General features: G+C 40.0%; 4 protein-coding genes across 7 annotated transcripts; 2 read left to right on the plus strand and 2 right to left on the minus strand.

Annotated features, from left to right (window-relative positions):
* Positions 1–13,186: 13,186 nt before the first annotated feature.
* LOC306839685 (palmitoyltransferase ZDHHC18-B-like) lies at positions 13,187–26,530 on the minus strand. Its single transcript, XM_079368493.1, is given in 9 exon segments — positions 13,187–16,522; positions 19,377–19,479; positions 20,120–20,229; positions 20,410–20,617; positions 20,619–20,679; positions 21,306–21,443; positions 21,669–21,818; positions 24,111–24,271; positions 25,600–26,530. Coding segments are annotated over 9 exon segments (1,536 nt in total). The 5' UTR covers positions 25,854–26,530; the 3' UTR covers positions 13,187–16,171.
* Positions 26,531–28,492: 1,962 nt separating this feature from the next.
* Positions 28,493–37,810, plus strand: kdf1b (keratinocyte differentiation factor 1b). Its single transcript, XM_079368550.1, has 4 exons — positions 28,493–29,326; positions 29,986–30,933; positions 31,043–31,129; positions 34,914–37,810. Exons 2-4 carry the CDS (start codon positions 30,006–30,008, stop codon positions 35,006–35,008), a joined length of 1,110 nt encoding a protein of 369 aa, XP_079224676.1. The 5' UTR covers positions 28,493–29,326; positions 29,986–30,005; the 3' UTR covers positions 35,009–37,810.
* A 2,379-nt stretch (positions 37,811–40,189) lies between these two features.
* On the plus strand, positions 40,190–48,596 carry nudc (nudC nuclear distribution protein). 4 transcript variants are annotated; one of them, XM_079367938.1, is made up of 9 exons: positions 40,190–40,410; positions 40,829–40,906; positions 41,005–41,214; positions 41,294–41,374; positions 41,468–41,581; positions 42,915–43,109; positions 43,265–43,348; positions 43,435–43,553; positions 48,290–48,596. In XM_079367938.1, exons 1-9 carry the CDS (start codon positions 40,336–40,338, stop codon positions 48,339–48,341), a joined length of 1,008 nt encoding a protein of 335 aa, XP_079224064.1. In that variant the 5' UTR covers positions 40,190–40,335; the 3' UTR covers positions 48,342–48,596. The 4 variants fall into 4 exon arrangements, with proteins under 4 accessions (XP_079224064.1, XP_079224066.1, XP_079224065.1 ...); XM_079367940.1 differs by having other exon boundaries at positions 41,294–41,344; XM_079367939.1 differs by having other exon boundaries at positions 41,297–41,374.
* An 11,346-nt stretch (positions 48,597–59,942) lies between these two features.
* On the minus strand, positions 59,943–62,578 carry tbxta (T-box transcription factor Ta; the record flags this gene model as incomplete). The annotated part of the gene is made up of 8 exons (XM_079368963.1): positions 59,943–60,308; positions 60,512–60,635; positions 60,750–60,923; positions 61,039–61,100; positions 61,190–61,251; positions 61,349–61,483; positions 61,711–61,975; positions 62,394–62,578. The coding sequence occupies 8 exons, from the start codon at positions 62,576–62,578 to the stop codon at positions 60,050–60,052; spliced, it is 1,266 nt and encodes a 421-aa protein (XP_079225089.1). The 3' UTR covers positions 59,943–60,049.
* Between the last annotated feature and the right edge of the window lie 9,511 nt (positions 62,579–72,089).

Below are 72,089 nucleotides of genomic sequence, written 5' to 3' on the forward strand. Positions count from 1 at the left end.
TATTTGGTGCACTAGTGAAGCCACTGCATTTAATTTCTCACCACTGGAGAAAGTAGGCTCTAGTTTTCACCTGCATCCCCCCTTCCACCCATTCATTCAGCAGGGTTTCATGCTGGCCGACCCCACACGGTGTTAGAAGCTGAACAGTTGGTGGTGGTGGTTTGGAGAGTGAGGCGATGCCAGCCCACACCGTAAAAACTGCCCACAGTTTACTCTTAATTGTACAACGAAAAAACCTGACACAGTAATTCTGTCACAGAGCAAGGGAGGAGGCATTAATCTAAAAGCTAAGGAAACTCGAAAGTGCAGTTAAGAACTCCTTGACCCGGAATCTATATTTAGAACAAAGCTTGCTATAGGCCTATGTGTAATGTACTGTATCAGGTGAGTAGTGGTAATTAAAATAGAGAAAAATTTGTAACGCACAGATCGATGAGTTGTCAGGGTGAGAGCAGCACTGACAATAATTAAAAGACTGAAAACAATGATGTTTGTCCAAACAGATTTGTTTTTTTGAGCCAGGCACTTTAAATTTTGACAACTTAAAACCCTCTTAAAAACTACATAAAAATACTAAAATTGTTCTTGGTTAGAAGTGTAATTAAAATTGGGGTAAAACAAGAGAGCAAAAGTCCAGTAGTAATTTCTGTGTGATCGTCCACGGCCGCCCAAATATGTATACTAAAACATGCATAAAACAGAATGGTAATAAAAACACAACAATATCATAAAACATGCTAAAAAGAAAATGCACTTGATTAATCGTAAAATTAAAACCCTCTGCCTTGTGACATATGTGCGCTTATCTATTCTTTACCGGTGCAACACATTCCTCACTTAACAGCTGAAATCATTCATCTGTCAACATGTGTTCTTTGAATAGTACATCATAATCAAGTCTGTCAGCTGTCAATCTGCGTACTTCTTAACCTTTAGCATCCTTTGTTGTAAAAAATTACAGCACTATGCCAAACACTTATCTTGTGTTGGGGGATTTACAGACCGACTAGAGCTAACGTCAGTATGGAATTAAGTTTACAAAGCAAGGTTGTAGATTTGCACATTTCTTTTGAAATTAAAAGTGTCTGGATGATTCATCGGAGACATGACGTGTCAACTGTGTTCCAGATTCTTCCTGAAAAACAGACTCCTATAAACCCATGACAAGAACGGACTCCAAAACGTAACTCGCAATACCGTCCGCTACAGGTGTCGAATGTTTTATATTTTAATGAAATGCATATTGTATGACGAGACAGATCAATGTAACATATGGAATCACTGCATGGTCTCCGGTTAGTTTCCCATTGCTTCAGAAAACATTTCCAGGTGCCTCCCTAGTCTTTCGTGATACCGAAAATACAGAATCTAGCTTCAAGAAATGCTTGCAGAGACTTCATCTCCTTAGAAAACTCAGTCATCTCGGTGTCAGTCATTCTAGAGCTGGTGTATGAATCTACTGTTGAGTGTGTCTTAACTCTCCACCTTTCTGCCTGGTAAGGTCACTTGAGTTGTAAATTGAAAACAGGTCTGAGATTGTGTCAACAGCAGGCAAAGTATTGGCCAAATCCCAAAAACCTCTGTCTCAATTATTCACTAATAGGACGAGGAAGAAAGTGACTCTAACTATATAAAATAACTCCCATCCGCTCTTAAAAAACGTGAACACTTGGTGTTGGTAAAGGACATATGATAGGCTGTAAATTGAAAAGGTCTGTGGATATCTGGAACTTGAGACAATACTGTGCAGCTTTGAACTCACTGTGACCTCCTCACTACAAAGTCCCACTAAATGTATAAGCAATTCTAGCGCTAGAACACATAGCATGTGATATATACTGCACTACTCAAAAAAATAAAGGGAACACTAAAATAACACATCCTAGATCTGAACGAGTGAAGTATTCTTATTAAATACTTGGTTCTTTACATAGTTGAATGTGCTGACAACAAAATCACACAAAAGTATTCAATGGAAATTAAACTTATGAACCAATGGAGGTCGAGATTCGGAGTAACAGTCAAAATACTCCAAAAACACACTACAGGCAGATCCAACTTTGATGTCATGTCCTTAAAACGAGTCAAAATGAGGCTCAGTAGTGTGTGTGACCTCCACATGCCTGTATGACCTCCCTACAACGCCTGGTCATGCTCCTGATGAGGTGTCGGATGGTCTCCTGGGGGATCTCCACCCAGACCTGAACTAAAGCATGCGCCTCCTTCTGGACATGATGTCCCAGATGTGCTCAATTGGATTCAGGTCTGGAGAACGGGCTGGCCAGTCCATTGCATCAATGCCTTCATCTTGCAGGAACTGCTGACACACTCCAGTTACATGAGGTCTAGGATTGTCTTGCATTAGGAGGAACCCAGGGCCAACTGCACCAGCATATGGTCTCACAAGGGGTCTAAGGATTTCATCTCAGTACCTAATGGCAGTCAGGCTACCTCTAGCAAGCACATGGAGGGCTGTTCGGCCCCCCAAAGAAATACCACCCCACACCATTACTGACCCACAGCCAATTCTGGAGGATGTTGCAGGCAGCAGAACGCTCTCCACAGTGTCTCCAGACTCTGTCACGTCTGTCACATGTGTGAACCTGCTTTCATCTGTGAAGAGCAAAGGGCGCCAGTGGCAAATGTCAAATGTCTTGCACGGTGTTGGACTGTAAGCACAACCCCCACCTGTGGACATCAGGCCCTCATACCACCCTCATGGAGTCTGTTTCTGACCGTTTGAGCAGACACATTTGTGGCCTGCTGGAGGTCATTTTGCAGGGTGATAGAATAATAGGCCTCTTTCTGCTTATACGCAATGTGTTCACTGCAATAAAGTGTTGTTGAATAAATAAAATCAGGTTTCGTCACACGGTCCAAAGGAAGGGTTTGATATCCACAGTATGAATGATTTTTGCTTATGTTAATATCATACCAGTTATTTTATCATGTTTTATTCTAGGTGTGTGTGTCTTAATCTAATTGTAGTACATAAAGGTGTTTGGGTGAAGAGGGCTTGCAGAAGTGAGTGCACATTCCAACAATGTGTTTGATGTGGCCCTTCAAAGTGAATCACTCACCAATTCAAACATAGGTTTAGTTTAAAGCCCTGAACAGTTAATCACTCACCTACTTTTATATAGGTTGAGTGAGCCTTAATAGTTAATCACTTAAATGATCTTCTACTTAAAAGGAATTAGTTACTAGACGAGATGTCAGTTGATGATAAGAAACAGGTAGGAAGTGTCTTCCCCTACAGATGGGAGAAAGGATTCGGGAGTATGATGCACCAATGAGAGGAGCGGAACCAAACATCAGGAGACGCATTTGGAAAGCTGCCCAATCGGAGGAAGGAAACCGCACATTCTCGAATGCATTATTTGGTTAGATATTCTCTGTCTAGTGTATAAAAGGGTTCAGGGAAAGATAGTCGGGGCTCAGACTTCGCGAACTGACCAGGTATCTGTCTGTCGTCAGGGACACGTAGTGTTGAACCCAGAGTTCAACTTGTATTCTTGATTCATCGGGTTAATAAACTCTGTTAACCTGAAAGAGACGCCTCCAGTCATTCCTCTCATCCCATCAAAAGAATGTGCAGAGAGATTGAAGGTAAATTATTTCAAGGAGTCAGATTTCTATTTACAACATTTAAGAAAAGGATTAAAATATCCAACTTTTATCCTTCGAGGGCTCTGGCAGTGCTGCTCTTGTTCCTCCTTGCACAAAGGTGGAGGTAGCGGTCCTGTTGCTGTGTTGTTGCCCTCCTACGGCCTCCTCCACGTCTCCTCAAGTACTGGCCTGTCTCCTGATATCGCCTCCATGCTCTGGAAACTACGCTGACAGACACAGCAAACCTTCCTGCCACAGCTCGCATTGATGTGCCATCCTGGATGAGCCGCACTACCTGAGCCACTCATGCTACCACGAGAATGAAAGCACCGCTAGCATTCAAAATTGACCAAAACATCAGCCAGAAATGAATCAGAACTGAGAAGTGGTCTGGCTAATTGCCTATAATTTCCACCTGTTGTCTATTCCATTTGCACAACAGCATGTGAAATTGATTGTCAATCAGTGTTGCTTCCTAAGTGGATTTCACAGAAGTGTGATTGACTTGGAATTACATTGTGTTTAAGTGTTCCCTTTATTTTTTTTGAACACACACACACACACTGTATCTACAAGATTATTGCTTTCCTCTTGTTATCTAAACGTCTTTCTCTATTGGTTGTTTCTTTTTACGGTTTTGTGTTATCATGCATTGCCTGTAAAGCATGTTGGTCAGCTGAAGCTGTTTTTAAATGTGCTATACAAATAAACTTGACTTGACAAAGCAAAGTAGTGGCACGGCACATGAAGTAAATGTTGGGATTCCATGGTGAAATAAACCATTTTGTAATGTTATGTCTGTTCCAATCATGGACAGATCGTCTCACTGCGGGTAACAGCACGGCCTGGGAACAGCAGGAATATGGCAAATAAAAATTCAGCAGGAGAATTTTCCGATTTCTCACATTCAGAGGTCTTACATAATATGAAGAAACGCTGAAACCTACAAAAGACCCTTTTGGGTATAAAATACCTCCTACAAGCTTGGAATAGGTTTCCTTAGCATTCATTGCTTGACAGTTGTTTTGTTGCTTTTAACCACTGCCATGACCCAGTCCACAACAATCAGAGCATACACCACAGGTGAGAGGACTTTTAGCCTATGTGTGTGTCACCAGCCTTATGTTGGGAATGCAGAAATAGGCCTAATGAATGTTTAAATAGACACTGAACGAAGTCCACTCTGTTTAATTTGTCAAACATGATTAAAATACCATAAACTGAGTTTGTTCTTTGTTTCATTTTGTTTTAAAAACACTTTTTTTTGGTTTGCATCTTAATAAAAACATATGGTTTAATACCTTCCCACAAGTTTGGACCTGTGATATTATAACTCTGATTCAATATTGGCTATATAAAAATGAAAATACTTGATTATGCTCTGACTTGAGCAGCTGTTTTCTTCCACACCTCTCTCTCTCCTTTGCGCTGCAGCAGTGAACCCTTTTTTTCCTGATTAAAACCTGTTCATATTCGGCATATGTCCACATGAATATATGTTGTATTTCGAGGTGGTTAAAGTACGAGGACCTATTTTTGGTCTCCTGTTGCCATGGTGAATCATAATATCGGGGCTCCATTAATGTTGGCTTTTTATCCTTATGGTGCTTGCGCTGAACACAGTGAACCTCCTCAGAGTTAACAAACTCAAATCCGATGATCTGAAACCAAAAACTCCTGACAGTAAATCAGCTCAGACTAAAAGAGTTAGACTAAGAGTTTGTTCAACCTGCTTACAGAAACGGCCTCTGAACCTCGAGTCCATCCTGCTAACTGTGGATGTATTTGTTATTTCTCAGACGACAAAAATGGCCCTCTTCCTACTTCCACATCTACTGTGCAGCCCAGAAGATGAAGGAGGCCTGTGGTGTGTGGACACGACGGTTTTTAAAGCAACAGGAGCCATTAAGAATTACGTCATACAGACGTCCACTTCTTTGTTTGAGCACTGTTGCATTCACATTTCCCACTGACGGTATTTGAGTACACATGAATCATGCCCAAGACCTCAAGCACACTTAAGTTCAGCACGGTACGCTTTCTTGGCAAAGGCACACAACTTGGACAGCTTTTATCATGGAGAATTCCAGGAGTGTTGTGGCTGTATCTGACTGAAGTGACTCAAAAGGAGCCACAAAGTCAGTAAAGTAGCTGTCATCTTCTCTGCAGTATAAGCGATCGTGTTTAAGCACAGTAGCCTAGTCTGGTGTCAGCTGATGCCAATAATGATGATATGATTAAGTTCTGGAAGTGTTCACGTCTCTGCCGCTGTTTGAGAAAGTGAATGTATAGTAAAGAGTGATGAAAAGTTTAAACCTGAAGCTTTAGGCACAGACAAAGACCCCGCTCATTAAAGAGAGTGGGGGAATCTCCATGGCAACGGCGCCGTGTTTTCATGACACACGAGACAAGGAAGGAAGAGATCAGCGATGTTACGCAGCGGTTCTCCATAAACATTTATTTGTTCTTCCGAGGAACTCATTAAACATAGCAGACTCTTTCGGCCCGCGGTGCTCTAATTTGTCCTGACATTCCTCAACTCCTATGGTGAGAGGGGAGCCCCGGTTTCCCTCGTAAGCGGCACACATGTAGGACAGACAGGTACACTGCCTGTTACAGGTAGATAGCTGGCGTCTTGTTAAGATATTTTACTGCTGATGTGTGGTGTTTCATGTGTTCCTCATAATGTGGCATCTTGAAAGAACGCCTTCTTGTGTTTACGTTGCAAACATTATGGTCTATGAGGTCACTATTTGATGCATTATACGAAGGCCTATGTTGCTTTAATGACATATAAGCAAAGAACAAAATGATGGTAGTTATTTAATCGGTTCACGTTAGTGTAATGTTTAATTCATAGTAATGAAAAGTGCTTTTGACTTCTTGTTAGATTGAAAAGAAGATTCTTTCAGAGGTCATCAATTAGAACTTATAAGTTCATAGAACCGAGCCAATAGCGCGACTCCAGAGGGGCAGAGTAAAATCAAGCAGGTATTTATTCAATTTAGCTGAGTACTCAAAAAATCCAATCAAACAGTCAAAGGTGGAGTAGGCTGCAAACTAAATCCTGATGTAATGTGGAAATCATTCTCTGTTAATCTCACAAGGAAACTGCAACGACAAGGTTACATGAAGGAAACCAGGGCAAACCGGCAACATGAGGGAGGACACACGGTGTGCTTCCAAATTGCAAAGTGCGAACACAATCTGATGGATCGAATGCATCCTTTCTGGAACTGACAAAGCCCACAAAATTTAACGTGCGCCTTCAAATCAACGAGCATGGATTCATTGGATCTGTTTTAATCTAAAGTCCCTCCCGAAATCACTTTTTTTTTATTAACAACAAAACATATAATGTCTGCATTCTTTTTAAATCTTTCCCCCTCTATTTAAAGAATGATTTCTATGTGTACAGTATGTATGCGTCTTTATTGGTTTATTTGACTTTATATACTATGTATTACTGTCTTTTATACTTTGTCTGTTTTTAACCGTATTAAAATTGCGATATTGTTTTTAGCTTACTTGACTGTATACATGCATTATGATTCTTATATAAAGCGATACAAAAAATGATCATGGATGTGGCAGGTTCGGGTAACGCAAATAACACCGCTTCCATACTGAATGAATCAAACGAAGTAGGAACAAATATCTGCCTTCTGTGCATATCTACTGAATATTAGGTACTGAAGTATTTAGCACACATAGTGGTGACTGACTACTGACAGATTGTGTAGGCACTTTGCAATTCAGATGCAGTATACTGTTAGCACCAACTGTTAAGTAGGCGTAAACAGTAGGTGGCGAGGAGAGGAGGACAACATCAACGCATCATCTTCTTTTTTTGTATTTAGAGGCGAACGGAAGTAACATTTTTAACATTAAATTTCAAACAGCATTGTGGGTGTTAAAATATAATTAATGTCTTGTAAGGATGCATCCAAACAAGGCTGCACAAAAATGCTGAAATGTTCAGTATACCGAGGTGGACCCAAAAAAAGCCTAGTGAATGACCACGAGGGTTCACTCTGAGGCTCCGTCCACACGTAGCCGGGTATCACACAAAAAAAAATATTTTTCTACAGTTTGGCCTCAGATTTACGGCATCAAAAACGAAGCTTTGAAACCTCCGACCAAAGTGAAGATTTGCAAATTCGCCGTTTATGCGTTTGCATGTGGACGTCAATAACCGGGGTTTTGTGTTTTGAAACGTCACTGCCTGTGATAAAATATGTACTCATGTCACATGCGACCATGCGACCTGTGTTTACATTCAGAAACAGTATGGATGGCCTTCTATGGATAGGATTTGGGGAACTACTGCCACCTAAAGGTTTGACATGCTTATGAATGTGCTTAAAAACGCACTTCTGCGGCTACGTGTGGATGAAGTTTTTCTGAAAACAAGGTTGTGTGTACGTAGGGGGGAGGGGGGGTTGGATGTTCGTTTTTACAAAAACCCAGCTACATGTGGATAAGGCCTGAAACTCCCTACTGAAAAGTCAATCAGGACAATCAGGGGATAATGAGACGCAGGTGAGTTCAATCAGAAACGCACGCTCCCTGCCTACTGATTGGTATTTTCTAACTGAATGGGACATTTTAGTTGAGTTTTAAATCTGTGCATTTTGTCAATTGTGTCCTCTTTTTCACAAGTGTTTTAAATAACTTTGTAATTGCTGTGATCCTATGAGCAACACTGAGGCTTTGGGGCAACCAGCTGCTTGTGACAGAAGAATTGCTTCGAGCTGTGTTGTAATGTTGCTGATTGAGAGAATTCTTGTGCTGAAGATGATGGTGACAAAATGGGTTTACCACTGCACTGGAAATATTTGTTTTTCTCACGAGATGAATAGCAGACAGAAATATGAAAAGAGTGTATTTTAAGCTCCCTGAGACAGCTATTAGGTAATGGCCGTTGCCATTCCTCCTCTTTTGTGCTGGGTGCATACATGAGCAAGTTCTTCAGGGAACCGATCATACACCTATACAATATACTGAACCTGGAGCAATTACAGGGGGTGTGGCCTTTGTGCTTTCATATCATTCTCTCCCGATTAGTGAAACAAGATTACTTTGACATTTGTGTTCACAGAACACACTCCACAGATGTTCTAAACACTGATTCAGCAGGGGATAATATGTGTAGGCCTTCTGCTGGAGGGTTTCACAGATTCAAATTATGCTTAAGACGGCTGTTCCGTCATGAGCCCGGGTCTGCTGAAGATTTCTGCCTGTTAAAGGGAAGTTTTTTCTTCCCAAGCTATGACGGATTAAGCTGGGCTCTTGTAATATAGCCATAAGTAAGGTGCTTTACCTGCTTTTTGTAAACATAACAATGAGCATGGTCTTGTTACCTGCTCTTTGTTAATGTTAACAGACAAACAGTAAGGTCCTTTACCTGCTTTTGTAAAGTGTCTTGAGATAACACCTGTTATCAATTGACACTATACAAATAAAGATTAATTGATTGACCGACAGTATATTGAGCTGTACCTTAAAAAACACCAAAATGTATCTTGTTCTGGTAGAGAAGTCAACTACTACACAGTATATGTAGGAAAAGACACAAACAAAAAAGAATCAAACTTATAACAGTATATTTTTGTATTGTTCTTATGAGGGGTGAACAGACAAAAGTAAACATTTAAGTCCATCTGGGACTTTCTCTTGTGCAAAATGAGGCATGCATTGGGAATCCTTCTAAATGTTATTCACTCCACGGGTCAGGGCCGAAGTCATCATTGAGGACAGCAAGGTCATTTCCTCTGTATCTTTTTTCTTTAAGTTGTGTTTCATTAAAACCGAAAATAAACACGTTTGCAACGTGACTGGTCATGTCCTCCTTGGTATTTTTTTCCCTTAAGTTTTGTTTCATTAAAACCGAAAGTAAATACAGTCTCAATGTGTCTGCAGGTCTATTTTTAGAAATTAAATAAATTGGAGCAAAGATGCAACATAGTGTTAAGAGGCTGCACCAATCAAGTTATCATTTGTTGAAACAAGAAAGGCAGAGGAGGATCAGGCAAAGAGGAAGAAAGGTGAAAATTAGCTAAGAGACTGAGAAACATGGTGAACGAGCCTACAGATGCTACAGATAGTCAATAGAGATGCTAAACTGTAACCCACTGTCAATGTAGCTTAGTCTAAAAAATGAAAGGACGTGCTGACTCAGAATATTTGAAGGCCATCTTCAGTCACAGTATGAATTATTCATTAATATTATTTGGACGTTTGGATGGATGAGTAATAATGTGACTAAATGTGGCATTAGAAGATTAGGCCAAATTATAGTAATCATGATACTTAAACTTTTTATTTTAAAAGTTCAGCAGAGGATGAGACAGGAGAGAGAGATGAAGAGGTTGAAGGGACAGAGACAGGAGAGAGAGATGAAGAGGTTGAAGGGACAGAGACAGGAGAGAGAGATGAAGAGGTTGAAGGGACAGAGACAGGAGAGAGAGATGAAGAGGTTGAAGGGACAGAGACAGGAGGAGAGGAGAGAGAAAGAACAGGAGAAGGAAGCAGTGAGATGCATGTGGAGTCAGGTCCAGGAGGTGCAAGTCCATTATCAGACCAGGACCCAGCTACATACAAAGACCAGGACCCAGCTACATACAAAGACCAGGACCCAGCTACATACAAAGACCAGGACCCAGCTACATACAAAGACCAGGACCCAGCTACATACCAAGCCAGGACCCAGCTACATACAAAGACCAGGACCCAGCTACATACAAAGACCAGGACCCAGCTACATACAAAGACCAGAGTCTTTGTATGTTGCTGGCCAGGAAAAACATGAAAAAAGAGAGCTTGAATTGAACTTCCTTTAACTATATTTGAATAAAATGCTGTAGAAAAGTAGAATAGATCCTTATTGTCCAGTAAGGTGAAATAGACTCTCCATATACATAAACAGTATAACAATATACAACATACTGTAGCAGCTAGGTTTACACATTTAAAAGCAGTTCATATCACGGTTCGGATCTCATCAGTCACGTTATGAGACTAAGGGTGTTCTCTGCACTTGGGATAAATGACTTCTTAAATACATTTGTAGTTGCCAGAGGGACTCTGCTGTATAGTGCTTCCCAGAGCTCAGTGGCTCAAACTGGTAAAAGACAGGATGGGAGTTATTTTCCAAGATACTCCTCACTTTGTTCCTCATCCTATTAGTGAATAATTGAGACAGAGGTTTTTGTGATTAGGCCAATATTTTTGCCTGCTGTTGACACAATCTTAGATCTATTTTGAATTCAAAACTCAAGTGACCGTACTTCTCAAAAGAAGTTATGAAACATTATTAAGGTCAATTATTTACCCCTTTAAAGGTGCACCATATAGGTTTGGTAAAGAAATATAAAAGTTGGAGAAATGTACAGATTCTGCGTTATATGTTAATAACTCTACAAACTGTCCACAGAGAGAAACTGCTGATTTGGGACTGCCACGAGCTCTAGAATCTCATTCTGGTATCTCACTGCATTGAGATGGCCTTCAATGATGACAAGTGTTTTTCCTATGAGAGATCCAGCCCCACAAAATCCCACTGTCCACAGTGAAAGATGTAATGGCCATTCTCGAAGAATGTTGATGTTTTTGAGGACAAACCCACACATTCAGCTGTGTCGCTCGTCCCACAAATGCACAATTCTTAAAAGTTATATTTGTCGTTGTAAAGGTGACTAATCAGGCTTTCCACAATGTAAAATACAACAACAATTAGCATTATTAAAGGGGCGAAATAATTGACGGAAATAACATTTCCAAAGCTTTTTTGAGTTTATACACACACACACACACACACACACACACACAGTGTATCCATCCAAACAGACCGACATTGTAGCTCTCTTTATTGCATCACCAGTCTTCCCTCTGTCCACCATGTGATCATGATAAGAACATGTAACACACTGCATATCACAGACAGGTATTGCTTTGTTATCAAGGTAGGTCTGTTCAACCACATTGTTTTCAATAATAGACTTATACACTGAGGGACACCGATGTTATCTTATCTTCACCGCTGCCACAAGGTAAGGTTGAATTAAGGTTTGAATTCATGGTTTTATATTCAGAGAGCTTTCCTCAGTAAGCAGAATAGTAAGGTGTTTTTTTTTTTTGAAGATGTCAGTTTTATGATGGGCACAAGAGGCTGTACTGATGGGGCCAGCAGTGGAAAACTTGAATGTGCAAATGCAGCAAGCAGCACACCAGTCGTAAAAAAACAAAAGTTAGAAAGCTTTTTTGGCTTCGGATCTTGGCGAGATGTTTACATAGAAGTGAATCAATTGGTAAAATAAATCAATGAAAGAAACAGACTTAGAATCTAATGGTCTGAAGTGGTCATTATTCTTGTGTATTTGTCCACAATTAATCTGATGACTTTTTTATCTGGTTATAAAGCAGATTATATTGTTACATCTTTTTGAGCTGCAAAAGAGAACCAGACCGTCAGAACGGTGAATGCTTATAGCTACATGTTTACATGTGTGTGTCTGCGTCAGACACGCGACAGAAACAAACTTCAAAAAACATTTTCTTACTCAAAGATTCATCATGAGTGACATAATTGACTGTTGAACAAAGCAGAATGAGTAATCAACAAGAAACATGACCTACAGATGTGGCCTATGAGTCATAAGACTGACCAGGAGCTTCAATTTTTTATTTCATTATGATTATTTTTTGTTTTAAGCAGGCATTGGTCAGTTTTCTGTCTAAACCACAAAGATATCAAATCTTATTTTCATGTCTTTAATTTGAGATATGATGCTTTATAGTTAGAAATCTAACAGAGAGAGAGAGCGTGGGGAGTGACATGGGGAAAAAAGGAGACACGGGTCAGATTCAAACCCAGGCTGCCCCCTTGGGAAACATCAGCCACGGTCCACGTGCATGAAAATCAAATCTGATCAGAATAATGTTTGCACAGTTGTTTGGGTGTTAAATCCATCTTTTAAACAAATGTGACATGTATGTGGATTTTTGCTTATATGACTTTAAAAAGCACAAATGTTACCATATTAACCACAAAAAAATATAATCTGGGGATGTTGCACTGAAGAACGTAATTCCTTCACATCCAGTATCACAGTCAGCCGTGGAATTCAGACCAAAAACCAAAAGTCACATGTCGTTTCTTGAGCCTCAATTCTACCTCTGCTCTGCATTTAAAAACACCTGTCTGCTTCCTGAATACAGCTTTGCTTTAAACCACTGTTTCATTTGATTCCACAGTAAGAAGTCTGAATAAACCCTGAGACCAAATTAAAAGGAAAAACCTGTTTTTTCATTCTTAGTTGTGCAAACCTGGACAAGAGACAGCATTGAACTCCCCTTTTCATTGTCTGTAATCACAAAGAGGAAAGACAAAGGGTTTTGTTTTTATCTGATTTTAAGAAGGACAGTGTGAACAAAAAGTGCCCGCAACTCAATATGTCAAGAGTATTCATTACACTGGTGGAGGAGGGTGAATAGATGATCTGACTGTCGCTCCATGTTTATGTCATTACTGCCATCTGGTGGTCAACTGCAGCATTCAATACAACGACTTAAATGCATTTCATTTTCCTTTTATTTAGACAGGTATAGGCTGTTCAGTATAGGCTTTAAATTACCTTACAATTCATACAAATACAGTACATCATTTTTTCTCCTCAGAAATGCATTGCCTGCATTCTTTTATCTTCCAAAAGGTGTGGGGACGACATTTGACACAGATGTTGAACAACAAGTCATTTTGCTTCACTAATAGTAACACTCTTGCAAGGTTAACTACTGCTTGACAGTGAGGGTGTACAACTGTGCATGGTTATTGGGATCATTGCATTTTCGTGCAGCTATTGCCATCAGGTTAAAATGTGGTCTTTATACTCGTAACAAAAAAGTTGCATTTGGGATACAAATGGCTTTCCACCTGAGAACAAACCAAACACAGTCACCTTTACATTTGTGTAAGTGGATCTGTCAGAGTGAAGTCAAACAGCCCGACAGAGGCAAGACAAGGTATTATTGTTGATGTTGATACAAACTGGAGAACAGGAATTCAGAGTTTAACCGATTCAATCATTAGCTGTGTCTCCATTCAGGGCCCTCATCCTCTGGAGGGAAAATTTGAAGACCTTTTATGTCACAGCAGCACATTGAGGGCTTTCCAATCAACAGCCCCCAGTGTTTGGAAGAAGAAAAAAAGCCAGTGAAAAAAACTTGCAGTTCCCAGAGTGTCCACTTGAGGCCAGCAGAAAAGGCCCAACAAATAACGTACAAAGACATTTAAAGATGACCATTACAGCAGAAATAAACAGCCTGGTTTGTAACATTTTGTCCATTTTGATGATATTCAGGCAAAGAATCATTCATAATAAGGGGCGTGGCTGATCTGACTAATGGGCAAGCATATTGTAACTGTTTGTCCGGAGGCTTATGGCCCAAAGCTCTACTGTTACTGATTGACTGAAAAATATTTTGAGACAGCATTTCCAATATGGCGACAGCCATGGCTTGACTTCAAAAGTCTACTTCAGAAACTAAAAGGTAACATCAATGAGTGTATGTCCATACTTTATATGGGTCTGTCCCATTCTAAAGGCTCCTTTGAAAGAGGACAACAAATTCGTTCCCCGGCCAACAAAGTAACCATTTGCTGCGTCGTGGTCTGACATATCCTGAAATTCAAACAGGATGTCGGAATCTCATGCGAATGACCAATAATATTTAATGTTAATGATAATAATAATCTATGTGATGTTAGTTTCGTTGGCTCGAACCAGTGCAGCAATTGAGGTTTCAAGGCAACAGGGGCGGAGCTTAGTAACAAACAGCTGGTGATGCAAATAACAAATCCTCTGACAGTCCCAGCCAGAGCCGTCTACAAAGGCTGGGGTCTTTGTAGGCTGGGTCCTTCAAAGGATGTGACCCCTGATTTGAGACACAGCTACTGTGTGGCAATAATAACACAAGAGGAAGTGGAGCAGCACAGGTAATTCCTCACCTTGGGTTTGCATACTCAGGAATCAAAATCACTTCTTTCAAAGAGAACCTCTCAGGTGTAACAGAGCTGATGAACAGAAATATAAAACAATACACTATATCTGTAGATCATTATCATGCAGATGCATTCCCTGCCATCTATAAAGAACAGAAATCTAAACACTGATACATGTTTAAAATACTGTGCTCTGGTCGCCAAGTTAAAGGAAAATTCCACCTCGAAACAGAACTCACGTGTTTTACAATTAAGGAACATCCATCCATCCATTTTTTTTACACTTATCCGAGGTCAAATCTCGGTAGCAGCATGCACAGTAAATCAACCCAGACTCCCTTTTCCACAGCAAGCTCCTCCTGAGGGATTCCTAGGCATTCCTAGATGGGATATACTGTATAATCCCTCCAGCTTAATCTGGGTATAGCTCGGGGCCTCCTCCCAGTCTGCCTGGAAAAACCTCCAAAAGGGACGTGTGAAAGATGCATCCTAATCAGATGCACCACAATCACCACACTACCTCAACTGGCTCCTTTCGATGCAAATACTTTAACGATGAAGGCTGTGACATTAACATCTTGTGACCATGTTGGAATTGATTTTTAACCATGACAGCGTGCTGACCTCTAAGGATCCATACACCTTTGTTAGAGATACTAAAGATGTTGACATGAGATCCTAAATGAATGACATGAATCTTCAGATTAAAGACCCTACAGTTTCTGAGAGAGGGAAATTGATCTTAACAGCATAATGAAAGAAATCTGGAGCACGACTTTCTTTTCCAAATACTGGAGTTGCAGTGAAATAGCAACAACAAAAGCCAGACTTATATCTGTACTTATTTGCAGAAGAAACCAGAGAGCCTTTTCCTGTAGCTTGCCATCCGTCTTTTCGACCAAAGGACTTTTATAGGAACATAAACTTTTAGGTACAAATGGAAAAATGTCCCTCAGATCCTGGAAAGATGTCCATGGATACTCTAACGTCTTCCATTATTCACTGCCTGCAATACTATGACATCATTAGTACAAACCGTCCCCGTGCTGTCCAGCTTTAGGAGAAACACTGGCTCCGGATCACACTATAAACGGAGCGCCACAATGTTATAGAAATAACACATGTGAGTTCTATATATTTGGGATGGATGTTACTGTACCTTTAGAAGCAACTTTTATCCATACAGATGGAGATACGTCTGAGCTTTTGCATCCACACAAAGCTCCCTCAGTTCATACTTGATAGACTCAATGATATGTTTATCAATATTCAATGTATCTGGCATGCTGCTAGACTTCCTATTTTACATGAAAATCATCAGAAAGACACACGGCTCAAACAGTATACCAGTGTCTCCAGCTGAATCCTTTTCCAGCAGAATGAAGCCACCAATTCTAGTTTCACAGCAAACTGAGCGCACACATACATCATCTGTGATTGTCATCCTCGTTCACAATATTAACCCCCAGCAGTTTCAGAAAACCAATGAATAATATAAAAAGAGAGAGTCCTAACAACTTGTATCATGACTGTTTTACAGCATGCAAGCTTCAAACAAAGTCAGTGCAAAGGGGTTAAGCTGGCATCTTTGTGGCCCCCTGATTTGGAGCTGGGGCCAGCGTCCAGAGAGGCTGTGGAAACAGGGATGTCAAAGGCCGGATTGGGAATATGCAGCGCTTCTCGTTTGCTTTTCTTTGACCGAGTCTTGGTGTGAATTGGCAGGGAGTTCTCTCTGTTAGTGGGATGGCGGGCCCCGCAACTCGAGGAGACCTCAGGTGAGGGATCAGGGTTCAGTGCAGGGCTGATGTCCGGGCAGGTATGAGCTGTCTGAGGTTTCCCCTGAGGACACGACGTGGAGATGAGCGGGGAGCGTGTGGCTGACTCAAGCAGACCTTTAGTTCCCTGTGTGCACTGAAGAGGCACGAGAGAGAGAGAGTAAAGGGGGGGGGGGGGGGGGGGGGGAGAGAGAGACAATAACAGATGAGACGAGCAAGTAAGAGTAAAAGGGCAAACAGCAGGGTGTTAAATCACTTCAGTGAATGCAGCTAAAGCTTCGCAGGATAAAGGAAAGGAGTGCAAGCAGGTTGCTCAGCAAGGGAATGCAAAGTTTAATGCCATTAATCTGCATTTGGAGGCACAGTATGACACATCAGAACACTTTGTCTGATTTAGTAAGACTGAGTAAAAAAAAAAAAAAAAAAAAGTGTATCGTAGATGAATCCAGAAATTCAGTATTTGAGTGTAATAAAGGTTGGTGGCTTGCAAAAGACAAACTCAAAGGTTAAAATGTGAATATAAAGAAGCAGATTCCAAGATATTCTGACCTTTAGTTCCCTCTGTGTTCTTCATAAAACAACACTACACTTCCCAGGATGCAACTTGTGTGTGTTGTTAGAGCCTGCCTGCCTGGCTTATGTCAAAGTCTTTCTCACTCATTACCACCATGTTTCTTTTTTTTTTTTTTCATGTTTTAAATATCCTTTTTTCCTTCCTATTGTTTTTGATACTCCATTGAGGGCCAGACTGTCTTTCTTCATGAACGATAATCAGTGTCTACTCTTCATTATGGCTCTCCCACGACTCTATGTTAAAGGAGAAACAAAGGATCACAGTTCTTTCTAAATGTTTTTTTCCTGTGCCATCAATACAGCTCGACACTGTGTATTCATGGTATAAACACTTTGTACTTGTCTCTTATTGTGTATGGATGTACATTCCTGTGAGGTCCATTCATTTTATGTCTCCGTTTTTTTAGAAAAAACCTTCCTGACGTCATATTTATGAAATTCCAGATTGGGTGCGCTGGTTTTTCATTGGTCGACCTGTTCATCTGCTGAACTGTTGTTAATGACGTGAATGGAAGTGAAAGCTGCTGTCATGTGTTCGTCTCCTTTAAGTTGTCTCTGCTCATGGCTGAACTGAACTCAACTGAACAGTACGTCCTGTATTGTGTTTGAGCCATAAATACACTCATGTACATTGTGGATTATGGTTACATAGCGTACATCATGTACTGTGTTGAATAATGCAGTATATTTAATATTGCAGCGTATGAATAACGCCATGCAGCAGCCAGCCAAGAGGACATGCAGACACAGCAGGACAAAGACTGTCTTCCCCTATCTCTGAGCCGGCTTACCAAACTCAAGCATCACCTCACTTCCTGCATTAACAGAGGCAAATCAGCCAGTACAGGACACCGCAAAGTCCACACACTTCTCCTCCTGGCGTGGTCGGCAGGACACACGTACAGACAGACCACATGGAGGACAGGAAGTTAGGAGCGAGCGAGAGGACACACAGGGAGACTCCAACATACAACACAAATTGGGAAGGAGGGAAATGACTCAAGAAAAATGAATTCACACTCAAGGACGATGAATTAAATGGATTGACATGCATGTTTTTAATTCAATTCTTTCAAGTCAGATGCTGACAAAATAGAAAAGTGTTTAAGTAAACAAATGATACAAAGGCTTGCTTTCTTACAAATACTTCGACACTTTGAACAAAAAAATGACACCATGAGACCCGAGGAAGGGAACCAACACAATAAAAACAACTGAAAAAGACTTCCTGGCTGCTTTCCCAGGGAATCGGCAAAATTCTAAATATGTTTCAGCTTCCACCATACAAAACTCACAGTCATTTTTCAAAGTTGTCTTGCTAAGTGGCTGAACAGCTGCTACTCTACAGCTTATGTAAACACAAGTTGCTGCTGTTCCTATCTAGGCCTCTCTTTGAATCTCTTTCTATCCGAGAGAACAACACGAGCGCTGCTCTGCTGTCAGGACGACGAGCTGCAAAAAGCTTCTTTGTGATAAAATCCTCCTGAGTACCAAATACTGAGGAGTATACTGTGATGACAGTGAAAGGTTTTTGTAATGATTGTCATACGAAGTTATAAGACGAAGACAAACTTTTGATGTCACTATTTCTTGATATTTTTAGTTTAGTCGCAAAGTTGTTAAAGTCACTGATTGATGTTATGACGATGTTTCCTGCTGCACAGCCTCAGTCCTCTTCTGTTTGCTTTCAAAGAGGAAGAGAAACATTTCAGCTCACCTAATTGGTTTATATCCATGAGGTAATGAATAAGACTGAGGAGTTTGGGAGTTCATCACTTTGAAGAAAAAACCCGAGGACTAAATACTTGTGTTTCCAAACTTCACATAAAAGCGATCCTAACCGTCATTAAGCTCAGATTAGTACAAACACTTGAGAGAGAGAGCCATGACAAAACACTAGCAGTCAACATTTGTCTCATACAGAAATGTCTTAAATACGCACATAAACTAACCACCAAGCTTTGCCAACATTTTGTATAAAGACTTGAAATTCTTGAACCTTTTTGGTACATTAAAAAAAAAAAGAAAGAAAGAAACTTTTCAGCCCTATTATATTCCTTTAATCACAAACAAAATAAAAACATATCTGTGAGCTGAAAAAGAGGCGCCTGTTTGGAAATCGCTAATATATTAGCTTTTGAAGAAAACGTTCTTTTAACCGTAAAGCTTATTGAAATGAAGCCGATATTCACGACCTTAATATGAACCTTTTACATGATGTTTGCCTCTCACACTGAGGTGACGCCACAATACTTTGGGATAAAACCCATTCACAGCAGGCAGACGCTGAGTCAGGACGACAGCAGGCGACAGGGCTCGTGTCAGGCAGGGGAACAGGTTAAAGGGGGAGTGAGGGGTGCAGGCATTGGGGAGGGGGACTCCTGCAAGCCAAAAGCCAGCTGGGAAGATCCTCCTACCACATTTATCTCGCTTTTTGCGGCCTGAGCGGGCAGCTCGATGTCCACACTGGCCGTCTGGGCAGACTCATCCGAGGGCAGGAAACCTCGTCTGTCAATCAAACTGAAACAGAGAAGAAAACAAGTCATGAGGAGTTATTTCTGGGGTTTTTTGTCTCAACAGCTCATCAACATTACTGCTGTATGTATAGTGAACAGAACTGGAATAAACAACAGAAGGTACACGTTTTAGAGCAAAAACAAAAACAAGGGGACAAAAGGTATTCTTACACGTCAGAAACACACTTCTCTTTTTCAGAGGACAGAATACTAGAAGGTGCCCGCTGAGAATAGAGATGCAAAAATCTCTGAAAACTAAGAGCTGCACATCAATGTACTGCAGGACAAATAACCTCTTGTTTCTGATGGCCTTGTTCACTCAGAAGGACATCTTCAGTGTTAACAGGATTCATATGAGGTCACAAAGAGCGTTATCTTTGACCCACCATAGATCAGTTTGGACTCCAACATGGACGGCTTCTGACAGAGAAGCTGGTCTTGAATGTTTAGAACACATCCCTTTATAATTAATCCTACTACAAAAACATTTTGAAGTCTTTGGTTTGGACTTTTGACCCTCGTAGTCTAATCAAGTTTTAATATGTTCCCTTCACATGTATGGGGCAGACAGAAGTGCTAACTCACAGATGTCCCACAGCTAGGTTTGATTCGATTTCATAGTAAATGTGGGATTTGAGACCGACCTGGGCGGCATGGGTCCACAGAGCACAGCACAGCAGTTGATGAAGATATTTTTATGGCTGTATGGGTTAGTGACGTCTTCTCCCCCCTTCCCTGACCAGGAGCCTTTAATCTGACACAGACGACATATAAACAGTGATTCACAGTCTTAGTTTTCATTGCATTTCTTGAGTGCTCTGATAAAGAAATATGTATGCAGCACACACACACACACCAAATTGTCTTGTACTAATATTTTTACTTAACAACCTATTATTGTGATGTTGCAGATTCCCTTCAAGTCAGTACTCACGTCTTCATTAGTGGTGAGGTTGGAAGCAACAAGGTAAGTATGGAAGCCTGAGAGGCCCAAGATGGACCAGACTGAGAAGAAACAGATCACCAGCTCCACTGCGGTGAAAGGTTGGGTCAAAGAAAGCAGACGTTTATGAGAGGAGAGAGAAAAAAGCACAAACTGGTCGTGTTGACTTGCTGAAAGTAATCTCTCAGACGTTTGTGATTAAAGGATATCTGCCAGGGCTCTCTTGCAGAGCAAACACCAGGCCTTTCCCTCCTTGGGCCCCTGAAAGAGAAGGAACATGCCGACTCAAAAGCTTGGATCGTCTGTGAAAGAAAAGTGTGCGTCTGTGTCGGGACTCAGCAGTTTTTGATTCATGTTCTTGATGTGAGAGCAATAATTCAAGAGCCAAGCTCAAATGTGTTTGCTTTATTGAGACTCTCACAGGTCTACTTGACAAGGAAGAAAACACACTGCCAAGGGGCCAAATGGGAAGAAGATTAAAAAAAAAAAAAAAACACAAAGCAGTAAATTAAAGTCATCTGTTGGAGAGTAAGAGCTGTGCATAATATGTGGAGTTAGCCGTCTGGCTGATCTGATGCTGGAGGCGCACCTCAGCTCCAACTCTTTGTCTGTTTCTCAGTTGACTAAAATGTGTTGTGAGAGAACATTTCTAGTGTGGCGACCACCACTGATGAGCTTCAGAAACCAGTGAGAGACGGCACTGAGACCACATCCATGTTTTAAGCAGTCTAAGGTATCTGTATATGAATAACACACTTCCTAAACATGCTCACATTTCCTGTTTTTTTCACATCAACATAAATAATGCAGGAAAAAAAAAAAGATGAACCAATCCCAGTTTTTAATCGAATAATGCATAGCCTAATATGAAGTAAAATAAGGCTCACTCAGTGAGAGGTGTGTGGTCACACAGCCGAAGATAAACGCCGTCAGGAAGGACAGGGACACGATAAACGTGTAGAAGAAACGGTAGTTGCGTTTCCCCACACAGTTTCCCACCCAAGGGCAGTGATGGTCGAAGCGCTCTGAAAGACAAAGGCAGCAAAGGAGACTTCACAATCAGTTGGAAATCTGTCATGTTACTCCAAGTTGATTTATTAAAGGTGAGCTGTAACAGTTTGGGAATCAAGCACGCGTGTGCAACCTGAACCAGAGTGGGGAAATGACGCTCACTCGAGCCCTGTGAGCTCTCTATTCATAATTGATCTTGGGGGAAATGTCAGCGTGGCGGTGTGTGTGCTGCAGCTCACCCACACAGTTGTCACACAGGCTGCAGTGAGAGGTGCGCGGAGGTCGGAACATCTTGCAGGTGAAGCAGTACTTGAGCTTCACCACCTGCTGGTTGATGAGGACCTCCTTGGTGCGCGGTGGAGGCCGGTAGCTGCTGTTTCCGGTGACATCTGCAGAGGAAGGACAAACAATCAATTAGATGAAAGGATCAGTTCATAAAAGACTATCATGGTCGCTGTTTCATTATAAGTACCTCAGCACTTCTCTGTATTATGCTCTACACTCTGCATTTCTTTTGATTCACTTGAATTTGACAACTAAACAGAGTTGTGCACAGAAAGGTTTCTCATTTATGGGACAGAGTTCAGTCTCAGGTGACAGAGGTGCGTACATGTTCTCTATGCTCGACCAGTCTGCAGCTTTAACAACCATCAGATAGAAAAAACAAATAAACAGTCTGACAAAATCCTCCAATATAAGGAAACAACACTAACCATGATGCAACAGTTCTATGAGCTGTCCTGCATAATTTGGACCCCTTCATGGTTATACTCTTCTACATCATATAAACAATATCTAATTAAGTCTTCCCAACTCAAAGTTGGCAGAAATTCTACCGACGACATGGGATGGACTCGACTGACGAAGCCATTCAAGAGTTTCATTTTCAACTACTTTAACCTTACTATGCCAATTTCATATTGTTTTGTATATTTCAGTAATAACGCAGCATATGTTACTTTTTTTTTTTCAGAAATATTCTCAGTAACTAAATCCCTGAGATGAAAGTCGGTAGGTTTATTTTCAGACTTCTGTCAGAGCCGTGGTTCCAAAAATAGGTGAAAGAAGAGCAGCACTGAACACCTTACATCACCACAGCCTGAACACTGCTCATCTGTGGGAGTTCAGCTTCACATGGAGCCCGCTTTAGACACTGATGTCATCACAGTGAAGCGCGTCTGATGAAGGAGATACAGTTGGCAAGACTTAACACAACTGATGGATCGCTCTGAACAACAAATCTCCCAGTCAGGTCCAAGCTTCAGAAGTCGAGCAGACGCATTCTTTCCAGAAAAACTCTGAAGCTCTACTGGATGCTTATAGACATTCATGACACTGAGTCAGAGCAAACAAGTCTTTCACAGATTCTGATTTGTCAAAGGCTTTGTTTTCATTGACTGAACTGACAACACAAGAACTGCCCCCATTAGAATCACCATATGTTACAGCCTTCAATATCAGCTCTGAGGCAAACACACCTTTTAAAAGCTCTTTAAATTCTGCCACAGACAGTATGTCCTTTAACATCAGTGAACAGAGGAAAGAACACAGAGTCACTTTTTAAGAAGTGTGTTGGGCTTCAAGGGAGAATGAACTGAAAGATCCTTAAAATCATGAACATCCTCTGTAAATGTCAGTCAGAGTCATGACTGTCTGCAAGAGAATCGTTGTCTTAGCTGTGTTTACATGGACAAGATGGCCGACTCCTCTACTTGCTCATGAAAGCAGTTTTAGTCGATGACCTGTCGATGACCTGTCGATGACCTGAAGTCAGCAGTAGGGTTGTGAAAATTAATCGTAAAACGACTGAAACGTGTCAAGGTTCACATCTGTACTCTGAAAAAATAAATCCCAGTAATACGAGCGTGAGCAGCAGTAGAGCAGAGGCGGCCGGCAGCTGCAGAGCAAGATGGAGGAAGCACCACCGTCTTTTAATTCGGTGTGAGGTGTGGAAACATTTAGGCTTCACCGAGACAGAAAATGAGAGAGATGAGAAGATCAGAGAAAAGACAAGAAACGTGTCTACAGTCTCGTTTTGTCAAATAAATCGAGAGAGAATCGTATTGTGAGTCGAGTGAATCGTTAGATCCTTGGTAAGCAGTGCTAGCACCAGACCAATCAGGACTGTTCACTCAGTATGTTTTTTGGCTTGATTTCCTCCAATACATGTTGCCTGATGATACAAAAAAAATGTTTGTTTTTTTTTTTCCTCGATCAACACACAAGTCCTGGTATTGGAATCAATGCTAAAAAGGAAAACTACCGTACTATTAATACTGTTCATAATCTCTAATTAACATTTGACATTAGTAAACATGTGGTGCTTGTGACTTATTAAGGTTAATCAGAGCTACATGCAGTAAAATTGTTTGTGCTAGAAAGTCAAGTTTCTGAAACACTTTGTTCAACACTGCTGGTTAAGAGGGGCTGAAAGCTCAGCTGTGACTAACAGCAGCAGTGGTTTGTTTTTTTACTCTACCCTTCTTGTTAGGTTAGGATCCTTCTGTTTTCATCATTTCCAAGGTTTTTTTTTTACAGGGGAGCCTAATTATCTGCAGAGGTCTCCCCTCCAAAGCTACCCTGAATAAATCTGACATTCTGTGATACTGCACATCAAAGCCAAACGCACTAGAAACTAAACCGCAAAGTCCTGACCCACATATGATCGAGTTTGCACTTACCAATCTGTTTCTCAATCTCTGCAGCCTCATCTGGCGTCGCTCTGGGCAGGATGCCAGGGTCGGTGAAGCTGGTCTGGAGCAGGGTGATGACCACAAATATAAACAAGCCACCTCCAATAAAAGGTATGCAGCCTGTCAGGTGTTTGACCAGGAAGGGGCAGCTATGAGACATGCAGGCAGAAAGAGGAAGACTCATGAGGATATTCTCATCAAGCTGGAGCACAGAGCCCCGTCTCACACATCTGAGCCTACTTCTTAGATTCACTTGGGAGTTGATTTTAAATTAACATGCAATTCCTGTAATCACCGTGTGACTCTGTATAGATGGAGCACACTTGTCAGTGCACTGTAATAAAGAGACGTTTTCAAACACAAAGGGCTCCAAGTTTTATAATTATGGCCTCTGAACTTTAGAAAATAAATATATTTTATTTTTAAGAACAATTAGGACCTGATTTAGAGTTTTTAAGATGTGTATTGCTGTACAATTATGAACGCTTACATGTACAACTCTATATAATAGAGGCACTTATAATAAAGGGACTTAGTAATCTAGTGGTTTGTTGTGTGCGTCCATGTATGGAGGCTGTGGTCCTGCTGTGGATCCTCTCCTGCATCTCTCTGTCCCTGATTACTCACTCTGTCCTACCTCTAAAATAAAAGGATAAAAGGCCCCCCAAATAAGAGGCACTTTATCTTTAGTTAGTCATACACAAGCGTCAAAATGTGCAAACAATAGAGATCTGACATTCAGAGCCTCCATTTGTGAATCTCTACTACTCTACATTATGAAGTTGACACTCTTCAATAAAGGATGAGCCAACAAATTGCTTCTGAAACTCAAAAAAAAAAATAAGAATTTACAGCTACCTGCTTCAAAGTTAAAGTATATGTTATACAGCAAACATAAGACTTGGAGCGGCTGTGGCTGAGTTGGCTCTGAACAGAAAGTTCAGGGTTCCAATACCCATGGTCCTGAACATGTCCTGACACTTAACACCGAGTTGTTCCCTGCTTCGTCAGCTGCATATTAATGTGATTACGGTAGTTAGTTCTGATGCACATTTCACATTGAACTCTCTGCCATCAGTGTGTGAGGGTGTCGGTGTGACCTGCTTTGAGCAGTCAGAAGACTAGAAAAGCACTTTACAAGCTCAAGTCCAAATTTACTGTTCAACAAATTGTCCTTGTTATGGTTAACCTCAAGTCGCTGAACTGCTGTGAAAGCTTGCATGATGTACCTACTTCAGATGTTATTGTCACTACATATTATTGAGTTAAATTAATAATGTCATCGGGACCTACTTTAAATTTAAGCATAGCTATCAGAAATCCAAAAACACTTCCATTCATACATGCTGTTTGACACGTATTACAGAACAGCTGTGGAAGATGGTGTTGATCTTTCTTACATCATAATAACACTGTCAACAACGCAAACCACTGAACACACACTGACTTTATGACATATCATGAAACACGAACTCACTCAAATACAAAGAATAGTCCACATGTGACGAGAATAAGGCCCAGGGTGAGGGGCAGCACCCCACTCTGCCGGGCCAAGATGATCCGTCCATCCCAGTAGAAGCGATTCTTCCCGGGGAACACTTCCCACTTTCTCCTCGGTCTCTTTGGCTCCTCTCTCTTTTCTCCTCCTTCTTCGTGAAGATGAGGTGGAGGTGGAGGGGTTTGAGTGGGAAGTGCCTGCGGGTCGATTTGTTGATACTCACAGTTTTTCATGGTTTATAATGGGAGTCTAGGTGCTCTGTCCTAATCCCGACGACCAGGGCAGAAGTCCACCGACCGGCAGCATCACCGACGCCGGAGTGTGAGGCTGTGTTCAGGTGTCGTCTTTTTCTTCCAGGAAACAAGCGAATCCTTCACCGTGGGTATCCAGTTGTAAACAACCCAAAGACGGCCCAGGTGTCGGAGTCACGCCCCAGTCACTTCCCATGCCTCTTCATTGATTCCTCTGAGAGTCTGTCACCATAGCAACTTTAAATGACACCGCTAGCTGATGTTAGCTCGTTGGTAGCTGGACCAACTCATCCAGCTGTGGAACATTTAATGCTAGCAGGTTAGCTTCCTGTTTATGCACATATTAGCCAACCGTTCCACCAAATCTATGAAAAAAAGGTCCCTACGTACAGATATTAAAGGAGGCACTTGTTAATTCATTTTCCAATACATGTTGCTCTCCGACCAAGAATCCTCCTTAGACATATGCATGATATTTCTGGAAAAATCGCTTCATCCTTCGTCCTAACAAATTAGCCTTTGTCAAATTTAACACACGTGTATTTCCGGTTTCCCTTCAAAATACATATCGTTTAATACTTCACATTTTAGGTTTATCAATGAGAATATAACTTATAAAATGTAATGAACACTTATTTGTTTGAAAAACTTCTGGCAACTTAATTATTACGTATTTTCCTTTGAATGATAACATGTCTTTTTGTTGTCTAAAATGAACAATATCCTACAACATCCGGTAAGAAGTGAACACTTTCAGACTCTAAATGCAGATTAACAAAGCTTGACATTAATTTACTGTTTAAAACAAATCATGGCTTTTTAAAGAATTGCACATTAAATATTAGGTCTTAATATTGATTTATTTGGAAGACTCAATGTCCATTTAAAAGACATACAGCAACACACAGCTACTTCTTATAACAAATGTAATGATAACAAGCATTTGTTTGAGTGTCCTAACTTACTTACTTTTTATCTGATAAAAATGCAATTTATAACGAAAGGCACTAAACTTTCCAGACACAGTCACACGAAACAATAATGATATTCTAAATCTCAAATACATGTAATAAATCAAAATAAAAAAATCTTATTTAATAAGATTTTATTAGACATTAAATTATTACTGTGACGCTAAACCTGGAGATAGCTGTTGATGTTGTTTAAGCCTGTAAAGTGAAAATGTTTAAGCCTAAAGTTCCCTCAGAGAAATAATATAAGATAAGCTACATGATGAATTATTTAGCAGAAACCATTTGAACCCCTTTTTGCTTGAATTTCCCTCGGGATCAATAAAGTATCTATCTATCTATCTATCTATCTATCTATCTATCTATCTATCTATCTATCTATCTATCTATCTATCTATCTATCTATCTGCTAAAATTAAAGTATGATATATGTAATTTGGAATTTCAATTTATCTCCTGTCAGGAGGAAACATTTTGAACTTTTATCTCACGAAAAAAAATAATAATACAGAAAACCAGCGTTAAACACGTAGCCTTGCATAGCCAGAATGGACTGTGTGGACAGAATGGATCTCCTTAACACTTATTAAGCATCACTTAAGAAGTCAGGAACATCTGCTTTGTTTGTTCAAACTATATTATCAGCTTTGATACATTTATGTTGTTTATTTTTATTTTTGTATTATGATACATTTTAACATGACAAATATTATGATCATCATCATATGTTATCCTTTTGAAAAGGGCAGCTGCAGAAATATGCAGCAAACTGCAGCATATTATCAATCAATTAACTGTGTGAATCAGAAGCAGTTTAGAAGAGGATATACCCTATGAAGACTGAAAATAAGTATAATTCTTTTCTGCTTATACCCTTCACTGCACCACTGAGTAGAATACCACAGCTCTAAGATTAATTTTGGAAATTGTGTTTCAAATGTACAACATTGCACACAACTACAGTAACTATACATCATGCCCTCTCTGTCTGCATGTGTTGATGGTTGATTTAGCTTCCTTGCTCATCAACCAATAGACATAGTCAGGAAGAACATCAGTAAGGTTTGTATACTGGATTTCATAAGACCTGATCTTATTTTAGTTGCTTTATTTCTAAAATCTTTCTCTCCTTCCTCCGTCAGGCCCCCACCAGCTGGTTTGGTTTTGGATACACTTTACAACACTACACTCCATGCATTGTGTATCTATCTCAAACTCGCATTAAAACCACTTGGAGCCACCTGCACTTACTCGCATAATTATGATTAAGAGCATGGTTGCACTGGCCATCCATATTATCTTTATTATTTAACTTCATCTTAAAATGAGTTAACTTCCCTTTATGTTACACCCATCATGGTCTCTTACTTTGATATAGTTTTTGAAAAGATACCATTACTCTTTGTAAAATCCTACTTCAGACTGTTCTCTTTCTATTTGTTTCAATATTTTAGTTTTTTGTTTGTTTGTTTTCTTTGAGTTACTCGTTTCAGGTTCCCTCTGCTGCCCTCATGTGTCTTCCACATGCATCACCATCCACCCCAACCCTCCTGTGTCATTCAATTGGTCCCAGTTGCACCTCATCTCTAATCATCCCATCTGTCTTCTCTTGTCTTGATTAACTCATCTGCAGGTATATGTTCCATTCTTATTTGGCTCTGTACCTTGTATGAGCAGCATGCTGCCTTTTTTTCTCATCATAGGCTTTCAAAGTGTATGACACTTGGTCTGATTTTTTTTATCCTGTTTTTGTGATTTTGTATCTCTGATAGTTCATTGTAAACGTATTGTTGCTCTGAAATCTTTTTTCAAGAGTTGAGCATGTTGTCCATTGTCTGTGCCAAGCCTGATAACTCTTAATTTACTCTGAGAACAAAAGTATCTGTAAAAAGGAGAGTCAACAAGTCCTCCACAATAGTTGCAGAGAGGTCCCTGTTTTTTCAACCAGTCTTATAAATATGAAGATTCAAAACAGAGATAAAAAAATAAAGACTTCTAATCATGTATCATCATTATTGTCGTTTAAACAAAACGCCAACATTTTGTCTTTTTAAATTTAAATCGGACAGTGCATGGCACCGGAAATAGTGTCGTAAGAAAACGTTCTTGTCGACATTTGGTTTGACGCACATTTGACTTATTCTTGTTTAATCGTGTTTTTCTCCAGTTTTCTCCTAACATAGCGTTTTCGTGATTTGGTCACATTCACAGCGCGTAATAATTCTGACCTAAAATGACACTTTCACTTGTGTTTTATTCTTTTAGTCATGACCGGAAGTGTTGCTGTTTTTGTTACCGTCAGGTGTGTTTCCACATTGACGCTCAGGTACGCGGAATTGGGTAAAAACTCACCTGAAAGGGACATTTCTGCGCGGTGTTTATGTGAGGAGTGTCTCAGAATGGATTTGAGCAGACATATTTCATGAAGTGTGAAGAAGACGGTGTTGGTTCTGGAGCCGGTTTGGTGGACTCACCGTGTTTACTGTGAGTAATGTTTAGTGAGGAGTCCAGAAGTCCTTTAATGGAGGAGAGAGCCGCGATGACGAGTCGCCATGAAAGTGAAATTACTTTTTCATGCACGAATACAGCTTTATTTTATATTTGTCAAACTATAAAAAAGAAGTGACATGTTAAGTGAATGGAGGATAAACAATGTCACTTCTTTATTTTTCATCGAAATGCGTTAAATAAACATTACATACATGGGTCCTAAACAGATGCCGTAGGCACGTTGCGTCAGACTCTATATGAGATATTGGCATTTTTGTGTATTAAGGTTTCAATCAATATTTGTACCTGCAAAGACATATTTAGGTCATTACAGATTATAATTGTTTTATTTATTTCGGCACTTTTCACAACTGGCTCACTTTAATAAAAGAGGTGGCTTTTATAGGCTACTTAAGTTTTCAAACATAATTTCCTGTGTGGCACACATCCTCAACAGAACCAGTTGGGTTACTTTACCTGCCACCTGGGGATAGTAGTTTCACATGTGACATGAAGAGAAATGCCCTCAGGTGGCTCCAAGTGGTTTTAGTTTTTGCTTGGAAGACTGGATAAAAGTCAAGTCTGTTTAGTGATTTTTAATACTGACTCATGTGACATCTCAGTTGACTTCTTCATCTCTCATGTTTGTTCAGATTTCTTGAGCCAGTAAGTCATGTCAGCCGGCAGCACTGGCAGTCTGAGACACAGCTCAGGAGTGGGAAGCTACAAACATGGACCCAGCCGCAGCAGCAGCCAAAGGTCATCTTACGAGGAGCGATGTGTGGACCCTGTGGAAGACAGGCTTCCGACCCCAGAGCCAAAGACAGTCCACAAGGCTCACCTGAAAGATGCTAACGGAAAGCAGTCTGAGACGATTGGCTTCATTCCTGGCTCGGCCGACCCTCCCTCTGCAACACAAACCTGCAATCCATGCGCTTCTCAGAGGAGCTGTAGGACCTTTGTGTGCAGCATGCTCACATGCGGACTGTATAGGGTCTGTGAGCGTTCCATCCTTGCTCCTTGTCTGGCACCAAATGAGAGCTCCACAGATGTACCAGAGAAAATCAGCCTCCGTGCCGTGAATCCAGAAGACAAGAAGGAAGAGGATGCCGCAGACTGGCTGGGGGATGTTTGCATAGGTGGAGTCAAAGTTGACAGTCCGAGAGCGTATATAGATGCTGTAGTGAAACCTCCAACTTATGTTTCTCCAACTAGCAGTTACAGACGACCCAACCAGCAGTCCCTGCATGAATCCTTGAGATTTGACGACTGGGATGATGGCGAAGAGGACGTGGACTCACTGATCACGAAGAAGCTGCTGGAACTCTACTCCGAATATCAGATCGAAGAGTTAGCCAGGTGCACTTCAGACTCTTTGTTTCTGAGGAAGAGCAAAGCCATCAACCATCTCATCAACTCACTTGCTGAGGAGCACAAAATGGACGAGCAGGAGGCTGAGTGTCGGCTCGTGCGCGGCATCATCCGCATCAGCACTCGGAAAAGTAGGAGGAAGCCGGCCGTATCCAGGAGAGAAAGGACACTGTCGGACAGCGGGAACGAGACGATGAGGGAGAGCGATTCTTATTCCTTCAGCAACAATAGTACGTTTGAGTTTCTCACTGCTTCATTCCAATTTATCTGATACCTTTGCACATATCTGCTTTCCAGCCATTGACTAACCATTAAGCGTTTCTCTTTCTTTTCTTCAAGATGACTACAAATCCAATCCAAACATTCAAATATCAGAGCTGACCTCCTCTGACCAGTATGCCAGAGAGATGTGGAGGAACAACGGAGGTAAGAAAACTTCTTTTATAATGTCATTAAATAAAAAGAACATTTTATCCATATTCATACATTCATACAGGGGAGGGGGAACATCAATGTACCTTTTTCCCAACACTGAGATTTACTTTTGGTGTCTTAATCAGTTTGTATGGCACCAGCTTAATGTTGTGTGACATTCACAAAACGTGTATTTTTTGTCAAGGTGAAGCTTCTTTAAATTCTAAATAAATATTTTAGCCGAATGCAAACATGGCATATCTGCACTTTTGCTTAAATTTTTAAGCCAAAGTAAAAAAAATCTATTTAAAGAGCACTAATAATGATAGATAGATAGATAGATAGATAGATAGATAGATATTTTATTGATCCCGAGGGAAATTCAAGGCATCCAGTAGCAGTATACAGACAGGCAGGACACAAGACATTAGTTACAATACACACCCGCTGTCCTCCCTCCCCTCTGTATACAATAATCCCCCAAACAAGATTTAGGAGCCCCTATGTGACTAAGAGTAAACATAATTACAGGTTAAACCTGTGCAGTTAGCATTAGCATTAGACTTAAACTTATATAGCATAAATGTACATAACCTGTGAAGGAGAGAAAAACATGTGCTGGTTAAAAGAGACCTGGGACCTGGGGCCTAGCGGCTCGTTAACACGCCCCATGTACAGGGGCTCCAGTCCTCACTGTGGAACGCCTGGGTTTGACTCCGACCTGTGGCTTCTCTCTGATTTTCAGATCTGTCTGCTGTCCTGCCGCTCTTATAAATGCATGAAAAGCCTCAGAATATATATATATATTTTTTTTAAAGCACCATTATTACATTGAGCGATTCAGAGTTCTTTACATAAATATAAACAAAACATTAAGATCATTCAAAGTATCAAAGGAAATGTGACATTAAGCAAAAATAGATTCAAACATATTAAAATTCAAACCAGCATGAAGAGAAATTAAAACATCAGACAAAACATGAAAATACAAAATATAGAATATCCTAAATTAGTTGTATTTAGGGCGCACTCACACTAGGCAAAGTTGTCCTATACCCTGCACGATTAAACCTGAAGGTAAGGACATACAACGTAACTCTTGTTTTTCCATTGAAATAAGATTTGAAATTATTGCTGCAATGTAATTATAGTATATATGTAATTTACTTAGTGTGTCCCCTGTCGTTAAGTCACTGACTTTGAATAATGACCTTGTTTTATCTTTCTTGTAACATTTATTTGGCAGCAGCAGCGGGGGAAATCCAACGTGCATGTTAGTGCCAACAATGTCTGCCCTCATATTACCGATTGTGCAGTACACAAAAAAACTGGTTTTACTTCCTGTTCAACTCACCAAACATCCACTTTAATGTCTGACAAAACAATGAGAGAGCTTTTAAGGATGTTAAAATCATTGTAGCAATGAAATGAACTTCTTTAGTACCAAAACATCATGACAATGGCAATACAAACTGACTCTGAACTGATGAGGAACTCTGTTAAACGTCAATACTTTTATGGGTTTTCACACAAACACTAAACTCCTCACAGATGAGCACAGCCAGATGATTTTTTCAATTAGACTTTACCCGTCGTTCTTCCTTCCTTTCCCTCAATAAAATATATTGGATTTCTGGGTTATATTTCTACGCCTTGTCCAGCTTCCTTAAACTAGTCTCAAAAATGTCTGCACTAATTCAAGGACTGCACTTTTTCAAATATTCACTCACCAAATCCAACTGTCAAGGCAGATGTTTCACAAATAACGTAAAAGGTAGACTCGTCTGAGTTTGGATGTTGTGTTTTTGCATTTTCAGAGTTTGAATTTTGCAGAGAAAAACAAACCAAGCAGACTTGTCCTGTCCTGGTAACAATAATATAGAGGAATCAATTTGCTGCCAAATATCTGTTCAATCTCGAACTTCCACAGAAAAGCAGAATGAGGTTAAAACTTTTGGCTTTTTGATCAAAATGGAGCCACCTTCTGGGATGTTTAATTTGTTTGCTGAAAAACAAAGTGTGTTAGTCCACAGACGGAAGAGCCAGTGTGTATACCAAACCCCATACCCCCATATACAGACAAAGCATCCGAGTGATTTGACTTGTTGTCAAAATGCAAGTGATACTGTAAGAGCCAATATGCCTATTGTTGATTTGATTATAAATATTTAGTTAAAAATGATTGAAATTTGATTTTCAGTACGTTCATGTTAATCCATAATGTTTAAAATGGTTTGTAAAGTCATAATTTAGTCAATATAAATTATTTTTTATGTTTCTGAATGTTTTTGGTCATGACATCACTGCGTATTTAAATGTGACGCATGTAACGTAGGTAGTTGGAGTCAAGTGTTGATGGAAGCAACACAGTTTTTTGACCGTGCTTTCGACCTTTGTTGTACTTTTATTTTACTTTGAATTTTTTACAGTAAACCTTTTAAAACGAAGAAAAAGTTGTCGTTTTTTCGCTCGCGTTGCAAATACTGTGAGTTGACTCCAATAAGTGGTACAAAGGACAAAGAAAGAGACGGAGTGCCACTACAGATACCACCAGAAACCAGAAAATTAAGAAAAGTCACAATCAACATAGAATTGCGCGTCAGATAAGATTTGCTAGGTGAGAGCTCAAATTTGATGAGTTTCCACATATCATGGGGATGGGTTTTTATTTTGTTGGTTTTATTACACTCAGTTTACAGATTGCATCTGGCTCTGTCTTTAAATGAAACACATTGTATGAAAGATCTGCAGGGCTTATACATTTATTTGTTTTTAATATGGGAAAACGGTGAAAGCAAAAAATGTTTTGTAAATGTAATAATCATGTTAACGTGGGATTCTTACATTAAGCCAAAGTATGTTCATAGTGTCACAGATATGTATCCAGTAAATGAATTACTTCATATGTATACAGGAGTGTTAATTGTAGTGGAGAAGGTTCGAATAAGCTTATGCTTCATACTATTCCTTTTTGGACATGTTGGGTCTTATTAATATTGTTGACTTGTTGTTGTTTGTTTTTCTTTATTGTGCTACTTGCACATGTTCAAAATACATTTGAGAATCACAATCAGAATGACTTGTATAATACATTTGCTATTTATTTTAAAGATGACATGTTATACTCCTTTTCCCACCTTTTCAAACTGTCCCCTGTGCTCTAAATGAAACATCAGTGCTGTGCTTTGGTCCATATAACATGAATCAAGCAGCAGAGGAGGTTTGTGACCCTGTAGAAACCAGCTCTCTCAGAACGCTCCGTTTTGGTGTGTGTCTCTTTAAATGCAATGAGACCCCCTGAGTTTTCCCAGTAGACATCACTCCTCTGTACAAAGAATAAAAATGGTGGACCTGCACAAACGTTTTAGTTTTAGCTGGAGGTAGAGTCCATAGGAGGAAATATCAGGGGAGGGAATTTTATTACCAGAATCCAACTTGTGATGTCACTAACGGAGAATTTTTTTCTCTGTGTGGTAAGACCTCAAATAAAGGGGTGAATGGATTTATTTAAACATTTTGTGGGTTGATAGACACTCAGGTTATCCAAATAAATGTTCAAAAACACTGTAAAAGTGGATTTTTTTAAAAACATGTCCCTTTAAAAAAATTAGGTCAGGGAGGCGCAGAATAGTTGAGTGCCCCATGTGCAGAGGCTTTAGTCCTCGCCGCAGCTCAGCAGTGGGAAAAGACAGCTTGTTGCAGTGAGCTATAGGGCTGACAGAGAGCACAGTTAATGCCATGTCACCTCTCCACAATAATGCTGATGAATTGTCGTGATTTCTCTTTGTTCTCGTAGGCCACACCTCCAGTTCTCCTACAGCCTACTCCTCCGCTCACACAGAGACTAATTCTTCAGGTGTGCCACTTCTTCAGACCTCAGTGAGAACATGATTCCTGCTTGAATTGTTAGTCTTGCTGTGTCTCCAAGGTCGCATATGGGAAGAGGAAAACCGACACGACTTGCACAGGAGTCTCTAGCTGCACCACGCTCTCTCCGTGGGGAAAAGAAAATGTGAAATAATCACATTGTCTGAAGGACTTCAGTGAACTCAGGGCTCTGTGTGGAGATATTTATAGTTGATAAATATTATGTGTATATTTGAAGGATAGCTTGATTGAAGGCTTGCCCTGCTGGCACATATTTGAACGTGATTAACCGTCCCCTCATCTTTGAAGTCATGCTTATGAAACCTGACCTGTACAGACCGTTAGCTGTTGTTCTGAAAGGACTTATGGATTTAGTTCTGTAAGATAGAATAGAAAGTTGTTTGTTTTTGAGGCACATTTTATCATCTGATCATCACTATAGCTTTAATGTTAATCGTATGTGATTTTTAGCTGGATTTAAGTGCTTAGATTTCATGATTACATATCGCATAATGATTTTACCACTCTCGTTTGTAAAGCATTGACTCCCACGACTCGATTATAAATAGCACAAAGACAACCTATCTATGGTGGAAGTGACACATTTTCATTGATTCTGGGGAACTTGTATTCCCTTTTAAGATTTGCTGCAAGCAACACATTTCAAAGAAAAGTTTGGACAGCTGCTTCAAAAGATTGAGAAAGTTTGAAAATAATTAAGAACACCTATTGGAAAATCTGACATTTAATGGATTGATTGGCAACAGGTTAGTGACTTGATTGCTTCCCAGAGAGGCCGATCCTGACGTTACGATGGGGAGGGGCTCATTATCTGACAAGAGGTTCAACAAATAAATTATGTTACTGAACATAAAATAACAGCCAAGCTGGGAGTCTCGTCGTCTACAATGCGTGATATTCAGATTGAGAGAATCTGAAGAACTCTCCGTATGCAGAAGACGAGGCAAAATCAACGACTTTACAAAATCTGCCTTTTCATTTGGAAATAATCTCCCTGCATCCTCAGGGCTGAAGACAGGGACCATCCAGCGTGTCTTCAGTGCTCAGGTCAAAAGGCAGCATCCGTGATGGTTTGGAGGATCATTTGTAGACATGACATGTACATTTGTGAAGGCTCCATTGAAGCTGAACCCTTCATCGAGCCCTGCTAGCCGCTCTGCTGCCATCGATATCGTTTATGAGGTCAAACCACCTCCAAGTCTTTCTCTGAACGCCACTCTGGCTGTTGTGGTTCTTAATTTTTCTGTATTTGCCGCAGAGTTTCTTACATTTGGACCTGCATTGTTCAGATGTCCTCACAAACCCCTCTGCGGCCATTCTTTGTGCTACAGGCTTGAACAGCTTCTCGTTCCTCACCGCGCACCGTCCAGTACCCTCTGCATTTCCTCTTCCCTGATAATGCCGAAGAAAGTGTGCACTTCCACGGTTGACCATGGAACATTATTCTTTCCTGGTGCTATTCTCTCTCTTTTTTTTTTATATAATTAAAGCCTTGATGTTAATGTTTTTAAACTTGACTGGGTATTTAAACATGACAGGGTTGTTTTTGTCTTTTAATGCCGCTGTCGCATGGGAAGTGATTATTCTTTTTACCAGTCAAAGGACTGCAATGTTTAGCTCCACCTTTTAGGGTCGTCTCGATATTCTTGGCACCCCAACGGAAGGGTCCCTAAAAGTAGGACCACGGTATCGGTTATTTGGGGATTTTTCCCAGTTTTAGTCTATAGAAACACTGCAAAAAGTGTGCCGAACCAAGACGAACCGAACCGCTTGGTGGAAACGGGGCTTAGGATGTGGAGCAACATTATGCTGCCAAATAAACTTTTTCTTTCAGCAAGACAATGCCAAATCATATTCAGGACATTCTCCAGCTGTGTGGCTCTGTTGCAAAAGAGTGCAGCTGCTTAACTAGACTTCCTGTAGTCCTGACTGTCACCCACTAAAACTGTCTGGAGCTCAAATATTATAAGAAAAGGGTTATAAAAATGAGTCTGAACTGTTGAACAGCTGAAATCCTGCAACAAGCAAGAATAGAAAAACATTTCACTTTTCACAGACGTGGTTGTCTTTACTTCCCAAAATGTTCACAGTGTGTTAAATGAAGAGGTGATGCTACAGTGTGGTAAACATGGCCCGGTCCCAACGGTTTGGAAACAGTTCGGAGTTCAAAATTGGCGTATTTTTTTACCAAAAAGAAAAAAACGCTTTTCAGTTTTTGTCACATTTGTCTTTTTGCTTTTTTTTTAATATGAAGTTTCAATGTTTGGAAATCAAATTTTTTATGCACAATGTCTAAAGTTTTTTGGTAAAGTGGTTTGTACATTAGTGATCATTGATGATAAGTAGTCCAAGTGGCATTGAATGATTGAAAATAAACCACATAGCATGTAGGGTTCTGATAATGATAAACTGGAACAAAAGAACTCTAAAGCACGTTGCTTAACATGCTGTATTTGGTATGTTTGATCCAAAGTACGAAAATAAGACTTTAGTTTGTTCAAGGATTTCTGAGTTGTTGTTCTTAGAGTTGTTAACTTTGAACCGTCTGTCAGAGTTAGCTTTTGTACAAACAGACCAGTTGAGGTTTTTGAATGACTTGTGAATATTTGTTTTCCTTTGTGAATTTTATATGAGAAGTGCAATTCTTTGCAAAGCTGGTTTTGATAAGTCTCATCACATGAAGCTCATGTCAAACAGCCAGCTCCAAAGTTTTTAATTAAACTGTGTGTGATGCATTATGGGTCATTTCCTGTGCTTTCCTGTCTGTAAGTCTTTGCTGTTATTAAATAATACTATGATAGCTGATGTTGGCTGCAGGTTCTTGTTTGTTCTGTGACATCATCCCAAACTGACTCATGAAGTGCACGTGTGTTTTCATACCAACACCCTTGCTGTGTTTGCTACTGGCTGCTGATGGGAATTAAACCAGCTGACCCGGCTCTGTGGTCTTATCAGAATTTGGCTATTGACCCAATAGTTATTCCTTCAGCTTGAACACACTCTTTTAGTTCAAAGTATAAAGCAGAGCCCATGTTTAACCTCGAGGTAACACAGTGTGTTTAAAGTGTGTCTGTAATATGGCTTCAACTCCAGAGTGGTTATAATGAAATGTGAAACTGGTTGCTCTGGTTCCACCAGAAACCCAAAATACACCCGGACTACTGAGTAAATGATAATGACTGTCTCTGTCATATTACCAGCTAACTTTAAACATTCATCCACCTTGTATTTATTTAATGCTGTGAGTGTCAGCTGAAGCATATCAAGGTTGTTTTCTCTGCACGTCTGATTTTCTAAATTCCGAGGGCAAATGTTCTTTAACCCTACATTAAGATAACATACTTTATACTCTGAAAAAAGACCTGTTCTTAGTTTAACCATGTAATATATTTATCTTATTTGTCATAAAAAAACATACAGTAAATGAAGTGAAACTAAAAGAAGAAAATGTTTGCTTGTTTATTTGTTGTAACATATGACCACATAAGGGAGTCAAGATTGTGTTAAAGTGAGGCCTGACTGCTTTGAAATACTAATTTGGACATTTTAAATAGAAAACCATTCTTTGACAATATTGATGAGTATTTTAGAGAAGTTGAATGTGTAAGTTAAGCCATCTGTTACATAATTAATTGAATATCCTGTTTATTTTAGCTTTTGTGCCCCTTACACCTGAAATATTAATTATTTACATTTTAACACTTGTATGCATAGAGCAGAGATAACTGGACTTTACTTCCTTTCATGTGCACACTTAACCTGGCCAATAAGGCTCTCATCCTGATTCTGATCAATGGTAAATTCATAACATTAAATCTGTATCCCTGCATTCACTCAGTTAGGGTTTTCTAACTGGGAACTTTTTGCACAAACATATGTATTAATAAATGTATCATGATTGTGTATGACTGGCTTAAAGAACCGCGCTGTGGATGGTGTTCTCTGGGTGCTGGATCTGCATGTCTACTTGGAGAGCTTTCTGGGTGTTCTGTTGGATGAACAATGAGGCACTCCCACAGCTTTAGCAGAGACACAAAAGTTTATTACATATTCAACATTTTTATTCAGATACAATTACTGGAGTTAAACAGCAGCACACCTTCAGGTAGGCACATTCCTACAGACTTGATGATCACAGATGTGATGTGTAATACTGGCTTGACTTGTGATACTTTTGGAGAAATTAATAGTAACTTAGTGTGACCTCTTCTTCCACTGTTCATCTCCTTACTCTGGATCCCATTTACTGCTCGTATCAAATTTAAAACTGCTGCTCGCAAACAAAATGAAGGAGAAAAAAAAGGCTCCTCTTTACCAAAACTCTGTAATCCAGGGCTACGTTCGGATAGGGGCGTCTGATCCAACCTTCACCACAGGTTTCCTAAGACACTAACTGGACTGTTCTGCTCTGTCGCCCCCCGGTGGTGTAACAAACCATCCAACTCTATTCAATCTGCAGAGTCCATTTGCATCTTTAAGAAAAGCTAAAGACCCAGCTCTTAAAAAATACATATGACCTTATTGTGGCTGTTCACATGATCCTGATCTTGTAATCTTGATATCTTATTAGAATCAGTTTTATTGGCCATGTATGCTTGACACATAAAGAATTTTACTTCAGTAAACTGGGCTCTCTTTGTACAAAGGTGTAACATTAGATATCAACAATAAACTAAAAAAATAAACAAGTGATTAAAGACTAATATGTACAAGATTAAATAAGATAAGATAATAGTGCAAAATATGCTTGAGTATGAGGTAGTTTTTTCCTCAGTATTTACATTAAAGAGATTAGTTAAATGAAATAAAATAGTATACAATCACAGTGTCCATTTAGCTCTTGGGTTATTTCACAGCGACAGGTCTGACACTGTTTAGCGTTTATCAGAGTGATGTCTCATAACTATGAAAAAAGATGTGTACATAAATAATGTTTAAGTTTTGTTTCTTTGGTGAATGCAGTGGCTTCTTTCCTGTTCTGAAAAATGCCCCCCAAAAACTCCTGCCAATGTGGGAATACTGTTATTATTGTCCAGCATACTTTGGCTTTAGAATCACAGGGACACTAAAAATAAAATAAACTCTTATTTCTCTCTAGAAAATGCTCATTCTTTTGGGTACCAGAAAGTTATTCCCTCAAGTGATTGGTCATTTTGTCTGTCATTTCTTATCTACTCTTCCAATTGGTCAACACCGAGTGTGGGCGGAGCTTGTTTTCAGGAAGTGAGTGGCATGACTACGGGCCTCACACACATTGCCGCTAACTCAACTGTGTGCTTGTCATTTCTCATTCCAATTTATTCGACATTATTTTTTAATAACTCACCAATATGGGCGATGAAGACGAAAGGTACGACGGCATGCTGCTCGTCATGGCGCAACAACACGAAGGAGGAATACAAGAGGTAACTAAGGGTGTTGCTAACGTGCCATAGCAACCATGCTAATGTTGAAGCTAATGTAGGTAGCCTTGAGGCACACCTCACCTGAGTTTATACCGGTATTTATTTGATTATTAAGCCAAAAGAAATGTATAAAATCTCATTTAGTTCATCGTCAGACTCATTTGTATAGTTAATTTGCTTATATTAGAAGGTGGTATAAATATTTGTTACATGATTTACATATTTTAATACAGCATTAAGCTCTCGGATTCTTTAAGTTTTAAGTCACATTGTTGTATTTCTGAAAGAGGGTGGTGGATTAAATAATAATGGGTGATGGAGAGGAAATATAGGGATATGAAATTTACTTTCGCTCGAGTATTTTTGTCTTTGCAGTAGCAGATAGGAAACATTTATAAACTTGTATTTCTCCCTGCAGTTAGTGAACACATTTTTCAGCTTCCTCCGCCGGAAAACGGATTTCTTCACTGGTGGGGAGTCAGGTGCTCCAGAGAAGGTGAGAGATGATACCACGCCATGCGTGTGAGGTGATGTACCTCTCTGTGTAATGACTAAGCACTCTGGACTTAACCTTCCCTCAAATCTTTCTTCCAGCTTGTCAAAGAGGTCTTTGCACATCACAACAAACTAGCACTGAAGGTGCACAAGGAGAAGCAGGTGAAACAGGAGAAGGAAATGAAAGAGAAAGCCGAGAGAGCAGCCAAGCTCGCCGAAGAAGAGAGGAAAAAGAAAAACGACGACGGTCCGAGAATTCAGGAACTGACCGAAGAAGAGGCAGAGAAACTTCAGTCTGAACTCGACAAGGTGAAACGTCTGAGCTGTCACATCTGAAACTGCTGCAGTTCATCTGTTACCAGTATAACTTTTATATTTTGTATCTCAGAAGAAGAAGGACGAGGAGAAAGTGGTGAATGCAGCAACAGATGCAGAAAAGGCGCCTGAAAAAGCAGATGAAGAAAAGGGGGTGAGAGACATATTGGTTATAGAGTTTGCTGTTGATTTATAGTCAACTCTGGTTCTACGTCTGTCATGCTTTTTTATAATCTTGTTTCCTCAGTCTGAGTCGGAGGGAGAGGAAGATGAGAAGGACAAAGGTAAGCTGAAGCCTAACGCCGGGAACGGAGCTGACATGCCGAACTACAAGTGGACACAGACTCTGTCTGAAGTAGACGTGAGTGCCAGTTTTAAGATCATGACTTCATATTTATTAAGGCGACCCTGAGCTGTATTGAATCATCCACTAATCCTCAATAGGTGTGTTTTCATCACATTGATACAGTTTCAGTCAGACGTCTTGGCTAGGATCGTCACCTATGACAGGGGTTCCCAAACTTTTCAACCTGTGACCCCGACAATAACAGTGATAGTAACTGGGGACCCTCACTGTCCTCTGCAGTGGTTATAACATCCAAATAGTGACATCAAAACAGCACAAACACAAAACATAATTTTTCGTCGTTTAGGATAAGAATCGTACAAGAACACCCAGAAACTCTTGAATCTCTTTTTTTATATACCGTAAATTCCGGACTATTGAGCGCACCTGGATATAAGCCGCACCGGCTAAAAATAAGTAAATAAATGTATTTGTACATATATAAGCCGCACTTGATTATAAGCCGCAGGTGTCCACGTTATAACAAGAGCTATTTACACAGAAAGACGTGACACAAAAACATTTTTTTTTTTAACATTTAATTAAATACGTAGGCTACCGGTAACATCCACAAATACGAAGCCTAGCCGACGGTGTCTGTAACACGGCTGATGAAAAAGATGACCGTAATATATTTCACAGGGAAAAAGTCCATCCATTCACTGCCTCAGAATGACTTCATCACTCACTTCCTCAGTCTCTTTTTCGTTGTCGCTGTCAGTGTCAACTTTACGTGCAGCAGCTCTATTTCCTTCTTTGACAGCCAGGTCGATCGCCTTTAACTTGAAAGCTGCATCATATACATTTCTCCGTGTGTTTTCCATGATGAGGGTGCGTGCATGAAGCGCAAAATGACTGATATTAAGATCCGACGTGACGAGGACAAATGTTTTTGCGGCAGAAGCTCATTGTCCCCCAAAAAAATCCATGCATTAGCCGCACCGGAGTAGAAGCCGCAGTGCTCGAAGTGTGAGAAAAAAGTAGCGGCTTATATTCCGGAATTTACGGTATATCTTTACAATAATGGAAACATTTATTTGATTTTTATCCGATTTTGGAAAGAATCTGTCCAACTTTTTTTTTTAGCTGATGCAAAACAACAGATCAGGTGATGACAGCATGCCATGTTTTTGCCGAAAACTTGTGTTTAGCTGATGTCTCTGTGCATCCTTCATCAGCACTGATTGTGTTGTACATGAGCTGGTTTCCTTTTGTGTGTTGACATGCACAAAAAGAATTGACGTGTCCAGCCAGACTTCAACATTTGGCAATTCAGCTTTCATTCATTGTTATTTGTAGTTTTAATTTGCATTTTAAAAAAATGGTCTCCCTCCCTCCCCTCAAACAGCTGGTGGTACCTTTCGATGTGAAGTTCCGTATTAAGGGCAGAGATGTGGTCGTGGACATCCAGCGGCGCACCATCAAGGTGGGCCTGAAGGGTCATCCTCCCGTTCTTGAAGGCCAGCTGTGCAACGAAGTGAAGGTGGAAGAGAGCTCCTGGCTCCTCGATGACGGCAAAGTCGTCACAGTGCACCTGGAGAAAGTACGAACAACTCTGATGAGCAGCCTGTTAACTCTGGGTTTCATTATAGAGCTACCCGTCAATGTAGCATCATTGTCAAATCTTGAATAGATTTTATTTAATATCAATATAGAAATAAGTATTCACTGTAACTTCAGTGCTGTCTTAACTTTCAGATTAATAAGATGGAGTGGTGGAACAAGATAGTCACCACTGATCCAGAAATCAACACCAAGAAAGTCTGTCCAGAGAACTCCAAGGTAAAGGATGGAAAGCTTCAGAGGTTCTTGAAGTATGTATCAGCTCCCGCCATTTCCTCACCGTGTGTTTTTCCTCTGCTGAGCAGCTTTCAGACCTGGATGGAGAGACGCGTGGTATGGTGGAGAAGATGATGTACGACCAGAGGCAGAAGTCCATGGGCCTGCCAACGTCTGAAGAACAAAAGAAACAAGACATTCTTAAAAAGTAAGTTTCCAACTGTTCTCAAATATACCTGTGGATCCAGGAAACATCAAGCAGACCTGTCGCTCTGTCAGCAGACATCTTTGTTATTACACCTGCGACTCTGCTGCACTATTAAAGCACTTTTCAGACTGACTCTGCATCAGCGCTGTATCAAAGCTCTGCTGTCGTTACGTCTTAGTTTGTTCATATTGATTCTGCTGTGTAATGTTGGTGTCCCAGTTTGTGAATTCACGTGGCATTGTGGAAGATGTGTAAGAAACCGCAGGAGCTCCACAGACGCACAGCGTTGTTTAGTAATGCCTCTGTTTGCACCTATGATGATGGCACATAGCGAGGGTCACTTTGTCCTCAGTGCAACTGTTTCAAGATGTTTGGAAAAACAGTCACCATTTCTTCAGATCAGTTATCTACAAAACAATCTAGAATTATTCCCAAAGTATTTTCCAGAGAAAAGAATTTCATGTCAAGGTGTCATAAAAGCTCTTGGGGCATTTTTCAAAAAGAAGAATTCGTAAAGTTGTTTGCCTGTCTCGAAGCTCCAGGAGAGGACCAGGGCTCAGACATGAGAAATCGATGAGGGGAAAGGTTGCCGTTTTTTTTTTTTTTTTTTTTTTTTTTTTATATAAGTAATTTCATTATTATGAATGTGGAGAGAAATTTTGGAATGAGATTGAAATTTTGATTTATTTTTTTCTCCACACTGACAGTTTCTGCCCTTTTCTTCTTAATTCAGAATTGATTTTTAATGCCAATTACATTTACATATAAAAGGAATTTGTCTCTGTGTATTGGAGTAAAGGCAGTTAACATGGGAAATAAGGCTAAAATAGCAAGAGCTTCAATAAAATAAAAACAAGAAGCAATTACCATTCTCCACATTTCCGCATTTTCTCGACAATTCTACTTCATTCTTGAAAGTTTGACCTTCTTAATATTTGACTTTTATTTCTCCTCATAATGACAAACACATCTTCCTCCTCATTATTTATTTCTCATGCCTGGCCCTCATCCTCTTCCATACTGAACAGACCTGACAGAGCGTGAACCTTACTTTGTTAAAAGCTTTTAAAAAGCTGTAACATTATTTTGGCATCATTATATTTTGCAGATAAAGTACCAGCAGGACATGTTGACGTACGGTTTACACAGCTGTAAACAGATCTTGGTTGTGACTTGCTAAATACAGTTAACTGCTACTCTTCACTCTGCAGCTGAAACAAATCTGACTGAGCTCACCTGGGCCAAAAGAGTCAGTACAGTGAGTCCCAATAAAGGACGGGTGGGAAGACAGACACTGGGCTTGCATTATGGGTAATGTAGGCACTAATGCTGACCGTAAAAACAAATGCATACAAAAATATGATGACTGGTTAAATTAGGAATCTCTGAATTCGTATGAAAAAATATATATTTCTTCTCGCTTTTAAAACTCTACTAAAAAAACATAAAACCTGCATCCTGTTCGCTGCTGCTACATTTTATAGTGCAGTAAAACAAACAAATGGCCATCTCAGGAGTTTTATATGAAGACAAATGGTCGGTCATGGAGCTGGTGATAACCATGTCAAAGTAAAGTAGTGAAAACATAAACCAGCAGTGTTTCGTTTTTATTTTATAAAAGAACAGCTTCAACCTGTCATCAGTCCACCATACTTTTACTTTGAAGGTTTGTTTCAGAAACCATTTCCTCGTCCCTGCTCTGAGTCGGTGGGTGCTCGGTGACGCATCATGTTTGACACAGACGTAGTTCCCTCAGACTGACGTCAGAGCCGTGACACGGATCTGAAAGTCACTCTTTCATCACTGCTGGTTGTAAATGAGCCGACCTCTTCCTCTGCAGCTCTCAGCACAGAAGAGACGCGTTGGCTGTTCTGTTGACCTCTGCTTCCTCTTAAAGCTTGTTAAAGCTGTCTCTAAAGATCTTTATGAGGGTGAAACAATACGGCTGGAGTGGTGACTCGTTGTAGGAAGCTGCTCTGAAAGTAAGAAGCAAAGTTCACATGAAGTCTGGCTAACATGTTTCCTGTCCTATGTGAAAACTTAAGTCGTTTGATTTAAGATGATGGGCATGTCAAAGAGAACCGTTTCCAGACTGTTACCTCTGCTATTTTTGTGAAATATAAAGCTCAATGATTTCTAAAGAAAGGAAAGATTAAGCTAACAGTGTTGTAGGTGTCATGTGGCTGGGTGAAGACAGCACAGTTTAAATTCTCCCAAAAAACAACCATCTGTACGCAGCGCTGCCTCGACTTTACTCACAGTCCGCACAGCTGCTTCACCGACAGCCTGAATATAATCGACATATCTTCAAACTTCTCGTTTGTCAATAATGTAGCCAATGAAATCACACAAAAAACAAATATTGAGCTTCTCTTGCTGTTTCCATGGCTACAGCAAATGATGCAGCGTCCACATCCATGTTTTATTTTTCAAACAAATTTAGTGTCCCTTTATGTGAGAGGTTTCACTCCACACGTGAACTGATGTAGATTAGTTCAAATAGAATTCATACTAAAAGAAGTTGAAGTAGATGAGTGTACTGTTTAACCTTCGTCTTGTGTTAGGGTCGGCACCGACCCGTTTTAGTTTTTAAATGCATAAAAGAACCACGTAACTTTTTTTTTTTGCATCAAGGCTTTTTGACTTTGTCAGGAATCTCTATTTCAACAAAATCAAACATTTTTTTTGGTTTTCACTAAATTGTAAAATGCTCTGGTTAAAATTATGACCTTGGTGTTGTTAGGGTCGGTTTTGACCCAGTTATAAAAATAAGATTATAAAGCAATAATTAGAGCCAAAATTGAACACACTGACAGCCAGCTCCTCTCCCAATCATGTGAGCTTTAGGGGATTCTCATTTTACCTTGTTATCCAGTACAAAAACAAAACAAACAACGACAGGCATTTCCAGACATGTGAGGTCAATTCAGTATAGAGTTGGTGACTTGCAGAGTGCACATCTCCAATTTGCAGCATGCAAAAATGAAAAAAAGATTTACAGTGAAAGAAGTTCTGGATAATATTTTTGCTGAAAATGAGGGAGTGGACACAGAGCAGCATAGTGATACGGATGAACAGGTTTCTGAGGAGAAAGACAATGTGGAGTATCATCCAGAAGACACAGACACATCTGATGAGTCTGATGAGGAGGTCACCGGTGGTGAAGCGACTCCCGCTGAAAGATTCAAGTCCAAAAGTGGTGAGATCTGTTGGAGCTCATTACATCATGATTTACATGGCAGGGTAGCTGCTGCAAATGTCATCAAAATGACCCCTGGAATCTCAAGGTTTGCTGTGACGAGAGTCACTGACATCAAGACATGTTTTGAGCTATTTATGCCATTGTCACTAAAAAGAGTCATCATTGCTATGACAAACCTTGAAGGAAAAAAAGTCCATGGCGACATGTGGAAAAACATGGATGAGGAATACCTGGATGCTTATATTGGTGTTCTTTTTTTTGCTGGAGTGTACAGATCCTGCAATAAGGCCACTGATAGTCTCTGGGATGCATCGACAGGTAGAAATATTTTCCAGGCAACAATGTCACTTCAGACCTTTCATATGATATCAAGAGTCCTCAGATTTGACAACCAGAGCAAGATCTGACAAGCTTGCCCCCATCAGGGATGTCTGGGACACATGAGTGCAGCTTCTTCCACTGATGTTCAACCCAGGGCCATAGGTGTTGTGTTTTACAACATCCTCGATGTATTTGCATATAATGCATTTGTGTTGTGGACCCACATCCACCAAGTAATGGAAAAATAATAGTAAATATACATGGGTCGAAATTGACCCGTAACACCATAGATGTTACTATAGTTAAAATTATTAAAATGAAAAAATAAATAAAACAAATTTATTTAAGAGATGTGTTCTAATACCCCTCAGTAATAGTCAGGTAACACAACAACCTTTTATTTATTTATACAATTCTCTTGAGGTTCATTTTACCATTTTTTAAAATTGAAATCGAGGGGTATACTGACAAAAAAAAGGCCCAATGGCCCACACCAAAAATATTAAAACCAATATTTTCATGGATAAGGAAGCCTAACAAGGTAACCAAGAGATGAGAAACAAATTGGATGATAGATAATTGTTTTCAGTGTATTTTACAGCTGATTTAAGACATGGGTCAAAACCGACCCATTAACATAAGAGATGGTAACAGAAAGCTAACACAAGACGAGGGTTAAATGGGACTTTTTCAAGTCTCCTGGTTTGATAATTCCTTGAATGAAGTCATGTTAGTTAAGGATAAATGTTAATTCTCAGGGAGGATCATCTTTTCACATTCATACACATTATACATCCAGATACTTAAGAGTCGAAGTTGCTCTGAGAACATCTACAGAGAAAGTTATTAGAGTTTTAACAGAATAGAAAACAATGGAATAGAACATGTGCTGTTTCTGCTTTAAACATTTACAATTAAATGTTTTGGCCACAAGGAGGCGCTGTAGCTCAAGCTTGAGAAAAGCTTAATGCAGTGATTAATTAGTCATTCCAAGACTGAGGTCGAAGTATTTTTGCAATATGGAGCATAATAATGACTGGATGGAAATCCATCCATTCTATACTGGTATCCCTTTGGGGGCGCTGGAGGCTGATCCCAGCTGACTCAGTTATTTTCTGGAGGTGCAGATGGAAAATAAAGTCTGATAGAAATACCGTACGGTATCAGTTTTCTTTGTTGTCATTCATTCTTGCCTGTGACTCTTTCTCTGCAGGTTCATGTCTCAGCACCCAGAGATGGATTTCTCTAAAGCCAAATTCAGCTGAGACTTCCTACCTCACCTAACGAATCATGGAAATCATATCAGGTTATTGACAGGCTCCGACACACCCCCCCTCCATCCATTCTCTTCATACTGGATGTGGTTAAAATGACTGTCTTAAAGACTTAAGGTTCATGTTTGAGTTGTTTTTGTTCTTCATGAAAACGTATATATGACAGTTAAGCCCATGTTCTCCTTTTGCATGTTGTCTGGATGTTTAAAGTTGTCTTTTTTTAAATAAAGAAACTTAAATTCTAAATGATTCGATGCATGACTGGTTTTTGATGGAGTGAACCATCAGCACGACGTCTAATGGAAAATGGTAACAAGCAGTAAAGTTGAAACTCTTGAACTTGTTTCTGCTTTTTTGAGTTCTTTGTTCACACTGTGATCATTCGAGTTGAAGGTCAGGAGTTGTTTCTACCAGCTCTCAGACTCAATGAACTCATCCCAACTCAGATTTATAGATATATAATACATGTATTGAAATAAATGTGTGTAATCCTTCCATCTATTATCTCTGCTTCATGTTCGGGTCGCAGGTGGCTGGAGCTGATAAATATGCAATCTTTATTCTTGAGGCTGAACAAAAAGTGAAATTATTGTAGTTAAAATTTTAAGGAAAGTACAAAATGGGATTGAATGTAAATTTAGGCCAAAACAGGCCGGGTAAACATTTACTGCATAATATCCCTCTGAGTGGATGAAGACAAGAAGACAGACTTGTATGTGATGTCTATCAGCATCAGAATATCGTAAATGTTACCCTGTTGATTTTAACAGAAGCTCTTACAGCAGTGGTTCTCATCTGGTGGATTGCAGTGCCTAGAAAATAATAATGGTGTAAAAAGTCCATAAAGAGATCTTTAAACATATTTTCTTGTTCTGTATTTCATGCTTTTAAACATCTGAGGTCAAAACTGAACCGTCTTCCATTGAAGAAACCTGATTAGTTGAAAAAGATCAGAAACTTGGGTTGGCTTGTTTTAAGGAGGAGCTTGTGCTGGGTCCTGGGGTTAAACAAGTCGAGAAGCCTTCAAGAACATGCATCCATACAATTCAATTTAACCAGTTTTCCTGTGACCATACATGTTTGTTTCTAGAAGCTTGACTTGTTTATCTTGTTATTTTAGATAACACTGCTGCTTTCCTTTGAGATGTTATTTTCAGCGTTATCCTGAGACTACAAGATTAATACAAGATCATATAAATGTACGGTTGTTTGTCCACCTTGGGCTTCCATAGATTCTTTCCCTTTAATGATTTGAGTTATTCCCGAGGTACAGAGTGTATCTCCCTTTCTCTCGGAGGATTCGTAAGTGTAGAGGGTCGAAGAGGGTCTGTAATACAATTAAAAGACTCAAACCGTCTTCCACCTGTAGGTAAATTTATATACAAGACATGGTTTTTGAAATTAAAAGAAAATGTCAAAAGCAGCATGCACAAGGTGGAGAAAACCTTTCCAACCACAAGGGAGCAGTGTTTTCCTGACTGTGGAGTGTTTCCTGAGGAGAACCCACACAAGCCCTTATTATCTGTTCATTTCCAGGGTAGAGCTGTAGAAGATCATCTCCAAAGGCAAAAATCACAGACATGACCTTTGATGGAAATTTCCCCCTCATATTTTTCCAATTTTCAAGAAAATTTATTTTAAAAAATCCCAAAAGACAACCAAATCTGGCCACACGAGACGATTTAAGATCAGATTTTGGGCCGGATTTGATTTTTGTTAGCTTTAATGATAATGTGAATTCTAAAGGAGCACAGTAGAGTGTGGTAGAAACCTTAAAGCAGCTGGCAGGTAACCATGTGATAAGCAATAGAATAGAGGGATTATGCTTTATTCATCCACCCTATGTGATACGTCATCAGAAAAACATAAAGTCAATCTAATCAGCAGAAGAAGAAAAAATATTTGCTATATGTGGCTTTAGGTTACGACCAATTTTAAGATGATACAATCTGTAAAACAAAAATACATGGAGCAGCAACAGAAGGAAAATCGCAAACAGTGAACAGATTTCTTTGAAAACATACTCATATCAGTTATTCCCTTTCTCCAGTTTGGAACCTGTGAAAAGTAAATGCCTGACTTCACCACTAACGCTAAAATCAGGTACAGAAAATAACTGAATGTTGAAACATTTCCAGGCTATACGTTTATGTGTTAAAAGAAATAGTTGCAGTGCACTCCTACAATCAATCAATCAATAATAAATCAATCCATTAAAATCCCAGCAGAACAGCAGATGATGGTTACTTCTTCATTCTTATTATCAACATTACCCGCAATGCAAGCTGACTTTTCCTTCATATATTAAGTGAACGGATGTAAATATTGCCCTTCTCAGTATTATCATCACTCTAAGTGCTTTGGGGGCAGTTTGGGGTTGAGTGTCCTAATATCCTGTGACATTTCATAATGCAGATTAAAGACACTTGTGGCTTAAATCTACAAACAAAACAAAAAATAAAAAAAAACCTCTTGGTGACTTCAGGGAAGAACAATTAAGGTAAAGAAATAAAAAGGAAAAAAAGAGGTGTGCAAACAGTCTAAAGGTTAGGTCGCGTCCCACAGATGCCAAAGTCCTCTATGAGGGCGGCCCGAGTTTAAATCCGACCTGTGGCTCTTTTCCTGAATGCCATCAACCACTCTATCTTCTTGATTTTCTAATATATCCATATATACTTTATACTTGCCCTCTCAAAAACTACTTCTACTACTTTCATATCTCTTATATCGTTATACAAACGGCTACCTCTTAAAACCACATGTAGAGTTGATTGTAATCAAACTTTAGACATAATTGTACCAGGTATTTAACTCTTGAATGTTACGATATGTGACTTGTACGATGCCGTTGTCGACATGTCGTCTGAAGCGGGAGGATAATCAACATGCTGCTACCAATGAGTGAAAGACACTTTCTCACTCAGACCACACTGGATATCATGCACGGCTGCTAAATGTTACTTCAGTGAGGACCAGTTTGCTTACAAGTCTTCTGTGCTTGTGTGACTGTCCACAGCTAACTGGTCTGGCCTGTCAGGATGGTGAGACGCTGTCACCATCACTGTGGCGACTGGGGGAAACATACATTAGCTTATGCTGGCTAGCAAGTCCTGTTAATGTGTGAAATTGCTCATGTAGTTCAAAACACACTGCTCGCACATCTGTCTCATGGAGACAATGGGGTGTTGTTGTTGTTGTTTTTGGAAAGACAGAGTGTCCGTCACAATGTTTGAACCCAGAGTTTTAAGGCTGTGAGGTAAACTGGTGGATAGAATAAACTGCAAATTGTACAAATCTGTGTCATGGACAGGTAGACGTTATAGTAAGCTCTCTGCCACACAGGCTGTGACCTGAAAATACAGCATGAACATTAGCCATGAGCATTCATTTTCAGTTTTCAGAATTTATGGAACATATTTTGTCTTCAGGCAGAAAACAACATTTCTCACATACTTTATCCAACAGTGAGTAAAACTAGCACTAGCTTAAGTTGCTTTAGACTTCACAAGAATGAAGGAATCTGTAAGACCAAAAACATGCCTGGATATCTGAAGTAATGATGCCATAGGATATTTAAAGCCTGTTCTAATCCAGATAGGATCATCTTCAAACTAGCATATTGTTAGCATGTTGTTTTCAAATGTTGGCTCATTTATTGAGACATTTTCTCTTTTGCCAGTCCAAGACGTTTCTGTTCTTGTGAAGTATTTGTTCTAGGAGAGAGGCAAATAGTGAAGAGGAAGAGATTTAAAGTAAGTCAGAGAGTCTGGTGTGTTAGCCTAGCTAACTTATTGTATTAAAAAAATATATAGGAGGTGAAGAAAATGTACACATTTAGATCAGTTCTGGGTCTTATATGGGTTAATCACAGCCGTCGTCAACATGGCCAGAGTTCGGTTTGAGGTCCCTGCACAAGTCGACAATGAGTACATTTGTCAAATATGATTTGTAGTATTTTGTCAGAAATAGTTTTGAAATTTCCATTCCTTCTGTTCACACAGCTTTTTATTAGTATACTCAAAATGTGTTGGATTAAGTTTTAGAGTGCAAAATTACGGCCAGCTCAACTTCCAGTATTTCATCCACTGCAAAGAAGCAGAAGCCAGAGGCCTGATGGGATTGTGGCCGGGTGGGGCGGCTGTATGACAGTGCAGGGGTTGAGGGCACGGAGGAGGCAGAGTCTACTCAGCTGAGAGCAATGTCTCACCAAGGTACCAGAATTTCTTCATTAACGAAGACACACAGACATCAGAGGACGGGGTTGGGGTTTCGGGCGGACGAGGGGGCGGTCTGCAAACACACCTCCCTGACTCGCTGTTCCAGACTTGACAACTTGTTTTTTGGCAGCGGCCCCTCGTAAATCAGCCTCAAGCCCCTTCACAATGTGACTCATCGTCATAATCGGGGCTGTTTGCGGAGGCCGCTTCGCCCTTCTGTCTTCTTCAATAAGGCTGCTCGGTGGCTAATTCCAGGAAGTGGACGAGCGTTACGTGAGGGGATAGCAGGACAAAGATGAACAGGAGGCTACCTGCTTTGTCTGTTAAATTCAAATCATTCTTGTATTAGAACACAAATATTTAATCAATACCATGTTCTTCCTGAAATGGTTGATGTACTTTAAGTTTCTGTGATTCATAAACTTCAATTCTCCTCCAAAAAAAAGAAAGAACAATCTGTTGACATCAAAACTCTTGGACTGATTGGAGTCACGATGAGGCAACTCTGACCCAGCTCAATATCTGCATCTGTTGTTTATAGTAGTCGGTCCTCCACACCTGGGTGTTGGGCACACTCTGTAAAGCGTATTTGTTACACACACTTCCAGAGGAGGAGAGGAGGCCGCTCTGTGCAAAGTCAAACTCCAATTGTCAATTAGTGAAGGCCAACATGGGCTGCAGGCTGAGGTGTGCAGAACAGATCAGCCATCATGGAGGACAAAGACTTCAGTCAGCTCAGGGTCCTCAGATCACACACACACACACACACACACATATATATGGGAGTGAGAGGGAAGAGATGGCTTTGGGCCCAGCAGGACCTGTTTATAACTCCAGACTGAGCAAAGACCATCAGCAAACATCCTCCAATCCAAGTCTATACCACTCCTCATAAACTGCCATACACACACACACGCACACACGTATCACAAAAGCTCAAACTATTTCCTGTTTTTGTTGATAACTAATCACATTGTATAATGTTTTCCTTTCAGTCCTACAGTATGAATAATAGCTGTAATTAGAAATGTGTCTTATGACTGTTAAGTCACCGGAAAAGTTTCCTTTGGTTCACAAATTCTGATGTATATCAAAATAACCTCTTGTTAATTTCAACATATATACTTGTAAAGTAAAGTACGACATTTAATGAAACTCCCTTTAATTGCAGTGCAGAAACTCAAGATATTCGATATTGAAACAGAAACAAAACGATTCCTTTAGACCAATTAGCTGACTGTAATAGGATCATATTCATAAAAAGTTTCATTTGTTTATCATTAAGGCTGCCCCTGACTGAAGTTTGTCCATCACAGTGTGTCCGTTGGGTGTTTTCACACATGCTCAGAAACTCCTGAGCGGCACGTTTGAAGACAAAAAGCAGAATCTTTTCACCATAATTTAACGTGCACTTTGTTTCAGTGTGTGTTCAATCCTCCCAGAGTCCCTTATATATTTTATTCTTTGCTCTTTAGGGGATATTGTTAATATGTGGAACAACACATAACATTGATAGAAAGGAAAAATTGTAGCCATTATCACATAGGATTGCGGCGCTTTACCCGCCACTTTGGCATCCAGCCTCCTGAGGCATGTAAAATGATAAACTTTTAAAGCATTACTTAAGATTTATTCAAAGAGATGTTTACTTCATAGTGTGAGGATATTCCTCGATCAGTCCTGAGCGAGGATTCCTTGCTACAACTTTTTTAAGGTTTATTTTTGGGGCTTTTAATACCTTTATTTATTCCATGCAGGCAGGTGGATAGCGTTAGAGATCGTAGAGAGAGAGAGAGAGAGAGTGGAGAAAGACATGCAGGAATGGAACCATAAGGTCCGATTTGAACCTGACCCGCCTGCCTGAACGACTTTAGCCTCTCTAAATGGGGCCTAAGACTGACCACCAGGGGCCACACTCATGAAGCCTCCTACATACTACCTACCTACCTACCTACCTACCTACCTACCTACCTACCTACCTACCTACCTACCTACCTACCTACCTACCTACCTACCTCTTATTCATACTAAGAGCTGTGTCAAGTGAGAAAAATCTTAGACTGAAGATATTTTCAAATAATTTCCCCTCGAAGTTAAGACTAGACCCTTGTCAAATTGAAAGTCACTCACAAAGCAGAGCTCCTCAGGTGTAAAGCTGTTTGGAGTAGTGAGGAGGACTTTCTTTTCAGGCCTCAGAGTTTCTCAAGTTGAGGAGAAAATAAAGAAATGTTCTTCAAAGACTACATGAAGAGTATTTTTGAATCATTGTTGGGCCTAACAAAAAATATTCACACAGACATTTCAATCCATTTAAGACTTTTTTTTTAATCAGTAGGAAGTGAGACCTCCGTAGGTTCTTCAACGTGCGGTGACCTCCACAGGTGCATCCAATCACTAATGAACGCTCCTCACATGCTGATGTAACGATCAGCAGGTGAAGAAGCTGCTGCATGAGTGAACATGTGATTACTAACATTTTTAAGAAAATATAGTTTTAAAGTGTCTGACAATTTATCAGACAGAGATGTTAATGTCATAGTGTTTAGAATTACATAATGTCTGACCAAGTTCTAATATTGACTTTTTTTTCTCAATTTTTTGGGGATTAGCCAATCACAACTCCTGAAAAAGGGCTACTGACCTACTGTACATTTTGTGTTACTGTTGAGCTTACTTGATGTTACAATCCTTACAGTAATTGACACTTAATTGAGTCTTGATGTCTTGAATCGGGGTTGGGGTAATGACTTTGTTGGGGTTATCAGGTGGGCACCATCCTTCCTTGATGTTTCATTGATATTCCCATGACATCTCCAGAGGGCTCAACACCTGGCGTCCCAGTCGGGATGCTTTCTATTCATCCAGAGCCAATTGCTGCTTCGCCCTTCCGCCTCTGACAGCAGCCTGATGGCTCGTCGGAGGGCCCGTCCTCGTACTCCCATCCCTTTCAGTAGTCTGGTGGAAGATTTGGCAGCGACGCCTCTGCAGCCAACCTCCACAGGGAGTACTTCTCTTCTCCGGCACGTTGTACTGCCTGGGCTGCTAGATCTAAATATTTCTGCCTCTTGCATTCATATGCTTGCCTCCCATGGCACAGTTTGTAGAGACTTTTGCTAGGTTGACCACATAATCAAATCCAGCCTGAGATTGGTTGTGCCATTTTATGATTCAAATACTTTCTGCAGTTAATTAAAATGAATATTGAATCTCCACGAATACACCAAACATGTCCAGAGTGTTGTGTGTTGTTTTGGGTTTTTTTTTAAGATAACATAGAGATGTTCTTTAAAGTGCAGAGGCAGTAAAGTGGGCGTTTTCAGAGATGTCAGTGTTTCATGAGGAGACCTTTGCTCTGCTGGAACGGCCCGGCCAGCTGCAGGTCACATTGCTGCTTCATTACTGTTTGCCTGTGGCCCCCTGACCCCCCAGCCTTCATTTACACCTCAGTGAGGACCACTCCATCACGGTTCAGGGGCAGCGCTTCTGCATGCCAGACACACACACACACACACGCACACACACAGATCACACCACTGATGTCATGAGTGCACAGAAGAGACACTGGCCTCAGGTAGGAGCGAGGTGGATGGAGCAGAATCAAACTTGATTATTGAGTAATTGTATAAATTGTATAAATAGTTTTTGTTATATATTTGTCCTGATGTAACTTCATTTCTAAAGCATTGTTCATTCCCAGAGCAAATGAAAGTTATCTACAGTGTCAGAGGAACATTGAGAGCATTCAAAGAGAAATATGACAATAAGACAAATTATGTTCAAAATAATTCAATGGGCTCTTTCTCTCAGGATCCATAGAAAGTAGAGGAACACACAAACGTCCAGGAAGGCAGCAGTAAATAACAATAATGTTTTTAGACTTGTTTTAGAAAAGTTTACAGATTGAATTGACTTTCTTTTTTTTTTTTTTATTGAATTGAGATACTGTGAGTAAGCTTGTCCCTGGACCAGACTGGAGGGTTGTTGGTGCCTCATAACAGACTAGGATATCTGATAGGTGTTTTTGTCAAAGACCTTTTAGTGCTTTATAAATAACAATATGTTTTTTAAAAATCTGTCCTTTGGCTCGCAGGAATCTGATTCACACTGAGTTTACATTTGTAAGAAATATGTTAAACAAATAATGGAATTGAGGACTGGTGTTCTACTTTCTTGGGACAATGCTATACACACATTAAACAAGGCTAAACGATTAGCTTTTGCTGATACACATTCATACACTTAGGTAGGAATAGACATGAGTCTAATGGGTGTGAATGTTTAGATGTTATTTGAGCCTCTAAGCAGAGGTGAGCTTCACTTTGTGATGTCACTTTGAATCTGCTGTTGGTGATCAGTGGCTGCAGCGTTCTGGGTGAGCTGTTGTCGAAATGATTTTTTTTTTTTTTTTTAATTTTTGCTAGACCTGTGAAAAAAAAAACACAATAATGTTGCCTGATGACAAAATAAAACCATGAAAACATTATTTTTGTGTTGTTTAAGAATGCACTTATTTAAATATCAGAATAAGTCCAAATATGTGTGGAGGCTCATCTAAGGAATCAGAATCATTACAATATATGGAGAAAAAGAGTCCGACTTCTATCAGTGTAACCATTACAAAAAGATGGTTCATGTTATTTTAGTGCACATACAAAGGTTTCAACAAAATGTTGCTTTTTGCATGTCCTGCTGTAAGTCATCAGATTCTGACCCAGATGAGAGGTTGTGTTACAATAAAAAATAAAATAATAAAATGCATAAATTGTTTAACCTTTAAACTCAGTCGGGTAAATTTACAAAATAAAATAAAAAGTGTCTTAGTGATAAGTCAATTATAAATAATGCATCTTCTTACAGTTTCTTTTCTTACACTTTACATGTTGGCTGATTATTGTTTTCTGTTCCTTTTACACATTGATCCTACTCTGGAGTAATAACTGTTCATATCTCGGGTTATTACATTCTATCCCAGGTGTTAGCTTTTTGGGCCGGTATTCACTACCTTTGACTCTCCTCGCATGCAGATCTCAATGTGTTCGCCGTACGTCGCACCACAATGCAGATTGTAACAAAAGGGTGCCAGTGATGGAAAAGCCCCTGAAAGGTTTCTTAAACTGGACACTTCTGCATCACCTCGCCATTTTGATCACCTGAGCCCGAGAAGCCACATTCACTTAGCGTACATCTGTGCAGATGTTGGTATTTAAAGTGAGGCGAGTTGGAGGCGTGATCATTGAGAACAACATGAGAGTGAAACATTGGGATTCGTTTGTCTACTGCATGACTCTCTGTGATTGTCTCGTTCATTGAATCATTTCAGCCTTTGTCATGTCACAGATCATCAGAGTTTTTGCTAAAGTACTCTCAATAATGCTTCTTTTAAGGATTTGTTTGGGGGATTTTAAGGCCTTTATTGTAGAGAGAGGAAAGTGAATGTAGTCAGAAACAGGAGAGAGAGAGAGAGTGGGCTTTTTGGTGTTTGATGTGTTTCTTAATTTCTTTAATTCCATTGTTTCTTTAATGATTTTTGAAGATTTAACAAGCAAATAACAAAATAACGACAAATAAAAGGGTTATAATAATACGAGTAATGAAAATAAAATACAAAATAATTGAAGACATTATTACATCTGCTAAATTTAAGTAAAACAAACAAATATAAAATAAATGTTCTTCTTTCAGTCACATTTCATGTAGCACTTTTTGTCTCCCTCTGCACATCCTGCTCTCCTGGCTGTGCAGTCAGAGGTCTTTGAAAGGCTTCCACGTTGACATAAAGATGTCTCCTTTCTCCATTAAGTTATACCTGCCCTGTTCCAGAAGTAAAGGGTCATTGAGGATTTGTTTATTTATTGAATGTTGGAGGTCTTCTGCTGGTTCCAGATAAGCAGGATGCATGCATTTCTTTGCTGTATATGATATGACAGAAAATCTCTTTGCAGCTCTGTGATCCAAAGTGTTGTCCAGTTCTGAGCTGAAAACGGTAAAGCACTGGTGTTTGAAGCCAGTGGAAGCTCTGTAACGTTGAGCGTGTACTGCCTTCCTCAAGTGTTTGAATTGTCCCAAAAAAATGGATAATGGACCCAGTATATGCTTTACAACGATGACATTTAGAGGGTGAGTTAGGGTGCATTTTTCACTGGACGTTTTGGGTGGTAGGGTCCATACTGTGCATATAGTTGTAATTCTTTTCATTATGTTGTTACAAGACGGTAAAGTAGAGACAAACAGTGTCCCACTGGTTGTTACTTGTGACATCCATCATGGACAACTCCTCTCCCCCCGCTGCATGACACTGTGGGGGCTCTGAGCAGCTCCTTCAGCAGCAGACTGAGACATCCACCCTGCAAGGCTGAGCGCTATCACAGCTCCTTTATTCCATCTGCAGTCAGACTGTTTAACAGCATCACCGCCGCATGACTCTGTATAACAATCATCAACATCATTAATGCTGCACACTGTGTGGTTTTAATGTGATCTGATCTGTGTACATGGTGTTTATGCCCAGTATTATCTAAATATACTGTATTTTTTTTCTCCCTTTATTTAAGTAATGTAAACTTGCTCATAGCTATTTTTTGTACTTTTTTATTGATGCCGTTTGTATTTCCTGTTTTTTGTGGAGCTGATGTAACAACAAATTTTCCCCCATTGGGGGATCAATAAAGTTTCTACTTATCCTTAAAACACATCTTAGATCTTTTCGCAATAAGCTCTCGAGAGGCGAAGCATTTCTTTTTGTTGCAGAGAAATGTTGCATTCAGGATTCTGATGGATTTGCCTTGATAAAGAGTGACTCATATAGACCAAAGCTAACCCAGGATTGAGAAAACAAACACTTTAATTTATTATTAAATGACATAAATAAAACTCACAGTGAGCTCAAATACAAATACATATTTATGTACAGGGTGTTGGATGCAGAAGGCACTTGTGTCTCTCGGTCCGATCGTGGGACATTTTATTTCATTCAGGGGAAAGGCACATTTATACGAAAAAGAAAAAAAACACTGGACGTTAATTTAAAATATTTACACACATATACACATTCATGTTAGGGGAACCTTTTTTTCATCTTATAAATGCAGGGATAAGAAACAAAAGATATCAGGGATGTTTGTTTGGGTCTAAAGTCATTTTGAAAAGGTGTAATAAAACAAGTTAAAAAAGGTGTGATAAGCATGTTGGGAACTACTAAGAGCAAAGAAAGAGTCCTGCCTGTGCAGATGTTACAGTGTTTCTTTTTCTCATGTCATATTGTCCAACATGGAGCGAGATGATTGTCTGTCAGCTTCTTCCTTCTAACGTTACAAAATAAGAGGCTCTGGAATGGATAATCTGAGCTTTTTTTTTTTTTATAAACACAAGGCAGGTGGGATCCTCGCAGGTTTTGTGATGCCTCCAAATCTTCTGCTGAATATTTCATTTCTGTCTTTAGTCCTGCTTCTTGAGCCTCCACATGCCACGTTGTTCAGTTTGGGCTCAGTAGCTCTGTGCCACAGGCGCCCAGGACGCGGTCAACCTGGCGATTGAGCTCTCGAACTGGGCATCGCCGACCCCGACTTCGCCCAGGCTGGGGTCGTACATGGTGGAGGGCGAGGACACTGGCAGGGAGGAGGTCAGGCTGGTGTAGGAGGAACCTCTCAGGAACTGGGAGGTCAGACCTCCGGGGATGGAGCCCGATGCAGAGCCTGAAGGGGTGAGGGTGGTGCCGGCTACTGACCAAAGGCTGGGGTATTGACTGTGGACCAGAGGGAGGAGAGGGTTTCATTTTTGGGGAAGATGATGATTAAAAGATTCCATGGTTCAACATATTGATAAATGTGTCACATTTAAGCACCAAACAGTTTTTTACATAAGATAAAAGCAAAAAAATAAAGCCTTAGAGGGCTTTTTTTGTTTAATTGTATTTCTCTTTAAAGTGCACAAGATGAAGAAGCTTACCTAGAGTTAGAAGAGGAGTTGGTGGAGTGGGACAGAGTGCCCATGCCGGAGGAGTTTGGGATCTGAAGAGCAGACCAGCTGTCGTGAGTGGGAAGAGCCCCTGAAGTGTTGTCCATGTAGTTGTCTGAAAAATCCACGAAAACGCCACAAATCAACAACAATCCCCATGGTCATTTTTATTCCAGTTGTGATCATTTAAATATATCTGGAAAAGTATGTTATTAGGGGGGGTCTTTACTTGTGCTGGAGGCTCGGTGGGGGTAGTGACTGGGGTAGGGTGCCGCTCGGTGGCTCCTCAGGCTGGAGTAACGCTCACAGTAGGAGCCGGAGGAGTGTCCCGCCGTGCTGCTGAACTGAGGAGGGCTGCTGCTGGGGCAGATCGGAGCCTGACCCGGGAGGAACCAACCTCCAACTGTGGAATCGAATGTTAACAAAAGTCAGTCAGCTGACACGTCAGGAGTTTTAAGATGCTTCTCTGCAGCAATTTAAATATGAATGATTTGATGCACATAAGAAATGACACTCACGCTGCGAGTAGCCGGACTGTTGGCTGTCTGCGCTGTGATCAGGGACGTCTTTGTGGTCGCTTCTGTAAACACAAACAGCAATGTTAATAGCTGCTGCTATGAGCGCTCTGATTACATAAGTCAAAGACACATTTGGAGTTAAATCCTGTACCTTTCTTTGGCATCCAAGAAGGCCTTTGCAAAGGGGTTGTGCTTTATCTTCAGAGCAGTAATCTGTTGAAAATTACAGCTGTTAGCACTTAAATCAATACAAAAGATGAATCAGCATTTATTTAAAGGCCTCATGTAATGTGATCCATGCAACACAAACCTCTTCGTTCTGGTAAGCAGTGACAGCAATGAACTGGGTTTCAGGAAAAGACTGGCTGCTGATCATCTTCTGAATGCCTCCAACCTTCACAATGTGTATCCTTGGCTCATATTTGTGAAGAGAATTCAGCATGATCTGTGAAAGAAATACAAACATTGTTTTTGATTATCACTGAGACAAACAGCAGGACTAGTAGTTGAAACAGTCGGTTAACTTTTCTTCAGATGAGATAAAGATTTAGATTTCGCAAAGTGACATGAATCCACTGTTGTCCTATGAGATTTATTAATAAGTTCTGTAAATTCTACAGTTGCAAAATTAGCCAAAAAACAAACAAACAAACAAAACAGATGAATCCTCACCTGTCCGCCTCCGTTCAGTTTGTTGGAGAGTTTGACTTTGCTGAAGGACACGGGCGCTTTCATCCAGTGCGCTCCGAAGTTGGGAGAATCCGGATGGATGTAGACGCAGCTGGGGCTTTGGGGCTCGGGTTTGCCGCCGGGAACCCACTCTCCGTTCACGTATTTCCACCTGTTGTTGTCGGCGGCTACGAAATCCAGCAGCACCGAGTACATGGCGTTAGGGTCGAGGCCGCTGACGCTGGCCCTGAGCACCGGAAACATCCTCCTGAAAGACATCAAAGATGGGGTTTTTTTTGTTTGTTTGTTTTTTAATAAAACTTGGTTTTGTCGTTTTCGATAAAATATAATATAATAATATAATATAATATATAATAATATAATAACTTAATTTTAAAAATATATTTATATTAATTAAAGTTAAAGAAAACCTTTTGTTACTGTTACCTCGAGGGGCCTCTAAGGCCTCAAGAGCCGCACCTTTGACAAGGGACTTGTGTATTTGAGAGCTTCTCTGTGTCAACTTCAAAATAAGTGTATAGCTTTTAAAACGAACTCATGAGAATCCAAAGAACAAGGCTATATAGTTCTTATACTGAAAAGCCTATGCGTAAAAGTGCGTAAAATGTAAGCCTACCCGACATTAAGGGAAAGACGCAGACCAGCTGCTTCAATGTTGGGCTTACCTTCCAGTTTTGGTGACTATCATCTCGTTAGTTAACTCTTTAAACTTGTTCCATAAGTCTGCGTCGTCCAGCGTTAGTTTAATATCCCGCTCGGATGCGTCTCCCTTCTCGCTGCCCTTCTGGAACTCGCTCTCCACGGCGCTCAGGAGATGCTCCAGGCGCTGGTCGGGGTTGGAAGAAGTCATATTTCCAAGCTGTGTGGGTAGATCTAAATCCAAGAGGTTCAGTGCGCAGGGCTGACCGACTCTAGATAGCCCGAGTGATTCTGGTTGCTGGACCCTGAGGCCTCATCATTTAAGGGCCCTCAGGGACCTCATGGGGATATGGGGCGTGGTTTGCGCGTCTTGCTGCTCTTACGGGGTTTAGCGTCTGAAAACGCCGCCCACCGCGGGCTGAACCTCTGCTTATAATATAAAACAAGTCAACATTTATTTATTGTGTTAAAACAAATCGACTCAACCAAACTCCACTCACAGTTTTAACAATTTATATAAAAATGATCAAAGTCTGACTCTCCTTCTTAACCTGCTGCTGGAGTGAAAGTGTGTGAGTCATAGTTTAATCCCTCTAAATCAAATAAATCTCTTGCAGTTTAAAGCACCTACACATTCAGAGCTGCGTTCAAACAAAAGAAGGGAAGCAAGGGGATAGAGCTGTGCCTTTGAACTCAGTTGTATATTTGCAAAAAGTGTTAATCTTTTGTTGTCTCAAATCCACATGGGAGAGGGCCTGTGTTTACTGAGGATGGGCCATTAGGCCAGACTCTGTGTTCCTGTTGTGCCAAAGTGTGGACGGCCCACAAGTGATGCCTGGATTTGCATAATGGGCCTGCAGGATTGCCTCTGAAGTGCTCTGATATTAAATATTTTGCCTGTTGGAGTCCGAGTGTTTAGCTTTCTACTTACAGTATCCCTCTTTCCTTTTACCTGCAAAACTGCAAATGTGCAAATACATTACAGAGCAGAGTGTTTGAACATTACAAAGTGAACTTTGTCACTATAGTAGAAACTGTAATCTGCTCCAGCATGATGCACTCATTCTTATTCCTGCTTCAGTACATTTCCTTAAATTGTGTTTGTCAGTGAAATTTACACTAAACTTTTTCAGCATTTTTTATTATGATTTACTTTACAATTCTACTCCATCACATGTTCGGAAGTTATAAATCTAAATACACAGTCTTAAGAAAATAAACTATTATCAGGATATTATAATTGAACACATTTAAACAGTTTTTTTCATATCTTTGTCACCTTCTTATTTTGTCTTTTCAATTTAATATAGCCACACGAAAGTCAATAAATACGTAAAGAAAACTGACCAAATCTATTTGAAAATATGAATGGTTGTCATGGTGATTCAGTAAAAAATACAATAAATTGCTCGCCAAGAGGAAAACAATCTCATGTGTTTAATGATCTAAAAGCAGAACAGAGATCATTATACAGATTTCATCCTCAAAGTTTTGATGAGTTGATTTTTATGGGATACAAAAAGATAAAATAAGCTCCACCTCGAGCTGCGTCCGCATGAGATGACTAGTGAATGAAGAGATTATAGAAATGAAAAGTGTCGGCCGGTTTACACAGAGAACTGAAGGAGAAGCATGAGGAGAGTTTTTCCACTTTATTTTTCCCTTTGCTTTTTTATTGACATACTTGGTCATGAAGTTATTGATATTAATAGTATACAGTGATTTCTGTGACCAAAAAAATAACACTTAAGAATAATTGTTTTGCACATAAAGTATTGATCTGATATAATACTTTCTAAAAATGAATTTACTCACTTTAAGAAGAGTTTTTTTTTCTTTATAGAATCTGTTCTTTTTACTCTCCTATGAACAATATGCATGCACTTTCCCCCCTTTTTTTAAGTTCAATGTTTTAAAGAGAATTATTGGAACATTTAAAAAAAGGACTTCATTTTTTAATACACATGATTTTAAACTTTAGGTTTCTCCAACACTACTCTTTTCAGTGTAAGAAAAACAGAAGATTCTATCAATCAGTCTTCACAGTTTTGTGTTTTATAACTTTTAAACTTGAGTCATGAAAAAAAACAAAAAAAAAAACAAACTCGAACCTGGACGTTCACGACTTTGACTGATCTGAGAAAACAAACACAAAGCCGTAATGGAGTGTGCTTTCACAAAGCGTCTTAGTTAAATGAGAACATGTGACTTTGAAATCCCTGCAGGCTGCTGCGTATCACACTTAATAACTATTTCAAACCAAAAACAATCAACAAGCGTGTTTCCATTTTCTTGAAAACCCCTCAAAAGAAAATGTGTCTGGGAGTTAAATGTGCACATTTCCTGTCATGACTTTGACACTGGATGAGCTTGTTTGTAAAGGATTTAAGGATTTGAAGTACCGGATAAAAGTCGAGAAGCTCAGTGACAACATCCTTCATGGTGTGAATAATGGAGGCATCATGTGTAAACTGAGTGAAGAGTTTTCAAATGTGGAAACAGCTCTGACTAAAGTGCTACAGACAGTTAAAGGCTCTCTTACTGAACTCCCTTCTACCTGACTTACAGTATTCATTGTAACGCTCACATTGTCCCTCATGCTGCCTTTACAGATCTGAGCCTTGTTGTTTTGTTGTGTTGTTCCTGCCGCCTGAGCCTCCTCTGTCTGTGATGTACTTGGAATTGAGAGAGGGCTTTGGAGCGCGACTCCACTTTACTACACCACTTCCTCCAGCTCTACAGAGGCCATAAATGTAAAGAGGACCTCTCACACCTTTCCATCCCGTATCATTCAGCCGCCTCTTCCTTTTTTTCCCCCTCTGTTAACTTTTTTTTTTTCTTTAATTTTGGAGACAGGGAGTGTTAAAAAAGCGGCTGCATGCAGGAGCTGACTCCCGCAGATCAGATGAGAGCCGGTGCTCAGGCTCTGCTGAGCCCTGACAGGACGCTGCATCATCACTCTAAAATAAGATTTAATTTGAAAAGTCACAGATGAGTCGTCCTTAGCTGCAGCAACAAAACACTCTGTTGGCCATAGTCCAGCAGTGTGTTGTGGCTGTCAGGTGTTGCCTGGAGAGAAATATTAAAGCTCAAAACATCCTCGCAGTTTGATTGACAGGCCGAGTCCAAACTGAACAGAAGGAGGAGCATCTGCATCCCAAACAGTGAGCGAATGTCTGCTCACAAATATAAGGTTTACATAAAAATCCAGAAAAGGTTTCCCACAGGTTTTCTTCTCCCTAATGCACACACACACACACACACACACACACACACACACACACTGCTGCTGCCGGCGAGTGGAGGGTTAAGCGCTTGCAGGCCGCGCTCTGACATGGGCACACACTCACCTAGGTGAGAAATATTGCAGAGGTCTGGTGCTTCACAAAGGGACAGTTATAACGATGCATATTTTCCAGAGGACTCTGCTGCCCTAAATGAGTAAACACAGCGAGGCGCATGAGTCAGGCCTGGGAAGAAAAAACACTCATGCACACACACACACACACTATGATATAAGGTTACTGGATAAACAACACATAAATGAACACTTCTATATTTCTGATGTAAGGAAGCAGAAAGATTTGTTTAGCATCTTCCTTTGAGTCTGATATCAAAATAAATAAAACAATCCGATTATAGAATCATACATGACTTATAGATGGTTCATGATCTTTTTTATTTCTGCACATCTCACAGCTGTCTGTTCTTGTTTCTGAGTCCAGCCCTGGCTCCACTTACAGACATTGTCCGGCCCCTTTAAACAGGTGTTTAAACGTCTTCCTAATTCTATAACTCAATTTTCTTTCTTCTTTTCTTTTCTTTCTTTATATGTTGCTTTATATTGTGTTAGAAGAACATTTGCTACAAAGTGTATATGATACAATTGTGTTTTATCTGTTTCTTATTTTGCTTTTTTTATTTTTTATTGGGAGTGAGGAAGGAGACGGTCACTTGTATGCTGTTGCAACCTTGTTATCATTTCATCCACTACACAACCAAATAAGGCTGTAGCAGCCTATTTCCTCAATGTATATGACGTGGCTCATGGTTGCATATTATTAAGTATGCATTCAGCTTTTTATATCTGAGAAGATGATTGTGTTCATCGATCCTTTAACAGCTTCTTCCTTTTACTTTAGAGAAACTAAAAACACGTCACCACATGTGAATGTTCAAAATCACAGAAAGCTTTAACCCATGACCTTTGTAACTACCGCTTTATCACAGTAAATAAATACACTAGTACATGGTACATGGTATTGTTGTTACTGACACAAAAACATTTCTAAAGTAACCCTGTCACTTCTCTGCATAACACTGAATCATGTTCTTTATTCAGCTATCTGTGAAGTCCTCAAGCTCTCAGGGTAATGAAGTAGAGCAATATCTGGATGTCGTAGGGTATGTGTGATAGTAGAAATATTTAAATTTAGTGAAGTCAAACTGTACTAATGTGGTCGATAAAAAGTCTGAGCTATAATAGCCTAACAGAGATTCATCTCCATAGTGTCACTGTGCCTTTAAATATACTTTAGATTTGTGTTAAGACAGAAAGAGCGAGCAAGGGAAACAACCAAAGTCTCAACTTCCTCTCAGCTCCATAGATAAGAGAGTCACCAAAACACACACACACACACACACACACACACACACCCAGGCCAAGCCCTCCCTGATGTGGATTGGGCCCTGAGCTTCGTCTGTCACTTTTGCGTTTCCACTTCAAGTTCAGGAAATCTAAACTTTCCTCTTCTAATCACCCGTCCCTTTGAAAGGGATAAAAAGAATTAGTGGGGACAGTAATTGCCCCCCCTCGGCCCCCGCCGGCCCTCATCTAGGTGCCCTACAGTAGACCTTGGGACCTTTGGCATGCTAATGACAGGAGGCTCAGCTTTGACACTACAGAGAGCGAGCCAGCGGAGACTTGGAGGAATCAAGACGTGTCCTTTCATCAAACTTAGGAAAGAAAAAGAAAACAGCTGTTACCTTTAAAGAACATTTGAACCGTTTATATCTGAAACAAGACATCCGATTAATAAAGGCAAAAACATTTACAAAAACAGTATGATCCACGAAGATGTATTTTTAAATTTCCCTATTTAAACTCATTTATTTATCTTTAATTTTTTTAAACAACCTAAATCTGCATTTTACCACCTGTCTTAAACTTCTTGATTTGTTCCTTCCTGTTAACAAACAGTCAGCCTGGTTTGATCTATCCAGGTTAAAGTTTCATTTCTGCCACATAAAAGTCCTTCAAATCCTTCATTTTTTAAAATTAGCAATCAGCCAAGGCTGATGTATTCAATATTTGATAAATTGACTATATGTATATGTAGCTTCAGTTATAGAGCCCAACAGGGCTCAATCACTGTCACAATGACTCTATCGTGGATACACTGAAGTTACTGTGGTAAAAGAAGTGTCATTCTGTTCATGGAATAAAATGTATTTTCTTACAATAGAAGAAAACGAGTTTAAAAAAAAAAACTGTATACAGAAACAGAATCAGAAATGAAATCTAAAAAATTAAAACAGTTCAAAACCTTTCATGTATAATTTGCACTCAACATGTAGCAGTCTTCAAAGTTCTGCATTGAATCTTGTCTTAAAGCGAGCAGGAGCAGCGCCGGCAGGTCACACTCACTGTTCTATCTGAAACAGATGGACCTGCTTTCAAAACTGAACTTTTCTCACTTCACTGGTGGAAAAAAAGGATTAGAAATTAAAAATACGCCTCTTGGAAAATTTTGGATATCTTACACAAAAGTCTTGACTCTAAGACAATCTCTGCACTGTTTTTATAATCAAAACACTTTCCTGTGATAAGCATGCACAGATACATTTTCTATATATGAGAGAAATATAGCTGATCTTCGAGAATGAAATAAAACAATAACAGAAAAAGAGAGGCTCATTTCTTCTCAGTATTCTTAGATGATTTATGTTTATGAGAAAAAAATCTCCTCTAATTGTTGGGATTCACCTTGTAGTGTGCAATTTTCCTCACAGCTTTTCCTCATAAACAAATCAACAGCAGAATATCTCCGCTTTTCTTAAAAGATTGACATTAGTTCTGCAAATAAGACCAGAAAAACACAGGATTGAGTCGGGATTCTCCACCGAGGTCGATACAGTGGGCTTGTACTTCACACACATTTTCTCCTCAGCGACTTTCTTGGGGGGTTTTTTTTGGCTGTTTTCTCCATTTTTTCCACTGCGATCTGTGCTGCTGTCCTGATGTAAATATGAGCAGCTGAGGTCAGCAGACACCAGTGTGTGAGAAAACACAGTTAAATCTCCCTGCAGCAGCCCCCAGCTGTGTGCACATGCACACACACACACACACGTATCAACTGTAAAGCCTGTGGAGTGAGATCACACTTCATCCCCTCCTGACGTGCAGAGGGATGGACTCAGGCCGGGAACCTGTGACAGACATGAACAAATATGAGCAGATATTAATCATGGGTTTGATGATCAGAACCGGGGCCCACTGTCTGCTGAAGAAGACTTTTTATAACTCAGTCTCTCCCTCTGCTCTGACCTGGGCCAGTCAGGTTTTTAGTGGGAGGTTTGAATGGGCAGGGGGGGAGATCAAAAGGAGCGAGGCCAGTTTCCACTGACAAACAGTAAGTGTTAAAGACAGAGGATTAATGATAGGTGCAGCCAGGAACATTATTTACCCAGAGTCAGAGGACGTGTGACTTCAGAGCTCATCACCCGCTTCCTCTGCCGCCACTTCCTCTCTCTATAAATGCACAATTAAAATGAGATGTTCACACAGCTCAGTGTCACCTTCAGGTGCATGACCAATCAGCTTTTGGCATCACACTTATCACATAAACAAGCACTGATACATTGGGCTAATAGCAGGACCCTGAAGGTGTCAGTGAAAAAGAATGCACTGATAGCAAATAAAGCACTTGCTTTTTACTACAGGTGCAGCTCTGAGAACTTAAAAAGCCACTGTAGTCACAATCAAGAGTTTTTCTGTTTCTACCAGTGGCTGTCACTCTCAGAGTTGAGGACTCCAGAAGAGTCCCAGGACAGATCCGTTGGATGATCAACAGGAAAGGAAAGAACGCGCTATTTTTGACTGACCCTCCATGAAGCTGAAAAATGTAATAAAAATGAAAAAAAAAAAACTGTTGTTGTAAAATGATTGCTATTGGATAGTCCAACTCAAGGTCGAGTAAAGAACAATTCAACTTGTGTTCTCTGTGTTTGTGGTGGTAAATGGTTGAGAATCACAAAAAAGCTTGTTAACTAATGTAAAATAAAGTCTCCTTGTAATGACGTCAGGTGTACAGCTAAGACCTGCCCTGTAAGTATTAATATTTGGTGTCATCTAAATATAATAATATATATCTAAAGATTGCATAATACATTTAAATAAGATAATAATAATAATAATAATAATAATACAACAAAAAAAATACCAAGAGTAGACAAAAAAAAAGTTTGAGAACAACATGTCTACAGAACTGCACAATATAAAAATCTGTTAGAAAAAACTGTAGACAATACGATATAAAAATAAAGATATATTATGCAGAAGTACACAGACGTCCACATTCCTCTTGGACTGTAATTGACTTACAAACAAGTTGTGATGTCATTAAATGAAAAATGTGCAATCAAACTCTGCAAGTTCTGTAATGTTAAACTCAATTTGGATTATAAGGGCCATTTTTTATTATTTAAAAGGGGTTTTTTGCCTCATTGGTATGCAGCCATGTGTTTATATGTTTTCTCCTTCACTGCTACCTTCAAATGCCTCAAGAATAACTCTGCTGGTCAGGGTGCCGGTAGCAATGCGGTTGAGTTGTGCACCCAGGAAGAAGTCCTCATTGCAGCAGCCGAGGGTTTTTGTCCAGCCTTTGGCCCTTTGCTGCAATTCATCCTCCACTCTCTTGTCTCTCTTCAGCTCTCTTATACAAAAAATGCAAAAGGCTCCAAAATAAAACTTAGAAAAGGACATACTGTATGCGGTCAATTACACATCGTATCATGATATTCTTATCATCGTTGGCAGTCTCATTCCTGGACTGCTCCACTACAGGTAAATGGTGCTTATGTCTGTACCCTTTAAGCCCCCTTTATTAAACGCTGCTGTGAACTGCTTTTCCCAGAAAGCACAAATCTTCAATGCTGAATCTGAGTGTTCGTTTTCTGATCTACTGGGAGGAAACAATGCTGCGGCCTGCGTCTGCAGAGTCTGGGGGCCAGGCAGGACTATAGTGGGGGGGGGGATGCTGCACCGTAAACTGGAGGGGGGTAAACAAAGGGGCCGGGCTGCTTTTACTGCCTTCCCACGCCAGGCAGCAGCAGCAGCTGACTGGAAAGTGTTACCTGAAATATGCCGAGTTGCCCCCCTCCACCAGCAGACAGCCAATCTGAATGCAGGCTCAGAGACCCAGGTGTACAAACAGCAAACATGAGCAACATCAAAGGCTCTCATTAAAAGACAATAGAAGAAGCCCTCCTTCTCATCTCCTCTGAACACCCCCCCAAAAAAGTCCTGCCAGAGATGTAACCACAACACACAGCTCTCCCAGCTGCACTGCCCCCTTCTGACCAGTGTGGCAGTGTGAGGCAAACATTATCATCAAGTGCAAGCTATCAGCATTAACAAAACATCCTCAATCAGTTAGCATGAGACAAGGTTACAGCAGGAGTGAAAGTTACAACTCTGTAAGTAAATATGCTCCTTATGTGTGTGTGTGTGTGTGTGTGTGTGTGTGTGTGTGTGTGTGTGTATTCTGTACGTAACTCTAATATCTAATAACATCCAAAAACTGTTCCTTGAAGCCCTTTCACACACACACTTTCATTTTTAGAATCAATCCTACATGCAGCATCCCGCTCACAGACACACTCACCAGAAGCTCAATTGTGTGTGTTAATCCGCTTCTGAAAGTAGTTCCCCATAAAAAGGACTTGTTAATCCTTTTCAAGAAATGTTAGCTGAAAAATAAAGCGTCACAGTGCATAAGTGAAATAAAGCGACAGCACATCATTATTTACCTTGTCCTTGATAAAAAGGCTCTTTAATTGGTTTGACATTTTTTTAGCCAATTTATTTTTTAAAAAAAACTCTCTGAGCCTGTGTGGTAACAAAGATTGTTTATTCCTACTTGAGGCTAAATTATTACCCTGCTGACTGTTAAAACTGCCTTTTATGTTTTAACTGTTGGAACAGTTAACATATACTAAAAAAGAAATCAAATCTATAACAAAGCAACATTTTTTTTTTTTACCCCGACTCAGCCTGGACTTCTCCTGCCAGCTCAGTGAAGTTATCCCAGTGAAGCTGAGATGAGCAGAGGTGCAACTGGAGCAATCTTTATGCACACTTCTTTACTCATCACTATTTTCTTTCGTGCTCATTCGTTTTTGTGATGTGAATACATCTGTTTGTTTGATGTAAAGGAGACAAAACTGTCATTACAGTGTCAGACTCGACCATCATTTTCAATTTATGCAACATCTTTTCTACATCGAAATGTTCCCTCATGAGACCCCTCCTGTCCAACAGGAAAAACTTGACCCTGTAAGTGTGTGCTCACCATACAGAAACATTCACTGTTACCAAGACCTAAGTAGTCATGTTTGTGTTGTGCACTGTGTACACTATTAAGGTACAGTCAAATGCACTTGTTATATATATATGTAATGTATGAGGACTGATATCTACCCACAAAAGAAAGCTAAATATT

Source organism: Symphodus melops (genome assembly GCF_947650265.1).
Source record: "Symphodus melops genome assembly, chromosome: 18".
NCBI classification, from domain to species: domain Eukaryota; kingdom Metazoa; phylum Chordata; class Actinopteri; order Labriformes; family Labridae; genus Symphodus; species Symphodus melops.

Excerpts from the sequence above, each read along its gene's own strand:
- nudc (XM_079367938.1), top strand. The coding sequence starts at position 40,336 with ATGGGCGATGAAGACGAAAGGTACGACGGCATGCTGCTCGTCATGGCG. Across the intron at positions 41,215-41,293 it reads TTCAGTCTGAACTCGACAAG|AAGAAGAAGGACGAGGAGAA; the intron begins GTGAAACGTCTG and ends TTTGTATCTCAG. Across the intron at positions 43,349-43,434 it reads TCTGTCCAGAGAACTCCAAG|CTTTCAGACCTGGATGGAGA; the intron begins GTAAAGGATGGA and ends TCTGCTGAGCAG.
- kdf1b (XM_079368550.1), top strand. The coding sequence starts at position 30,006 with ATGTCAGCCGGCAGCACTGGCAGTCTGAGACACAGCTCAGGAGTGGGA. Across the intron at positions 30,934-31,042 it reads TTATTCCTTCAGCAACAATA|ATGACTACAAATCCAATCCA; the intron begins GTACGTTTGAGT and ends CTTTTCTTCAAG. Across the intron at positions 31,130-34,913 it reads GATGTGGAGGAACAACGGAG|GCCACACCTCCAGTTCTCCT; the intron begins GTAAGAAAACTT and ends TTGTTCTCGTAG.